This window comes from Setaria viridis, chromosome 6, assembly GCF_005286985.2.
Source record: "Setaria viridis chromosome 6, Setaria_viridis_v4.0, whole genome shotgun sequence".
NCBI lineage: Eukaryota > Viridiplantae > Streptophyta > Magnoliopsida > Poales > Poaceae > Setaria > Setaria viridis.
Window position 1 is genome coordinate 30,534,053 of NC_048268.2, and position 70,624 is coordinate 30,604,676.

At 44.5% G+C, this 70,624-nt stretch overlaps 5 protein-coding genes and 1 long non-coding RNA gene across 6 annotated transcripts; 3 read left to right on the forward strand and 3 right to left on the reverse strand.

The window, feature by feature from the left end:
• The first annotated feature begins 339 nt into the window (after window positions 1-339).
• On the forward strand, window positions 340-5,495 carry LOC117859634 (DNA polymerase epsilon subunit B). Its single transcript, XM_072294601.1, has 13 exons — window positions 340-577; window positions 681-861; window positions 1,554-1,707; window positions 1,872-2,002; window positions 2,364-2,442; window positions 2,533-2,637; window positions 2,805-2,885; window positions 2,979-3,109; window positions 3,200-3,294; window positions 3,570-3,669; window positions 4,416-4,530; window positions 4,611-4,721; window positions 4,923-5,495. Exons 1-13 carry the CDS (start codon window positions 406-408, stop codon window positions 5,067-5,069), a joined length of 1,602 nt encoding a protein of 533 aa, XP_072150702.1. The 5' UTR covers window positions 340-405; the 3' UTR covers window positions 5,070-5,495.
• Window positions 5,496-16,772: 11,277 nt separating this feature from the next.
• On the reverse strand, window positions 16,773-20,069 carry LOC117860151 (uncharacterized). Its single transcript, XM_034743392.2, has 5 exons — window positions 19,777-20,069; window positions 19,568-19,671; window positions 19,386-19,473; window positions 18,516-18,704; window positions 16,773-18,419 (listed from the first exon to the last, which is right to left on the reverse strand). The coding sequence occupies exons 1-5, from the start codon at window positions 19,988-19,990 to the stop codon at window positions 18,094-18,096; spliced, it is 921 nt and encodes a 306-aa protein (XP_034599283.1). The 5' UTR covers window positions 19,991-20,069; the 3' UTR covers window positions 16,773-18,093.
• Window positions 20,070-26,389: 6,320 nt separating this feature from the next.
• Window positions 26,390-27,600, forward strand: LOC117860149 (uncharacterized). Its single transcript, XR_004641386.2, has 2 exons — window positions 26,390-27,052; window positions 27,165-27,600. It is a non-coding gene; the product is annotated as an uncharacterized lncRNA (long non-coding RNA).
• A 9,558-nt stretch (window positions 27,601-37,158) lies between these two features.
• Window positions 37,159-39,184, reverse strand: LOC117859989 (two-component response regulator ORR12). The gene is made up of 5 exons (XM_034743195.1): window positions 39,097-39,184; window positions 38,754-38,800; window positions 38,572-38,649; window positions 38,387-38,457; window positions 37,159-37,240 (listed from the first exon to the last, which is right to left on the reverse strand). Exons 1-5 carry the CDS (start codon window positions 39,182-39,184, stop codon window positions 37,159-37,161), a joined length of 366 nt encoding a protein of 121 aa, XP_034599086.1.
• Window positions 39,185-46,080: 6,896 nt separating this feature from the next.
• Window positions 46,081-47,135, reverse strand: LOC117859942 (two-component response regulator ORR12). The gene is made up of 5 exons (XM_034743139.2): window positions 47,048-47,135; window positions 46,704-46,750; window positions 46,523-46,600; window positions 46,338-46,408; window positions 46,081-46,245 (listed from the first exon to the last, which is right to left on the reverse strand). The coding sequence occupies exons 1-5, from the start codon at window positions 47,133-47,135 to the stop codon at window positions 46,164-46,166; spliced, it is 366 nt and encodes a 121-aa protein (XP_034599030.1). The 3' UTR covers window positions 46,081-46,163.
• A 14,989-nt stretch (window positions 47,136-62,124) lies between these two features.
• Window positions 62,125-65,664, forward strand: LOC117859718 (protein indeterminate-domain 14). The gene is made up of 3 exons (XM_034742897.2): window positions 62,125-62,866; window positions 63,041-63,443; window positions 64,403-65,664. Exons 1-3 carry the CDS (start codon window positions 62,725-62,727, stop codon window positions 65,307-65,309), a joined length of 1,452 nt encoding a protein of 483 aa, XP_034598788.1. The 5' UTR covers window positions 62,125-62,724; the 3' UTR covers window positions 65,310-65,664.
• The last annotated feature ends 4,960 nt before the right edge of the window (window positions 65,665-70,624 follow it).

Here is a 70,624-nt window from a genome sequence, read left to right on the forward strand (position 1 = left end):
CTGCACTGAGATCAACTTTAATCCCACCACAGCATCATCTCATCTCTTTTTTTTTTTTTTTGAGGGGGGCATCATCTTATCTCATGACCTCAGGAGGAGCAGTCAGGACCCCAAATCCCAAAAGCCCGTTGGGCTTTGTTCATTCATTCGGCCACGTCCTCCCTCAAACAAAAAAAAAAGAAAAAGAAATCGTGGGTCGGGTAGGCTATGAGGAAGAGACGCAAGATTGGGTCCGGCCCATCCTATATCATACCGTTACGGCCCAAGAAGGCACAACAGACAGGCGGAGAGAAGCCCAGGGAGTCGCCACTATAATCCCGTCCCGCCATTTCCCCCAAACCCCAGCCCTCCTTTCCCGCCACACCCTCTTCCAGCCCCCGCCGCAATCCCTCCCCCCGTTCTCCCATGGCGCCGCCGTCGGCGGCCACGCGCAGGAAGCTGCAGCGCAAGTTCCGCCTGCGGGGCTTCACCCTCAAGGTCGACGCCCTCGAGGAGGCGGCCGCCTTCCTCGAGCGCTTCCCCGACGCGGAGGACGACGCGCTCGACCTCCTCCTCGACGAGCTCGACAAGGAGCCGCGTAAGCCGCTTCTCCCTCCGTTTGTCGTCCTGTCTCCTGTTGTTTCTGGTGGCTGTAGTTTTGATGCCCGTGGGCTCCGGGCGCCTGTGTGTGGCGCGCGCAGTGCAGTCGTCGATACTGGATCGGGACGCGGTCCGGCGCGTGGTGGCGCTGCTCGTCGAGGCGGAGGAGGCTGTCGACGCGGCGTCGCTGGCGGTCACCAGCGCCCGCTCCGCGCTGCGGGTGGTGGACGCGTTCCTCGTGCCGCGGTTCCACTACGACTCAATCAAGAAAGTGTTCTACGAGTATGTGAACGCTGCCTTTTCTCTTGTAGATCTGGGCAATTCGCTAGGGTGACTTGGTATTCTGTTCCCTTTCTTTGGGATTCTCTGTTGAGCAATGTTTAAATATGGCTTAATTTGCCTAAATTGGATGGTAAAATAGTGATTTGGAATTGATGGTTTGATAGCTTCTGCCAGAAAAACCACTATCTAAGTATCTAAGTCGCTTAAATCTGATATAAACTTTTTTTAGCGTTTCCCAATTTGCAGAATAGGTGTATCAGAGTAGTTTGAGTGCTGCCTATGTTTATTTTGGGAAAAATAAAACTCTTAGGTCTACAAGTTTAACACAAATTGTGTTAGATGAACCACTTCTTTTAACGCAAAGGTAACAGCCCGTTTCGATCAATAAAGCTTTTGTACGTGGGGACACCCCCCCCCTCCCCCCTCCCCGATATTGTTCGAAAAAAACTTCTTTTAATTCGGGAAATCGGTGCTGAGTAATTCGTCATTAATTAGCCTGGTCATGTGGATTTAATGGGTTTTAGAAAATGAACTCATTTCCTAACTAAGAAATTTCATGTAGAGCATATAACTTGCTGAAAGAGCTTGTTTTCTGTATCATTTGGCCATACACTTGGAAGTGGGAGGTAGTGATGACAAAGCCCTCATGTTTCTATTGTTGAATCTATGCTGGGATCTTCTATGCATAACAGGCACACCGGTAGATTACCTATCCATGGAGAAGCTGGAGCTAAAGCTTCCCTTTATAGGGACAGGTACCAAGTGCTACTTCAGAGGCTCTCTCGTGATAAATATTTCTCTAAGCCAGCTTTTGACACGGTTGTGACTGAAGATAGCAGCTGCGAGGTATTTCTCCTTCTATGTTGTATCTGTCTATCATTGATTGATTTATTTAATCCGTACAACTCGTCTCCAATTCTGCAAAGAATATCATTAGACTGTTTTTCAATTCGTTTTATGTTCGTTAGTCTTTCTATGTGAAGTTTCTTATAAGTTTTTTCTCCATTTAGATTACTTCTATACAGTCTCTAATCGGGTGCACTGGACGGAGATGGATTATGGGGGTCATTTCACAGTTGGAGGAGCGCCAGTTCTACTTGGAGGATCTTACTGGAGCAGTTCCAATTGACTTATCAAATGCCATATCCTGAGAACACAGTGTTATTTTACCACTGATGGCTAGTTACTAATACATTCATGTGAATAACTTATGAAAATAATCTATATTTTTTCTTTGTGAAATAAAAATGTCAACTCTAAACTCTCTCCAATTACCTGTGAAGGAGGGTATACAAAGGAATTTCCTCGTCTTATATGTTTCAGCAATTATTTTTACCAGCATCTGGCATTAAGCTCCTATAGTTTCAGTGTGTGTGTGTGTGTGTGTGTGTGTGTTGGGTCTCTGTATGACTCTTTTCTTTACTATTAATACAATGATACACAGTTCTCTTGCGTGTTCAAGAAAAAAAAATTATCCATGGGGATTTCCTTAATAAAGAACACAAAATCACGTCAGGTTTTTTTGTTGAAAATACTGTAATCGTCGCTGAAGGGGAGCTGCTTTCAAATGGCATTTTCCAGGTCTGTGATTCTAATTTCCTAGAAAATTTTCAACTCTTTTCTGTATTATTCACTTATTGAATGCAATTATGTTCATCAAATCATGCACAGGTTAATACATGTGGTTTTCCTCCCCTGGAGGACAGGGAAGCTTCACTTTCATTGCTCATGGGTCTTGATTTCTTTGGGGGAGGTGTAATACCAACTGAAGAAACGGTAAGTTCAATAACTCATAAAAATTTGGTGGGAGTGTCTCCCCCCCCCCCCCCCCCCCCCCCCCCCCCCCCCCAAATTGCTTGAAAAATATTTCAATAACTCATTCCAAATGAATAATTAGGTCTTGTCAATTACTGATAATTTTTGGTACTATTGACAACAAACAGCTAAGATTATTGTCACTGGAAAAGAAGGCCATCAATGATATGTTTGTCATACTTTCGGATGTTTGGATTGACAATCCTGAGGTATTTCTGTTTTACATTAGTTCTTGATTTTGTGTTACTGTCATTATTGAGTCATATTCTCAGGATGTTCTTATGTGTTATCTCGTAGAGAAGACTATGGAGAAGTTAGCTGTTGTCCTTGATGGTTATGATAGCGTAGAAGTGGTGCCTTCCCTCTTCGTTTTGATGGGCAATTTCTGCTCTCGTCCCTGCAACCTAGCATTCAGTTCATTTGAAGAACTCAGGTATGACTTCCTGTTCCACTAGAGATAGCTGAAAGTTGTATGTCTTTTATTCTTGGTATTCCAGTACAAGATAATCATTACTTAATGCAGATTGCAGTTTGGAAAGCTTGGCGAGATGATTGCAGCTCGATCTAGATTAAAGGAGCATAGTCGTTTCTTATTCGTTCCAGGCCCTGATGATGCAGGTACTCCAAACTTAATGATATTCATACACTTTTAGCTCGATCTAAATTTAGATGGAGAATTTTATGGCTATTTATTTGGTCCAATCTTTTTATACCCTAGCTTTACCATGCTATTTTAGATGTACAACATTTTCTGTGATAATCATATTGACATGACTATAAATGAGCTTGTTAACCGATATAGTGCCGACTGTCTCCCCTGATAGCTGCAATGAGATGTTTCTTTGTTTCTTCATCACTTGATATGTTGTTTTTACTTGGTAACAAATATGCAGGCCCTTCTAAAGCACTCCCAAGGTGTGCGCTTCCAAAATATCTTATTGAAGAACTTCTAAAGCACATCCCAAATGCAATCTTCGTAAGCAACCCCTGCAGGTTTGACATGAAAATAATGCTTAAAATTCCAACTGCTACCAGGATTATACTAATAGAAGATGTACATGTTTAACACCAGAGTTGGGATTAAAATGTTAGTGTAAAACTAGTATGCCTTCCAATACGGAATTCTACAGTTTTCAGCCAAAGAAAATCAATAAGTTTAACATAGAGGAACAATGTTTTTTCTATGTTGTGAATCATGCTAAATCCATAACTGTTACATGCTATCATTGTCTGTAAATATAGCAAAAGGTCAGCAGTCACTATATGAAGTTAAGCTGTTGATGTACTGTATTAATTGTTTTCTAGGAACGTACTGAAGTTATCGTGATAACTCATACATCCATGCTCTTAATTACTTTTGGATCTCCTTACACAATTTCATGAGGCACAATGGTGATGGGTACATGAAGAGCTTAATTGCCATTTTTCATGCTAGTCTACCGATGTGCCTATTGTATTTTTGGATAGGCAACATAATGCATGCACTATACATTTTTTTAGGTACTGTCTGCTTCATCTATTTTCATTTCTGAATTGTCGTCCACTGACATTTCAGTCAGGTCTTGAAAAGACCTTCATACACTAACCACCCACTAAAGTGATATATTTGCACGGAACATCTTGTCCAAACTATTTCACCAATCTAGATCAAGTCGTAATGATAAAAACAACACTTCAGCTTACACATTTCTCAGTTCCAATCTGTTCCATCTCCAATAAGGTAGAGCTATGATTTTCAGGGTGAAGTTTTATACACAAGAAATTGTGTTTTTCCGGCAAGATCTCCTTTACAGGATGCGGCGGTCATGTCTCATTCCACCAACAACCGAAGAAACAAGTGACCCTTTTGAGCATGTGAGTTAAGGACTTCTATTTATTGTTATTTTTGTTAGCACAATCTCTTTGAAGACCTTAAATAATCCTTTTCATTTCAGCTGGTAGCAACTATCACCCATCAGAGTCATCTTTGTCCATTGCCCCTTACTGTTCAACCTATCATATGGAATTATGATCATTGCCTTCGGCTGTATCCAACTCCTCACGCAGTAAGTCATCTGAATGTAGTTTATGCAAATCTCGTCTCAATTTTTTTTTCAAGTAATAGTTTCAGTGGATCTTCTCTAGTGCTCATTTGTTAGCTTGAACATGCACAACTCATAAATGCCCTTTTACTGAAAAAGTATAGCTGCTCTCACCAAAAGTTTGGATAGTTTTGTACTCATTCTTCTCTTTTCAAAACTTTTCAGATAGTATTGGGTGACAAGAGCGAGCAGAAAGCCTTCAAATACACTGGAATTACTTGCTTTAATCCAGGTTCGTTTGCGAATGACAGCACCTTTGCAGCATACCGACCTTGCACTAAGGAGGTTGAGCTTTCTGCACTAGAAGGCTAACATAAGGGGAGAATTAACTGAGGCTCTCAAATTGGGGTGGCGTACTGACGTGTATCATTCAACCCAGCATTTCTCGAAGTCTGGTGATAAATGCGCATCATCCATCCAGATTGTCATTTCTGGCTCTGACAGATGAATTAAGGAGCAGGCCATTTCCACGCAAGAATCTGTGGAAATAACAGGCCATCCATGAAGTTGTGGTGTTTTTCTGAAGAGATCTGATGCTGACATCTGATCATAGGCTCAGCAGAGCAATAGCAGCAGATGGTAATGGTGTTTGTGCAGCAAACATCTCTAGACGGTTTTAACTGACTGACATTGTATGTTTTACCAAAATCTTTGTACTCTACCATTTAGAATTCATTGTTGTAAATCACGGTAACAAGACTGCATTTTTTAATGTTTCTAATTGTTCTATCGTTAGTATTTGATCGCCCAACTGTCCAACTCTGATGTTTTATCTAATTATTCTGATAAATGACTATATGTGGTGGTTGAACAATAGGCGAGCCCTGCGTAATACGAATTTATGCTGACACCGCACCAGCATTTCCCCATGTTTGATGATGAAGACATCTCAACGTAGCCACGATGGTGTTCGTGCGCAGATCGACACGAATCTGTGTTGACCAACCTAAGCAAACTCCAAGCTCATTGGCAACTTAAAGCTCTGAAAGAGTTGATTCAGCTTTAGGGTCGTGCGTGCTAATGCAGAACACCATATGCTACTCATCAGATCAGAAGGTCCCCGTTGTCCTCAGCCTTTGGACTGGGCGGCTGGCCATCGCAATTATGCAAAGAGAGCACCAGATTCTCATGAATCGTGCACATGGAGGTAGTACTAAAATGGTGCGCGACGAATTCGCAAGCCTTTGAGAAGGAGACGGGCATTTTCGGTCCTGTCAGCCATCGACGGATTGAGAGGCCCTTTCCCGTCCGTCAGTAACGCAAGTTTCGTCAGTTAACCGGGAACAATGTTTTGGTGTCAACCGATGTTGACATGCAGACACGCTGTGCCGAAATTGTTGCAGCTATGTGGGCGGCGATCCTGATCGGGTTGTGTCCCGCTGCAAAAGTACGGCACGTCGAAAGCGAATTGGCGTTTGATCTACTTTTGCAGCTAGCTAGCACTACCGAATTGGCGAAATTGGCACAAGCAGCAGTCCGTCCGAGTAGCAGTAAGAACTCACTGCCTCTTGTATCTTGTCCTCACGGTCGTGATCGTGCCGTGGAGCCTGGTGAAGCCGTTCACCGTCTTGCCCGACGGCCGATGGCGCCGGCCGGTTGCTTGCCATTGCCAACACGCGCGGCGCGCACGCGAACTCCCCCACGGGCAGCTGCCTCTGTGGCGCCTCGCCGCATCCTACGTCCCGCCGCCGGTCGCTTGTGGTTGCCGAACAGGTCGCTGCCTCTGCTAAATAATATCCCTCACCCCTCCTATGTTCCCCGTCCATCCAGCCGCATAGGGTGCGTTCGAAACCCTAGATCAGCCGCACCCGTTCCCCTACCTTATCGAAGTCGAAGAGCGAGCGTTAGGAGGCAGACGCTGCAATATCGGGCTTAGACGAGTGCCTCTCCGGCCGGAGTACCTCCTCCTGGGAAGCTCGGAAGACTTCGGGGAGCAGCAGATGGAAATCAAGCGTACTGACGAGGAGTGGAGGTCCTTCAATGATTGGGGCAAATATTCTGATGTGAAGATTGCACCGTCGGCTAATTGTCAAGTATATGGGTATCGATCTGATCGAGAGATTTATATGGTGATGTATTCCCGATCCCCTTTTGATCGATCTGCCTTGCGGGCTCATGTTGTGAATTTCTCAATGCTGCCGGCCTATCTGTTTGTTTGCGTCCTCAAGCCCGCGCGGGCTGCCGTTTCCATCTTTGCTAGTATTGTTTTGTTTCTCTTCGCGGTCATTACGCGAAATGCTATATGATGCTACAGTATTTTCTTGCCTCAACGCACCCGAATTTTTCATGCACCCAATCTTCACCCTCTTCAACACTGGCGAGGCGAGATCCGCCCCGTCTTCGAGATTTATCTTATCCAGTCCAGTGAGTTAGAGCATCTCCCCAGCAGATTACCTATCCTCTATCACCAATATATTTTCTCTTTCCCTCACTAATAACATTTTTTTTGTGTTTTTGTAACTAGTGCTACAGCAGATTACTAAAACACCGCATACCCATGCATGCATAAGGTAGAGGGATGAATTCCTTTTATTTGGGTGAGAGGGAGGTGTGTTTTAGTAATCACCAAATTTTTTTGGTATTAGGGATCGGATTGGTAATCCGCTGCAGCACCTCTTATCACCAAAATGATAGTTTTTTAGTATTGGGGAGAAGGATGTGTAATCTGCTAGAGATGCTTTTAGGGTTAGGGATTTAGCAGTTGGAGTTAAGGAGTGGGGTTTTGGGATTTCGGGATTAGAAGAAAGCCTGGGAGGAAGGCCGGCCCATCGGTGGAGGTGGTTATGGGTGAGGACGTAAGGGCACCGCGGTGGTGAGAACTGTTGATAAAATTTTGATGTAGATTTTAGAGCTGATAATTAAGTGTACGAGGGGATAAACTACCTGGGTACAGAGTGGACATCCCCTCAACAAACATGATTCATGTCTTTATATTGTTGCTTCAAAAGAATTAAAGGTTCTTCAAAGGATTAATGATTCTTTTTTTTTTCTTGTGTTGTTACTTCTTTCAATCAAAAGATCTGTTGGCAAAAGCATGGGGATGGGAAATGCTGCTGCCATACGAGGGTTCCGTTGAGTGGTCTGGCTATTGCAACTACTTTTTTTTTTCTCGAACAACGTAGGAGAGCTGCTTGTCATTTCATTAAGAGAGAATAGAAAGTACAAAGAGAAGGGAAGAACCCCAAACTAAGTACAAAACACACCCCAACACTCACAAATCACAAAAAACAACACACACCACCCACCAAAAGACTACCACATGAGCGCCAGGCAAAACATGAAAACGAGACCCTGAACACCAAGCCTAAGCAGCTGGTGCAACTACCTTCAGCAGTATTACAAGGAAAATTGCAGTGTTATTGCTGAAGTTACTGGCAGCAACTTGGTTGATGCGGCTGAAACTGTAAGTATCTAACTGTGCCCCTAACTGTGCCCCTCTTGTGAACCATCAGTTGAAGCCTGCTCCTAACTTTTATTTGCTTGTCTTGTTTGCTATGTTAAACTGGCTGTCAAGTAGTGTCTCAAGAAAGAGAATGAACTTGTGTCTTTGTGGGATAGTAAATTGAAAGAATGCACGGATGACATCTTACCCAGAAACACTTTCATTCTGAGTAGCCTGATCCAGGAGTTTGCGGGCAAAGTCAAACGAACAGGAGAGGGAATTTCTGATGCTTCCACTGCAGCTTTGTTGGTATGTACCTCAACTGGCCTTAACAGACCAAACAAATCACTTGTGATATTTGACCACAGAAATGCTATTCCTCTCTCTGCATTCTAATGACCAAATTAAATGTGTTCTCGCACAGACAATTAAGCTAAGTAGAAATGCTATTCCTCTCTCTGCATTCTAACTGCATTCTATTTGGAACTATTTCAATATCTCTGCCCAGTTGTCACCATGACATAGAAACTATTTGTACTTGTAACAAGATAAATGTTCTCTTCCATGCAATCTTGAAAATACTACTGGGTCCTCATAATTCAGGTAGCTGTACAAACTGCAAATTGGTGTGAACTACCACAACATGACCAAGGATTCCTGTCTTACCACCACAGTTTACATTTTATCTGATTTCAAGTCGTTGACTTTTGTACATCTTGTGACCAAGTTGAGTCTTTTTAGCGCAACACAGGGAGCATATGTAAACCTGTCTACCTAGCACTAAAAACGGTTCCCTTGATCTATCTGACATTTGGCTTTCTGTTATTAACAACACTCCCAAACATTTAATTTGTATTGTATGAGTGGTTGCTAGAGCACGGCCAGTGCCTTGCATACTTACTGACTCACCATCACAACCTTCAGTAAAGTATATTGGCTCCTTGGGTAGCATTTTGATTGTGTTATTTGATTTTTTATGATACACGTAAAACAATCAATTCTAGTGTAGCACCAAGGAGGCTAACCTGATCTGTGAGGTGCTGAGTCGTGGTGCCAATCCCATGGTTTACTTAATCATCCAGAGCACTGAGATCCGCATGTGCACTTTAAGTCTTATGAACCACCAATTATATGGAGTTGCTGCCGCTGCTGCTATGGTGGTACGTCCCTGCCTGCATCAATCCTCTTAATGTTATCAATGTCCATTCATTTCTTTTGTTTTTACAACGCACTAACCACTAAGTGATGGGTGGCTGGCTTGAATTCAAGGGAATCATGAAGGAGACCGATAAAATATGTGACTGGATGAGCAAAAACAATAAGCCTTTTGACCCGTTTGACATGGACTTGGATAACGATTTCGAGTTGGGTCGCCAAGTTCGGTTCAGAACCCTGCACTTAATGATCAGCATACTGGAAAAGTCTCCATTTTCTGTTCCTGCTGCTGCTGGGCACAAAGTTGTTAAGGAAAAATCTTTTAGTGGAAATGTTCCTAGTAATGATGAGAATAATATTACTCGTGCTGAAGCAGCAAACACTACAGGGTATGGAGAGTCTATATCCTTTGTTGACACAATATATTGTATATAGTGTTTGATTATGTTATCTGATAATGTAAGAGAGTTAGGTTGATTATTCTCGACGAGAAGCATTGTGATACTGTACCATTTTTCTGTGCTAACCAGGGACAACTTACAAGATCAGGAAAAGATCACTGTTGCAGATATTAGTAAGAAGAGGAGGATGGAAGATACGAACAAAGAAGAAAAATGACCAAGGCACACCCCTTGTGAACTTTTGTGGAGCGATGAAATTAGATTGCAAAATTCTGGTAACTATGACTAAATATTTCTCTTGCAAAACTCCTCACTGGCTTTTGTTCTCTCATTGAAGCAGAACTTTGCAGCTGCCAAAGTGGAAGAAAGCTAATCAAGACGGGAGGCAACCTTGGGCTTGGAGACGATCATGGAGTCCCTCTTCGGCAGGAGTACCTCCTCATGGGGAGCTCAGAAGACATCAGGGAAAACCAGATGGGAATCTGGACCGACGAGGATAGGATGGCCTTTGATTCTTCGTTCGAAGATTTGGAAGAGGGCGATGATGCAATGGCGGTTAGGACTGTCAAGTTCGTAGGTATCGATCTGATCGAGAGATTTATATGCTGATGTATTCCTGTTCCTTTGCGTGCTCATGTTTTAAATTCCTCAATTCTGTCTGCTTATCTGTTTGTTAAAGCGTCGCAAGCCCATGCATGTTGCCGTTTCCCTCATTGCTTGTTTTTTCCCCACATCGTGGTTATTTGTATCCCATCAACAAATATTTATTCATTGTCTTAATACTGCTGCTTCAAAAGATTCAACGATTCTTTTTTCTTTTTCTTACTCTTTCGAAAGATGTGTTGGAAAAAATATGTGGGTGGGACAGGCTGCTGCCATTCAAGGGTTCTATTGCCTGGTCTGACTATTGCAACTACCTTCGGCAGTATTACAAGCGCAATGCCAGTTTTGTTGCTGAACTTACTAGCAGCTTGGTTGCTTCGGCCGAAGTTGTAAGTATCACAACTGCCCTCTCTAAACCATCAGTCGAAGCCTGCTCCTAATTCTTTTTTCTTTGCTTGTCTTCTTGCTATGTTAAATAAACTGGTTGTCAAGTAGTGTATCAAGAAGGAGGAGGAACTTGTGTCTTTGTGGAAGGCTCGGGTGGTGCATTTCCCGGATGAGATCTTGCCTGTCAACACTATCATTCGGAGTAACCTGGAGCGTGCACATTCAATCATATGTGCTGCAGGGGGCAAACATTCTGTTGCTTCCACTGTTGCTTTTGCGGTATGTGCCTCAACTGGGCGTAAACAAAGCAAAAATTTGTGTCATTCACGGCAGAAATACTATTCCTCTCTAACCCTACTGACCAAATGTGTGCTGCTGTTGACAACTAGCTTCTGACCTAATTGGAAAGGAAAAAGGACCTAATTGGAACGCGTGTGTGTGTTGGGGGATCCTTTTTCAATCTCTATCCGGTTATTGTTACGATATATAAACTAGTTAATTAGACTCACCATTTCAAGATGAAGGGTAAGAGATTATCTCTTTCAAGCAACCACAATATTATCTTTAGTGAGAGTAATTGCATATTTTAATGTTTCTAGTCCTGTCTTTACAGTTCTATTTTATCAACATTGAAACACCCGCCTGTCGCACATTTGATGACCAATTATGGCTGGTTCTTTTAGTAAAATTGACAAGCAATGTACTGTCAGCAGACGTTTGTGATCTGCTTCTTGCTAAAACACGGTGCTCGATCTATCTGAGCTTTTGTCCTTTTACTGTTGCAGAAAACTTGGCCCTGAGTCCTACATGCTCATTTTTTCACTTGTGACCCTAGCTTTGACCCCTTTATCCAACCCAGCACATACACCTTTGGATGTTTATTTTGTTATTAATCTTTTATGGCTTTTGACTAATGCAAAACATTGGTTTCAAGTGTATTACCAAGGAGGCTGACCTGATGTGCGAGCTTTTGAAGCATGGTGCTGGTCCTACTGATGACATCATCCAGCAGAGCAGCGTGATCCGCATGTGCGCCTTGAGCCTTGTGCACCTACAAGGGTCCCATGCCTTTGATGCCGCCGCCACCATGGTGGTAAGTGCCTGCCTGCATCACGCCGCCTCTGTCATAACATAAGGGTTTAACAAGTATCCTCCATCTCTATTATGTTTAATACTGACTTACTGGCACTTACTGCACCAATGGCTTCAATTCAAGGGCATCACAAAAGAGTGCAAATTGATGTGTGATTGGATAAGAAAAGAGGACAAGCTTATCACCTTCGGCATCTTCCCACGTCATGAGCTTTTGGAATGCTGCTTGATCCGCATCAGAACCTTGGACGTTATGCTCACCATACTGAAAGGATCTTCCTTTCCTTCTTCCAAGGTTAGTGGAAATGGTGGTCAAAATGGTGTTGTTGCTGAATTTCTTTTGGCTGCTCCATGTTTTGGTGGGGCAGTCCAGTTATGAAATTCTGTTCTCTCCTTTTGTTTCAAATATATGATTTATTTGTTTAGTTCTAATTGTATTCACATAATCAATTCAAGAAGTTGAGCACTTGGGATGAGCAGTATAGCATAGAGTTCTTTTTTTTTCAACTGTATATTTAATGTCGCTTCTGTCCTTTTCTTAATCAAATTAGACTTTATTTATCATTTAATGGTAAGAGTTGTGCCTGTGTTGAAAATTTTAGAGGATTGGTGGTAAACATGCAAATAACTAGGAATAAATTGTATATGTTAATCTTAGGTTATCATGATGGTTCTAGCACCTTTTTGTTTTCATGTGTTGGCCACATAAAATTTGATTAACGGATTGATTATATTTCTTTTCTACTGCAGATGTGGCGTGATCTAATGGCTAATAACTAGAAACAATGATGGTGGCCAGCTCCATGGATGAAATTTCTTTATGCTGACAAAAAGGTTTTGGACTTTTCGCGCATGGATGGCCAGCTCCATGGATGGCCAGCAAAGGGAGGAGGGAGCGTGGTAGCTAAGGTTTTGGACTTTTGGCGCATGGAGAGAAGAACAAGTCGACCACCAAGAATAAAATATGAGCCTATATCCTCCATTGCAAGAACTAACAAAGTGATAAAATTGGTTGGTTTCAAGCGAACTCAAAACCAAGCAGTAGATGAAATTGATGAACAAATACAAGAATCACTTCTGGAACTTTTCATTCAAAAAGATCATCCATTGTACAAGAGGGGTGGATCCCCTTTTCTAGTGGGGGGAAGGCTTTTTCCGCTTCGTGTTCTACTCTTATTTACCTACTACGTTCCGGGAATATAGCGTACACAATAGTCATTACGACATACATGTACAATTTGGCTTTCTCCTCTGGATCACGCTTCTCACAACTCCTCGCCTGGGCCTTTGCTAAGATTCGCATTCCGCCATGCTTTGCTTTTTTGCCAGCTCCTTGGACCTTTCGCAGTCAAGCTTGCATCCATAGGGGGTTCTTGTACACCTTCGGGCATTGTTGATGATCTTTCCATAAGGTTCAATCATCAACCCTCGACCTTTGGACACCTGAAATATGAAAAAAAGATATAAAGCTATTTGCATTGTTGCACGTCAATACCATCGAAGGTTGTGTACTGGATCAAAGTTTGACGCTCGAATGAGTCCGAACCTTTGATGGATGCTGTCCATTTTTGGGCTTCACCTATCGTGCCGGCATCATCAAGCTACATGGCTGAGGGTTAAAGAGAGAATTCCTTTATGAACATAAAGCTTTACACCTAGCTTAAACAAATGATGATTGAGGGTATTCGACGGTTCCAGCGATCCCAACAAAATTAATAAGAGAGAAACAACTCACCATGTTAACATTATATGGGTATAATCCTTGTCCCATTAAAATGACATTGAATCCTAGCATGAAGCCCTTCTAAGTTTACCGACCATTTTGTAATGCAAAAGTCACATAATAGTCTTATCGAAGTCAAACCGGAACACACACACATAATCAGATAAAAAAGAGGACCGAACATGGTCATATCGAAATGTCAACGGTCACATAATAGTCTTTAAGTTCAAACAGATAGCAAACAAACTATAGAAAATGAGGACCATACATGATCATATCCAAATAGTAATTACTAGGCAATGAGGAATATAACCCTATAGGAGAGTTATATTATTATGTCTTTATATTGATCGCCCTAATTTGCTTATCAAATGTAGCTTAGAAGTTGAGGCACATTGGCAACTTTGATAGGCTTGATGATATAGTGTGCACCTCCATCAAGGAACCTTCATTCACAATAGGAATATAGAAATAATTGAATACTTAGGGGAAAATTATTGAGCTAATGCATGACTTTGACAATTTTTCTATTCACTCACTTTTTTATCCTTTCGGGGATGTCTTCAGAGCATGTAATCACCATAGGGAGATGATTAAGCTTGGGTGATTTCTGTGGGGAAACAAATTTTTTTAATAATGATTAATTTTACCAGTATATGAAAGTAAAACATTCGACATAACATTTAATGAAATTAGAACTTTCTTCCATAGAAGGACCCTACTTGCACCTCAACCAGTAGATCATAACCGGTCATTTCAGGCATATAGTAATCCATCAGAATCAACTGCACATCATGTTCCTATATTCAAGTGCATAAAGACAAATATTTAGTAAATAATTAGATTAATTTAAATAAATAAGCGCATTCTTGTGAATAGCAATAATATAAATATTGATATACCATGTCCAAGAACTTCAAAGCTTGCTTAGGACCTTCCATGACAGTCACTGCAAAATATATAAGAAAAATATTAAGGAATATATTAAACATGGAACGACTTAGGCTAAGATATGAAAATGGATTGAATATATATTATAAATGGTAAAAAGTACTATTTATTGTAACTCAAGGTGCAACTGATTGAAAAAAAATGCTAACCACAACACTACAACAAGAACATAAGTACACCTATAGTATGCGAAGTAACTATCAAATACCACAATTCTCTATTTACAATATACATCGTAAAAGGTTGATTATTGTAAATGCAAACCTCGGATGTTACAAGTCTGTAGAAGTCTGGGTGCTACAAGACGATCAACACATAGTCATCAACCAAGAGAATGTGACGAGCCGCCATGATATTCTCTGCCCAATCTCCTTCCTTTCAGGTCGACCTTTCAGCCTTTGATGCAGGATGGTCGTATTGTGCTGTAGTTATGAGAGTGAAGCTAGAATGGACCTCTTTATATAGTAATGCTCGGTTGTACTATTGCATCCTCAAGATAGATCGTTGCCGTTATACTATATCTTTAAGATAGAAAGATAGTAACTTGATCTATTGACAATATCTTTAGGCTAAGAATCAAGAATTGAATGATATACTAACAATATCTCTAACAACCGAAGGCTATACTAACAATATCTCGAACATAGAATAATATGTGAGTAACAGTATCTCTAACAAAGATATAGAAAACAATGAATAGTATCAGGACTAACGGATGGGGCCAGGGTGGCTGGTATGCTAAGGTGCATTGTTTTGTGCACCCATGGCATAGACACGTGAGGTTTTGGGTCACTAGTTCTCTGCACTGGGTGCACGAAGAAGGAGAGGCATGGTGCTGCAGTCGCGCTGTCTGTGGGAGGATGATGGAGAGGGCCTGAATGGAATCTACAGCAGGTGGTTGATAGGCGGGGCTGGGGGTCCAGTATGGTACTCATGCCATGGGCCGGTAGAAAGGCTTGGCTTGTGTCATCGATCCACTAGACCGAGTGCATGGAGAGATGAAGTGTGACGATGGCGCTGAGGGGACAGAACAAAGCAAGCTGCTGGGGCTTGCCGTCCATTTCTTGTCATTGGTGGCGATGAGATCAGGTGGGTGGGAGAGAGGACAGTGCAGCGAAGCTGCCTAGGATGTTTATGGCAACAGTGGGTTGCCGGAGCGGCAGTGAAAGTGTTATAGGTTGTTATCTCAGAAAATATGACCTGCAACTATGCATAAAAAATAATTTATTGAGTTAGAATACCTTAGATATATGGATTTAAACTAATGAATACCACAAGTTTCGTGTCCCAGCATGTTGTGCAAGGAATATATGTAAGTTGGTGTACAAATGCTATAAATTGTAGAGGAGCAACGATAGTCCCTAAGTCCAAGGATAAGTGGCACACTGAGTTCGGAGTTTCAGCTAAAATTCATCGAAAACCAATGAACTTCAGTCCTACCAGCATGGACCGGTAAATATCACACCTGTAAATGCTGGTCACTTTTTTACTAGAAGGTCTAAGCTCAAATTTCAATCAAAGTTTATCTGGATTTTGAAAAGTTCGGTTGGAAACACCAGTCTATCCGTCTTACTGATCCTTCAGTATTTTTTCTTAATCTGATAACTTGAACACTATTGGCACATGAACAAGAGTTTTGCCTTACCTGTCAACATGATTCCAACCAAGGAACAAAGACTTTCAAGGACATGGTGAAATTCTTGCTCAAATCACATATTTGATCTCACTATGTGGAAGTTCTCGCCGATATGAATGGAATGGACTTTTGGTTCACCCAATTCAGAGTCTGTACGCAAAAATTATACCTCCCGAAAGATTACGACTACGACGTGAGCTGGACATTGAGATAGGTTGGCTGACCCAAACCTAAGCCCAATGACCCTCAACTTCTTCCCAAAGAAAGGCTCTTTGCTCATCATAGGGTACTAATGGGCCATCCATCACATCCTGACCTGGCCCATCGTCTTTTCCAGCCCACTTCGATCACATGCAAGGAAACACACTAAGGATAGCTGTGGAGCGTTGGCTTCATGTCGGTTGGATAGTCCACCACATGAGAGCGATCGGTATTATAGGATTTAGGCGTAGACGGTCAACTTCCTATCTCATCCCTTTCTGAAAATTGGGTCGTCTCGGGCGGCCGAAGTATACAATTGTAAGCCATCACTGATTTGTCATCACTACACCACTTCCTCTTGATAAATTAGATCAGGATTAGCATAATTTTCATTTTCCGTGGAAATCGATAATCTGGAATACTCCTAAGTGACCCTTAAGTGTTTAAGCATCGGTGACAGCGAACGTGGTGGCACCCAGTTTCTTGTTGGAGTTGTTCCAAATTCACTCCAGGAAATAGGCCGGGCTTCTGACGGAGCGGAGGCCCATCGTCGGAGGCTTGGACCGGAGCGTTGATTCTCTTGTAAGCCGCCATAGGCGTGTAACCCAAAACTCTTGAGATAGTGAGATTGTTGCTGGCTGGTGCCCGTGGTTTTTCCCCTTCACATCGGAGGGGTTTTCCACGTTAAATCGTGTGTCTCCTCTGTGGCTTGATTCTTTACTTCGTATTTCTATACGTCGTTCATAACATTTCTCAGTACGAGCCTTGTCCGGTTGTCCCTGGTACAGTACAACAACCCGACCGTGTTTCTCAATCGTGGTTCAAGCTCCTCAATCTTTTTTGCTCTTTTGTTTTTAGATCAGACAGCACTTAAAATTAATTAATTTAAAAGTTCATTACAAAGTAAATCCCGGATCGACTCTGGGGCTACATTTAACCAAATTGAACTAGCTGTCTGGTTGGCCGACCTAGCCAGGATACTCTTATGTAACATCGACTAACATAGACAAAAGAAATTTCCTCCAAATTAGCTGTCATCTTCTTAATGTCTTGGATGATTACTCCTATGTGTAACCTATCCATTCCTTTTGCTATGAGGTTTCGCACAAGATTTAAGCAGTCTGAAGAAATAATCACTTTCTTCCAGTTTTGATCAAAGATGAACTTTAATGCACAGCGGACAGCCAAGGCTTCTGCCAATTCTGGTTCAGTGACCCTATCAATGACTTGACTTGTTGCAGCCAAGAATCTTCCATTGTGGTCTCGGATCACACATCCAGTTCCCATTCTTCCTGAATCAGCAAATACAGCTGCATCTACATTTGCTTTAACCCAATCTTCCGGCGGTGGAACCCATTTTTGGATGGAAGCATTGGCTTCACACATTTTGGCTGTTGGAGACATTGGTCACGCTGTCAGAAAGTATTAACATTTGAATGTAAGCTTTTGATTTTTCAGCAATTCGATGCGGATGTATAATATTTTCCCATTCCTAACGGTATTTCTATTTCCCCAAATATGCCAGATAATTATAGTAAAAGAGTTGTATGTGGCTCATGCCCTTCTAAAATGCCAATATGTGGTGGAGATATGACGAGGAGGCAACAATCTTCTTTGCTCTTCTTGGCATGGCATGAGCTATCCTCTTTGCTCAAACACTTGGTTTCCAAATCCATCCTCGTGCACCGTGATTCGAGCATGCATTCTCACCAGTGGTGAGTCACCAGACTTCAGTTTCCCTTCTACTAAGTATTTCACAGTACAATCAGCCACTAATTTACATCAGTTTTGCTTGTACAATCAGTTCAGCCTTTTGTCCTTACGATGGTGATCGTGCCCCTCCCCGCGGTGCGGAGCCTGGTGAAGCCGGCCACCGTCTTGCCCGACGGCGCCGGCCGGTTGCCCGCCGACACGCGCGGGGCGCACGCGAACTCCCCCACGGGGTGCCGGACTGGGCGGGCCGGCGGCGTGAGGATCCACTGGTTGATGTCTGCCAGCGTCACGCTGCCGTCCGCGCCGCCGGGCTTCACCACGGTGAACGGGTGCGCCACTGTCCCGGCACCGTTGCCGGCGGTAGAGGACGGCGCCTTCCTGCTCTTCTTGCAGCTTACGTCACCTCCCTTCTCCTTCTCTGCGTGCACAGAGATGAGAATTTTGCATGGAGCAGTGAAAAAATTGTTACGATTTGTTACTGCGGTTAATTGGGACACGGTGAGCACGGCCGCACCTTCCGGCGCCGAACGTTTGGATGAGCTGTTGCCGCAAGTCGTCTGGCCCGGGGCAACACCGGTGTCACTGGCCCATGGGTCCATGTTGCAGTGGGATGAGGAGGAACTGGGAGGCTCTGCTTGTGGCTGTGTCAGAGCCTTCTCCGGGGATGTCGGCAGAATTGTGTTCAGAGCGAAATGATCATCATCTGCAGGAACAGATTACTGTTTATTACAAAAGGCCCACAAAAGGGGCCTAAATTTGTAGCAAACTACAAAAGGCAGCGAGATCAGGGAGATTACAATTAATCTGACTGAATGTAAAGGAATAAACTATCCTAACTGAATGTAAAGGAATAAATTATCCTAAAGCAGTAGTAGTTCTCTCGTATCAAGCGCATGATGCAGAAATGATGGGTCAGGACCAAGGTTCTAAATCTCACGCTATAGCTGCCGTTATGGTACGCTAGCGGCAGCTATAGCTATAGTGGCAGTTATAGCTATTTGAGGTATGGTACCACTATTTGTATTCATGTACAACTTAGTCGTTATAGTTCTGCTATAGCCTCATTTAGCTCCGCTATTAGCTATTTTAAAGTGCTATTGTTAAATTCCTTAGTCCACTATTTAAAAAATTGGTAAGGACAGACAGCAATGTGCTGCTAATCTCGAGTGGGCCTGGACATAAATTTCACACGCACCGTGGTTATTTAATGGAGTAATCATCAAAGTTTGTCCTGGTTGTTTGGAATCGTACCACAATCATGAAATCAATGAAAATGTATAGTACCGAAGTCATTGGAGACAGTAAAGAAACAGGAAGTGTGTAAACAAAGCCAAACCATTTCAGAAGTTCAGACTCGAGAGCAAACCAGCTTCTGAATCCTTACATTGGGAAGAGATAGCACTCGCCTCCTCCAGACCGCTGCAGGAAGTGAAGCCCACAGCATTTTTCTCCTCGTCCGAGTCCCATAAGCTCTGGTGACATAGCACAAGTTCGCTGAGAAAAGCAATCACAAGAATGGCAATTGGCATGTGAATCTTTGTTAATGGAGATGAAGCTTTCACTCACTTGGAGTAGCTCGTCCAACTCCCCGGGCATCGCCATCGCATCCTGCGGTGTCGGCAACCCGGTGACCGCCACCGTCGACGCCTCGGACACCGGGGACTCCATGCCTAGTACACATGACAGACAGTAAACGATTGAACGCCATGGACAGAAACACTGCAGGGAACGAAAACAAAAATGCAGGCTATGTAGACATGCAGCGCGAGGCTTACATTTGGGGACGACGAGCTCAAGCTCACGCTCATGGGTATCAAGATCGCCGGCGCCAACTCCCCATGCTCCTAGACCGAAGTAGCTGAGCTGTGGATCCCATCCAAAGAGGAAGCCACTGGTTGTGGTGGTGGTGTTGTCCAAGCTGCATGCCATGGTGTCCAAAGGCCACAAGGCCTGCCACCCGTGCAGCTCTCTTTCTTGGGCTGTCTCCATGGAGCAGCACTAGTGGACTGTGTGGGGGAAGAGGAACTGGGAGTCCGAGACTGAAGGCGTGTGTAGCTTAGATAGGAGAGGTCTGCCATGCGTGCTTAAATAGCAGGGCTTTTGGGAGGCCTAAAGGCGAAAGGGTGTCTCTGTGCGCACCGCAGGCGGCAGTACGGCATGTCGATCGAGCACGGTTAGTCAGGGACGAGGGAAAAAGAAGGCTTGGAAATCTTGCAAAGGTTAAAGGGAGCAACGAGCCAACAAAAGTGGCTTTTGTTTGCTATGACTCTTCGACCTTTCACTCTTTGTTATGCGTCTCATTCCTCGTCCACCCTTTTTCACTCTCTGATTTTATCTCTGATATGGGTAGAGCCCAGTTGCAACAGCGATCAAATATATATTTTGTGCAAACCATGTCCTGGGTAGAATCTTGAATAATGCTCCAAAAGTATACTGAAGCTCTTATATAATATTCTAAAATAAGCCTACATGTAGAGTAACAGATTCTACGAGCAAATATAATTTCAAGACCAAATCGAGATTATTCCTTTTCTTTACGAAATACTCCCTCCGTTCCAAAAAATAAGTCATTCTAGGTTTGTCTTAAATCAAACTTTCTCAACTTTGACCAAATTTTATAGAAAAAAAATATCAATGTTTATGGCATCAAATAGGTATATTATAAAAATACATCTCATGATAAATCTAATGTCATTTATTTCATACTATAAATATATGTAGTTTTTCCTATAATTTCGGTCAAACTTAAAAAGTATGACATAGAACAATCCTAAAATGACTTTTTTGGACGGAGGGAGTAGAGAAGTGAACGTACACAACCCACACACACCATACAGACACTTTTTTCTTATCGGTTGCTTTTCAAATAAAAAAAGAAAATCTATTCTTTATGAAACAGGTCTCCCTAATTTTATTGTAGAGCATAAAGAATAGCGCCAATTAAATCATGAAATAAATCCAAGAAAATATGAGCACTAGTGCTAAGTCCCTAATTTTATTGTAGAGCATAAAGAATAGCGCCAGTTAAATCATGGAATAAATCCAAGAAAATATGAGCACTAGTACCGAGTCAAGGACTCAAACGCTAGTGGGCGGGTTGCACCACAAGGGACAGTGAAGCGCCGATGGTGACTTCGTCAATTTTGAGGATCTGTCGGCTCAGTCTTTTCAGAGGTGCTCATAGGGTAGGGTTGTAGGGTAGGATTAAGTGTGCATGTATTTATGTGAGGGTCTGCGTCTGTACTGTGTTTCATTAAAAAAATAAAACATGCAAAGTCTTTAAATACTGGTACAAAACACATTGTTAGCGTGCCTGCCATAACCTATACAATAGAAGCATATCGAATCCTTATCCATAGTGCAACTCCGAGCATAGGAGGGGAAGTATTTACAAAAATAATTTCACATGTTGGGAAAAAATCAATATCCGAATAAGGATTCACTGAGATTTCCACAACCTTCACGGAAAGTATATAATACGTTTTGGTAGCGCGCTTGCCATAACCTATAAAATAGAAGCATGTTGAATCCTTGTCGATACTGCAACTCAGAGCATAGGAGGGGAAGTCAATTTATGAATGGAATCAAAGATGTAGTTTTATATAAAATAATTTTATTTATTAGAAAAAAAATCTATATTTGAATGAGGATTCACTAAGATTTTCACAACCTAGACGAAAAGTATATAACTAAAGAGAATGCAAAATCTGGTTCTCTCAACTCAACAGTAGCATCAGCTTTGCCATTAATTTGATTTTCATTGAAGTTCCAGCTTATGGTGTTATTTTACAACTCAATTAGGTTTACATAGATAGATGCTGATAACAACGCTTCCAAACTTGATGCTTGAGGCATGATGTCTGGATTAATAATCCACTCAGTTGTATTAGATTTGCTTTCCTTCTCTTCCAAAACACCAATGTACTGATCCAAAATATACACATTGTTAAACTTGAATAGCACATGCCATAAATTCAACATTCTCACGCATTTAAGATCTACTTCATTAGATATAATGATTAATTCCCTCGAAAATAAAAGAGTATTATGAGTTTTCCAAAAATCCCACAAGGTAGCAAGCATTGTTCACATATGTTTCTTTTTACTAATCCAAAGTCTAGCAATAAACTCAAAGCCCACCTAAATTTGCAGAATTTTGAAACAATACAACACAATCTTGAAGCCCACATGGGACTAGAAAAAACAAAATGATGGATTGTTTCATTTTCATAAAAAAATAAACAAATCTTGACATCAACTACACATATTTTATTCAAATCATCTCTAGTATATGAAGTCTATTTTGAACAAATAACCATAATAAAATATGATGTCTTGGTGGAATTACCAATTTCCAAATTGAATTAATGAAAACTAGCTAATTCAACCACTCTAAAATTAATCACAAAATACAAAGATTGAGTTCAACATTGACCACTACAACCAAAGTTTCAAATGGTACCATCATTTACACAAAAAAACTGAATCTTGTTAGCAATCTGAACTAACTCAAACAACATATCTTTTAACAATTTGTAAACCTTTCTTCTAAAAATTAACTTTGAGTTCACCATCCCTAACGTCGGGACATTATTATTCTTATCATTTGAAATAATTCGCATTAGTCAGAGAAGGACAAAAAATCAAGATGATATTGTTTGTGCTATTGCATTACTTATCCTTTGAACTAATTGAATTTGATCCGATAATTGTGTAACATCACTTGCTCTACAAGTTTAATTTGAGGAGAGAGGGGAGGACTAGTTGTGCACATAAATTCTTTAGATATTTCTCACCATTCCACCAAAGCTATGGTGTTTGTGTTTCTACCAGATATTTAGCCGATGACAACTTTGCCCACAATAATGCTACGAAATTTTTCAGACGCTAGAGGTTGCAGAGCACCTAAGCAGGTGGAGTTCCCTGGAAATTGGATGTGTGTAGGAAGGCAGAGGGGAGCGAAGAATACACACAGTGCTGTAGAAGACCTTCAACTCTCATTACTAACCTATATTTTATTGGCCCTTCTCTACTCGCCCTTCTTACATTGACCTTTGCCACCCTTTGTTGCCCTCATGCATGCATCGCTGTGGACGTGGGTAGACAACGCATTTTCCATGTGGGAGACCGAATTATTGGCACCAGGCCGCGCACCATGCGGCAAGGTGAGACAAACGTGAGGGACCAGACCCCACGCAACGCAAAACCGCGGCACGATCAGATTCAACATCCGGAGGACTGGAAGAACCAAACAAAACCAGACCAGTGCGTCACATAGAGCTGGGCCGGGGGTATATGGTCAAGGGAACCAAAGTTTTGCACGTCATAATTCGTGCACAGTCACAGTTGCTCATGGCGCTGTACTCGCTGGACACGCTCAGATCGCACTACTGCATGCCTGCATGCGAATGTATGTGTACCCATACGTTGTCATCACACGCTGCTCGATCGTATAATCGTATTCGCAGTATGTAGCTGTCGCGTCAGAGCAACAATTCAACGCGTGCATCATGGCGATTTCAAAATGTTCTGAATCCTGTCGTGCGTGTGCCGCCAGATGAGCAAATTAAAGCATGACTTGCAAATTGCATGCATGCTAGCTTTGGAGTGTCCAATTAGACCCTAGCCTTTTGCATTATCAAAAGACTGGTGCTGCCTCATCTCTATGCCAGGGCATAAAAAGCTACTGTATCTTGCAGGAAATGAATGTGCGTATTCTCTGAATTTCGTATTGCAGTGTACTACTGCAGCAGATGGACCAGGCCGGCCGCAACACCTTGAGCGATCCTGGCTTTGCTCGGACGAATCCACGCATGCACATGCTTTACCCAGCGATACGTGAAAAGAAGCGTCGTGTGCCGAAAAAAACAGGCTACTATACGATCGAGCCGCTGCTGTTGCTGCTGCGACGGGTCTGCCGTGTGCGGGCTTTAGCCGCTTTTGCTCTGGTCAATGCAATCCTAGTTCCACGAAGATCCAAGCGACGGCATGTCCCCTGCCTTTGTAATCATGGCGCCATTTCGAAACCGTGGAGAGATCGACCCCTCTAGTTCCCATGCATGACTTATTTGCAATGCCTCTTTGTTTTGGGCCAACTGTAATTTGCATGCGGCATAAGTGTCTCGATGAGAAAATAGAGTGGGGAGAAGGGTTTTATGTTTGTTTCAACTTTCAACCATAACGTGACAGACAGACGCGTGCTATGTGTACAAATGATGGGATAATTTTTGGAAGCAATTGAAAAGGATCAAAAGTACCCACTTGAATGGAATCTCTGTGAATGCGATCAAGTGAACGGCGAGTAGCCCTACAAGCCATCTCATCATCTCCACTGTTGGTTGGCGTTTTCTTTTTCTTTGCCTTTGCCGACGCGTGCGTCGTGTTTTTTTTTTTTTTTTGTACTTTGTTCCTTTCTAAAGTCAGTGAGGCCTAGCGAGCAGCGGCCCACTCCATGACGTGTATATAGGCTGGGCCCAAAAAATCTCTGATAAAAGTAGAACTGACTGTACAAGGACCACACCATCCCCACACAACAAAAACAAACTCCACAGGCTAACGGCCCGTTCCAGTAAAATCTGAGGCCCATTTTGCAAAAATAGAACTGGAACTCCGGCCCGTTTAATCCAAAACCTGAGGCCCATCCAACAAAAGACGTTGCAGTTCGGAGACGGTTGGGCCGAAGCTCCTCCCGTCGTGTCATCAGGGAGGCAAGCCATCAAACAACATCACCCCAGAGATTTTTTTCATGATCATCACCACCCCAGAGAGAGAGAGAGAGATTCTCCTTGGAGAAATGACCCAAGTTAAACACTTCGGGCAAGTCGGCAGCCGAAGTGCGCGAGCGCAGCAGTGCCGCACTGTTACCGAACGTGCAGGTGCTCGACACGCCACACGGCAATGACCCGGCGGAGAACGACGCGCCGGGCGTAGCGTCCTTCTCGCCCTTTTTGTCCCAAGGCCAAAGCAGGATCCAGTGCGCAGTCACACGACGACGCAGGTCCCATGTCCGGCCGGCCGGCCGGCGACGAGGTGCCCCGTGCCCGGTCATCGTCTCATCGATCGCGCGGTCACATGGCATGTTTCAGGCTAATCAGTCGGAGCCCCTCGCTCTCGCTCACGCAAGGTCCCGTCCCGATCACACGCCTCCTGTCTCCAGGCCTACAAAAAAGCCACAAGGCTTTGCTCCGATTCGATCCATCTGCAGCTAATCTAGCAGCTGGGGGAGGGATCTAGATTAGGCAACCTAGCTAAGTGGTAGGATCCAACAACTAACCTCCCTCACTAGCGCTGGTCTGTCTTTCATGCGAAGAAACCAGCGACAGCAATTAAGAAGAATCGAGCTGGGAATAATGATAACAACATCAATTGTTGATAGAACGCGCCAGCCGTGTAATCATTGAGACTGCGAGTTTCGCTGTTTGTTCTTATCCCATTCGATCGTCAGCAGCTCTTCGACTTCGAGGCATGTATAGCACTTTGGTTTTGTCCCTCGATCACCCCGCTGAGATGATGCCACATGGCATGGGGGCGCTAAGCTAGTAGTACTCGATCCGTATGACCTGAGGAGGGGAGACAGGTACGATTCCTATCTACGAGATAGGGAACAAAGGAGAACTAGAGGCACATCAAGTGCATTGTGGTACCAAAGTCTAGAATATGTAGACAGCTGACTTGCGGTTGTTAACTATGTTTGACGCTTTATTTGTTTCATAGATGTGGACCCTTAATTATGTTTATATAGACGACGTATCTTTCGAGATATTTGTTTATGATAGACAGACGTGTCTTTCGAGATGTTTGCTGTGACTTTGTTAATATCAAAATTTGTTAGGGGTCGTTTAGGAGGGCTTCTTCCAAAACGGGTTCACTAATGAAGCTAAAATCGATGAAGCAAAAAATAGTGGTTTCACCTGGCTTCTAATTCATTTTAGCCTCCGCTTACCAAACGGATTCACGCTATAGTACCTCGTTTTGCGTAAAATAGGTGAAGCCGAAGCCAAAATAAATCCTCCCAAATGGGACCTTAGGCTAGCTATTTGTTTTAGTATTAGATGATGTGCTCATCAACAATGAGATATGTACGATAATTTTGCCACTCTCGAGTTCTGCTTGTTTAGTCACCTAGCTGCAGGCATTCATAGAGGACCTCGGATGAGTGTTAGAGTGTGCCGTACCGTATTTTTTAGAAAAAAAAGGAATGCATATAATACTAAATTTTTAATTTATAAAATCTTAAGGGCATGTTTGGATGGCAGGTTTTAGTGAGAAAACACCGATAATTTACACCACCTAATTATTTTCCGCTGGTGAGCGCAAAGAGCTGTTTGGAATAGCGATTAGCACAAAAAAATTACAGTCGGTTCGGCCTAATACCGGTGTAAAATAATAATCATCTCACGAGCTCGCGTGCAATGAAAAATGCAAGCGATTTGTGGAGGTCTCGAAAAGACACATGTTGCGGCAATTATCGGGAGCCTCCTCCCATCGTCGTCGCAACTGCTTGCCCAACGCTCCGCAGCCGCTCGCTGCTCCCCCGCGCCCATGCCCATGCGCTCGCTCGCCGCGGCGATCGAGATCCGCACTGCCGCCCGCACTTCTCTTCCTCGTTGCCGGCGTTTGTGAGCCCAGTGTACTCCCCAGTGTCTCTTCCTCCCCACCGGCGCCCGCGTGGCTGCCGCATGCTTCTCCTGCGCGTGAACTCTCCGTGATGCGGCCGTCGAGCTCGCCTGCGCCCACGTCTCCTGCCCTGCGCCTGCTCTGCCCGTGTGATGCTGCTCGCCGGCAGGCGGGCGACCCCCGATTCGAGCCTTCCACGGCGCTAGTGGGGTTGACAGTGGAGAGCACCCAAGAATGTCAAAGCGGGTCAAGCGACTTGCATTGGGGGACCCCTCACAACTAATCATCCCCTCGAGAACTTTGATCTGAAATTTCTTCAGTTCTGGGTCCTAACAATTTGATGACTTCGTTGCTTGGTGCAGCTTCAATCCAGGAATTTTGATATCGTGGATGGAGGGGGATAAAATCGAGCACAAAAGGAAGCGGCAATGCAAAGTATTGCAGTTTGCTTGCTTCTTTCTATGTGGCTAATCTGCTTGTCGATTGCTATCCTGAGTCGACCATCCTGTTTCTCTGATTGTGTTTCTGATTGGGAACTTCAAAATAGTTGTTGAAGAAGAGAGCAAGACATGACCGTGCCTCAATTCGCGCCGCCAGGGCCTCAATCCATGACTGCAGAAGAAACATGGGCGGCGTTGAGCTCAACCTCATACGGGCTGAGGGAGATCTCGAGCTTGGTGTTCGAGAGCTCAGTTTTGGCTGCAGTGAGTTCGATGACAAGCCCATCAATTCCGAGGCTACCATTGTAGTTCGTAGGCGGAACAAAGAAGAACGGTTGCACAGGCCACAGATGATGCTATCTCCTGCCACTGACAGCATTCTTGTGCACTGAGTATTACAGCCGTAAGTTAATTACAGGTGTAAACAATCACAACGCATCCAAACGTTGAAAAGAAAATACTTCTGTATCCTGTGCACAATAAATTTGTAGCGAAGATGGCCCTATTAAATTATAGTATGTGATTTTGGTAATTGAATGACAACATAGTCATTGGGACTAATGGTTTGTCAAGCATGTGACTTGTAGGTTTTCTAGATTCCAAGTATGCAAACCAAATTATGGTACTCAAGCATCCAAGCTATGGTATTCAAGTGGTCAAGCCATAGTATCTACAATTATTCTATGATATTCAAGCATCCAAATGTTAGATAATTTTAGAGCATCCAAATAATGGTATCTTCGGTGTGCAAGTGGTGGTATTCAACTCAGAAAATTCAGTATCATTGGATGTTCCGATGGACCATCACAACAACCATCGGAGCAATCGTCGGAGCAATTGGTACAACTGGAAAATCAACTTGAGTTGCAGCAAGCAAAATCAACTTGAGTTGCAGCAAGCACCGGATGATCCGACATGTGGTTTTTTAGTAGCGTCGGAGCAATTCTCGGAGAAGGCAAAAAAGATCTATAGCACCGGATGATCTGACTATTAGGAGTTGGAGGCGTCTGACGAATCATATTTACTTTGCGAAGTTCCAGAGAGGTTTCAGGCAAAACTCCTTCAGCACCGGATGTTCCGATGGTGCCTCAGATGAAGCGTCGGATGAATTTTGGATGTGTCAGTGAAGAACTTGGCACGGGGAGGCCAACAGCTAGTTGCACCGGATGTTTCGATGCATGCCAAAACAGACCATCGGAACATCCAATAGTATACTGTAACTAGCCGTTGGAGCAATGGCTCTTTGATGTCTTGGGCTATTTATACCCCCTCCACTCGCCCATTTGAAGTTGCTAGAGTGGCAGGAATCCATTGGAGATCAAGACTCATCAAGAACACATTCAAACCACCAAAAGTGCTTAAGTGATTTATCAAAGGCTTAACACAAGCTTAGGAGAGTGATTACTGCTAGATAGGCCTAGAGAAAGAGAGAGTGCAAGGTGTGCCTACTTTGTGACCGGTTCAAGGAGTGAACCACAATTGTACAAGGTGTGCCGGTACTTTTGGAGCCTTGGTGGCTCGTCGGCAAGTCTTCGACCCTCCGACTTGGTATGGAGCGGCGTCGACGACCATGTGCGGGGGACTTGGAGACCCCCTTCCTTCATGGAGAAGCTCCTTAGTGGAGACAGCATCCAGGTGACTGAGGAACTTGGCGTGAGCCTTAGTGGTCAAGTCTTTGTAGCAAGTCAACGGGTATCCTGAAAGAGACTTGGTGACCGGGAAGCAATACTCTTATGTGAGTGCTTCAACAACGTGGACTAGTGGTGGTTGAATGTCTACCGATACCACTGGATAAATCATACTGTCAAGAGTTTGCTTCCTCTCATCCCCTTCTCTTACGTTTCCGCGTTACATTCTTGTGTGCCTTTACCTTCTTAGTTTAGTATCTTGTTAGGATTGACTTTAGGTTGCAAAACTTATTTTGGGATGAGAGTTTCACACTAGATCGACCATAGTTGCACATCTTGATAGCACGATCTAGTTTAAGTTTGATGCAAAAGTAGTGGAAGCCATACGTTAAGGTTTTAAGTTGTCTGATTCGCCCCCTCCCCTCTTAAGCTACGAGCACCGGTTCCTACAAAATTAGAGGTGGAATACACTTACACGTGAAAAATAATACAATACTTCCAAAATATGTGCGCGCCTTAACTATAAAGAAAAGGAAGAATGTATAAAAAAAATCGGCCTGTTCGGCTGGACTTATAAGCCGGCTGAAAAGCTAAAACGGCTGATTTGTTGTGAGAGAAAAATACTGTTCGGTGGCTGATAAGCCAGCTGATAAGCTAAAGCGAACAGGCTGAATCATTTTGAAAAGTTGGGACCTCGATTTTATTGCTCCACTCGAACACAGAACGACGGGGCCGAAATGCAAAGGCCAGCTGAAAGCATGTTGGACAAGGATTCATGTTCTTGTTGGGCAGTTGTTCTTGGTACTAATGATGATAACAGATGGAAAGTTTTTGCTTAATAAACTAAACAGGTGCATCGAATTGGAGTGAATTGGAGTAGGTTTAATCAGGTGCACGCACCACGGACAAATGTAGGCCAGGCAGAAAATGGACATGCGCGCGTCACGTCATTCTGGATCTTCAGTCGTTTTGGAGAACACAGGCAGATGCTATCAAGTGGTTTACAGCTCATTCCAATGTGATCAGTAAGCAAGAAAAGAAAAGGTGACTGATGATTAAGAGTTGTATACCAACCTAAGTATCAAGTATGCCAAGCACTTAATGTTCTATATATTATCTTAATATAATAGTGTTAAAAAAGCTACATTCGTCAAGAGGGTATAGAAATTACCATGTTAATTGAAAAAAGAGAAGAATATATGCCGTTGGATTGTATGAAGATCTATCGGTCTAGACTAACTGAAAGAGTCTATATCAAATACAATTTACAATAAAAATAAAGAAAATTTAATTGGTGAAAGAGATATAAATCCGGACCGGTGATTATTGCGTGCCTCGATCTATCATAAATCTGCCATCATAAACATCCGGACATAATGTCACCAAAGATAAAATCTAACATAAAAGCACAATATGCCTACCAGCTTTGGAGTCCGTAAAATAGAAAAGTTCATCTCCAATTACTACCACCATATAAGTGTCCAATTATAAACAATTATGTACTTTGTATAGATAAAAGAATAACCCTACCGGAGCCACGTATAGTCTTGATCGTCCAAAAACTAATCTTCATGTTATACATCCACGATAAATAATGGACGACGTTTCTAGACTACTCAGAAACTCACGATGCATTGGTACATGATACAAGGAATAATTGCACTGCAACTTAATTATGCCAAAAAAGTATAGAAACGTTGGTTGATGGGAGTGAATTAAAGGCAAGGAACATGAGCATGCATCGGATAATTAAAGAGAGCCTGCTGATTTGAGCCGGAGTGATAGACGATTTTACTTCTGATTCAAGTGTAACGGGACTACCCTACTACGCGGAATATAGTATTTTAATAAAAATTTACGGACCTGCCTAAGAAACATATCAGTTCACGTAGAAAATATGAGAAATTCCCATGTTCCAAAATGTCAGAAAATCTGACCACAAATTTGTTTGGGCCACCATAAGAGTTAAAAGCCATTATGTTCGCTCTCAAGGTCCAAAATTACCATCTGATTCAAAAAGTATGCTACCGGGGTCATGGACTCAGGGTAAGAGCAGAAGTGTGTAGCTCATGTAGCTCTTGCTGACTCATGCCTGTTTCATGACATGCTTTGATGTGCCAAATATCTTTTATCTTAGGATATGAAGCACCCTTGATAGGTAAGATAATTTCAGTTTGCATAAAGCATGCTGAACTTTTATTTCTTGAAAGCAAATTATAAAGTATAGGGCTTATTGACTATTCTAGACATTTTTCTCTCGAGATGGTTTATTACCACTTATACTAAATTTGCTTCTCTTTATTTATCGTTCTTTCTATATTGTACAAATAAGCAATGTAGGAGCCAGTTAGGATACTTAAGAACAAAGTGCACAAGCAAAGGCTAGAAATAGAGGGAAGCAACTCCTCTGCAGTAATGCATAGTACAATTGGATCACTAACACATGGGTCCGGACGAATCTATCAATGACCCAAAGCTGCAACTCACTACTGTAGAGGAGCCCTGTCCAAATTAAGCGAGGCAGGGCTCTAGCTGTAGCAAAAACATTCTTATACTTCTAATCATACGTAGAAGATAGAAATTTGGGAGGATTTTCTCCAGCTCTAGCTCTAGCTCTATTTTCTCCACGTACAATAGTAATACAACTCCCTTGAGCCGTTTGTAAAATGAACAAGAAAGCGGTGAAGCTAGAAAAATTAGCTTCACTACTTATCAAAATGTGTTTATAGAATGGAGGAGCTAAAGCACCCTTAGATGGGGCCTAAAAAGTAATTTCAAACTAGAAAGCGATAAGAATCGCTCCACTTATTAGAAAGGGCAATAGTAACAGCATATGATGATTAGGGCCACAACAACGACAGCTTGGCAGTACAGCCATGTCGTAACCATGACATGACCGGATCAAGTATCACCCTACATAGCTTACAATGTCCCAATCATTGAGGCATATCTACAACAATGATAAAGAAATGTGAAGAGGGTGAGGCCTTGCTATGTACCATTCTGTTTAGAGGATGGCTGGGAGCTGAAAATTTTAAAAGAAAAGAATGAATGCAAAGTCATAGCAGAGTGGTGATCTATAATAAAATAACTTGAAAATAGATGTTTGGCATGTGCATGTCGTGTTCAACGAGAGGGGAGGACAAACATAATCAACGATGTGTCTTTGATGACCGCAATGCAGAAGGCAATGCTTTTTTTTACCGAAGTCGGTAGGGGAAACCCCAAGCCCCCAACCTATTTTTTTATATATTTTTTATTTCAAAACTATTTAATTCGCTCCCACGAGGAGTCGGTCCTAGGTTTGATGGATGCTAATTAGGTGCTCTAACCACTAGGCTAGAAGTCCTTTCACATCACATGCAATGCTCCTTTTGTGTGTGTGTGACAGAGAGAGGGAGAGGGAAAGGGGGAGAGCTGGAGAGAGAGAGGATGGGAGAGGGATGGAGAGAGAGGGGGGGAGGAAGGGAGGGAGACCTTGCTAGTTCCAACAACAAATTTATTGACCCATAGGGTTCATGCTCAGAAAAAAGGTGCAACAACCATAAGTCAATATGTGATCATGCATGTATGGGGGCAACCGGTGCTTGGACAACAAAGGAAAAAAGGAGTTTCGATATGATAAGAATTATTGAGAAAATATGCACTACTTATTAGTATTTGGATTCAAACTAAAAAAAATAAATTCTAACTATTAATTTCGTTAGTATACACTGAACCATTAAACTAGGTATACTTTGCCGATCAAGAATCTAAAAAATAATTCTTAATAAAAATGTATAAACCTTGACTAAACATAGACATTCACGTCCATTTATTTTGAAACAAAACATCACAATATTAGTATAAAAAAGCTAGCTACCCACACTATTTGCGCGGGCCACCTTACTACTTGCTTTGACTGAATTGATGCTCAGCCAGTCCAGAGTGCATTTTCTTTTTCATGATCTCAGAGAATATGCCGTACATATTCCCCTTCCTTTGTTGTCTTCCTGAATCAGAGACCCATGCATGCATTATCTAGTTGGAGTATCTGCTACCTTTCCTTTTGTAAGATTACATTTTTGGTCGTTCGTTCAGAAAAGGTTAATTGGTACAATACCAAATGGAAGCAGGATGAGGGTGTGTGCATCATGGGATTCGGCCCCCAATCCCTCCCCTGTCCTTGTCTTCTTGGAAGCATTTCGGAGCACGACAAATTGACACAACCATGAGATGCATGTTGAGCACAAGCAACCAAAGATCCAAAAATAATGCTTTGTTCAGTCATGCACCCCAAAATGCATACACTCCAAAGCGCCCTTTGTGCGCACATATCCTTAGTTTTACCATTTCAACGGATGAGGCCATGCATGGTCCAGAAATCCAGTTGGCTAGGTTCAGTAAAGAAAGAAAATTCCTAGCTGCATCATGCATCTTCTGATCTTCAGACCACAATGCGTCTCTCTCCGGTTTACCACTGCAGGACGAACGGTGAAGCCTAAGGAATGCCCCTGCTGATCTGAGACGGGTTCGGCGTGTTGTGGGTAGGGAATATTGTTGCGGCGCTGCCGGGTGTAGTAGGGTGGTGAGCGTCTCCGCCACCGCCACTTTCCAGTGCGGCAGTGGGCTACTGGCAGTAGGGGAGGCGTCTGCGTCCCAGGGGCCAGGTCCATGCACGCAAGCAGCGCAGGCGCACAGCACGCATCCAGCGAAAGCTGCCGCGGAGCTGAGACTGAGAATGGCGGAGGCTGACCGGCGGGGGCCGGCCGTCCACCTCCACGAGGAAAAAGAAAAACCAAGACGGTGAGGGGCATGGTGACCCGTGGGCCGGCCGTGCACACACGCCGGCAGGTTGCTTTTCTGAGAGCTTGTCTCTTCTGCCCAGATGGGACAATCCTGGTGCGAAGGCGAAGGCGAAGGCGCACTTGGCTCCGGCAATGCGAAATCACTTCAGAAAACGCAACGTTTTTACCTCCGTCTGGAAGCCGGAAGGGTTGACAATTGACAATCCTGTTCTTTGTTGGATTAGGCTAATCCAGGTGCAAACTAACCGAACTGTGGAGCCAGCGATTTGTACCGTTACTTCATTCGTACATGTCCACCCAACAGTTTCTCCGGCGTACCTGCTGCGTCCGGACTCCGGACACGGCCACATGGGGGGAATCCCAAGAGCTTGATGTCGCCTGTGTACGCGACGAGGCCCAGGACGCCCGCGTCCTCGATCCATCGCTGTACGCCTGTAACGTACCCCGTCAGGCCTGGGAGCGAGCGTCCAAACCGTCCGCGCGCAGCGATGCTCACGCGAGCCCGACACCGGCACACGGCGTCGCTTGCGACGGCGTCGCGCGCCGTGCGCCTGCGGTAGAATCGTACCGCGCGCGCTGGTTCTTCGTCACGTCCTGCGTACTCCAGCCGCCAGGGGCGCGCTTCGGCCTCGGCCGGCCGGCAACAAAGCGGCCAACAGTGCCGGGAAAACGATCGGGTCAGCGCCGCACAGGGCGCCGCGCGGCCTGGCCTGGCGTGGCCTCCCTCCCCTGTGGAGAGGTAAGCAAAGCGAAGGCACCAGCAGGCCAGCAGCCGAGATGGCGGTGTCGCGTGCGGCAGCGTCCATGCTGCCGCTCGCTGCGCTGCGGCTCTGTGCCTCGGTCGGGGGTTCCCGGTCCCGTGCCCCGCGCGGCAACGATCGCGTCGGAAATTGGAGCGGCCGGCGTGCCGGCCGGGCCGCTGGCGAGGTGCGGTCGCGCGACGCGGGCGGGCCCCTACGCACGCACCGGCCGACCAGCGGCCACCGGGCTGGGCCGCGCGGCGCTGCTGTTTCTGCGCTGCTGCCTTGCTACGCGCCCGTACTTGCCGGGCCGGGGCCCGGTATTTGGAGTGGAGAGGTCGGTCGGGGTCAGCTGTCAGCAGCGGCGCGTAGTAGTAGTAGTAGTGCGACGGGGGTTTGTGTTGTCGGGCTCAGTCAGGACGGCGTCTTCAATATGGGGATCGCGTCGCCTGCCCGCTGCTGCACAGCCTGCCTTGCCGCCATGCACGCTGCAGGCACAATTTTGGGAGCTGGCAACCGGACATACGAGGCAGCGCCTGTGTGCCAAACTGTAGGTAGCGTGATTTCACGACTAATGCCGTCAAATAGGTCAACGGGATTGTCTGTGGATTGCTCGTCTTTAATCATTCATTGTTTTCACACCATGGAGACATCTTGGAGGACAGAAATCCTTTGCTAAAACCATATCTCCTTTTCCCCATTCCTTCATGTATCATTGACCAATAATGCTGCTACGAAGTACTAATGGATCACATGCAGCCTGCAAGGTGGTTACTGTGTAGGCATGGTCATGGATAGCCTCAATGTTATCTCCAATGGATAATATGTACTGGCGTACCGATTACTCCTACTACACGTAGGCTTTTCATCTTGTTTCACATGTCGACACATGGAAGGAATTTGCCCTTCAGATCTTTCTTGGAATGAGACAGGCCTAATCATCTCACTGCATGCAACTATCTGCAATCATTTCTCCACTATTCAATTCCGCACCCGTACATTTTGAGCACACCAGCGTTAGTTAATCATCTCGTGACAAACTTCTTGGCCGGATCGATGGAGCTGATCAGCAATGCATCACCATGTCCATCACATGTTGCCCTAGCTTGTCTAGGATGTGGAGTAATCTTATACAAATGCAAATGATGTGAAGAACTAATGTGCAGGCTATTTTTAAGGGAGCATATTGGTTACGATTTTGATCTCTCCTGCAGCGTGATGAATCAAGGGAAACTATCTGTGCAACAAACAAAGGGTTGAAGATTGTCGCTTTGGATATATTTGCCAAGAATGGACGGAGAAGCAATAATAGACTTTGCTTTTGATTTATTCCCTTTTTATGCGTACATCTTTTCCCTTTTTTTCATGAGCTTTTGAGCTGAGAATGCTGTAAAACTTGGCTATGTGCGGTTGTACCTTTTTCTAAAAAACCTCTTCATGAAAATGATGAACCAGGGAAGCAGCACACGGACACATAACATGAGGAAGGAGGGGACTGACAAAAGAGGTACCGTGCGCTGCTTCCCTAGTTCGGCATAAGAGGTAGCCAAAACTACTTCCCTGATCTCTCCGCATGCTGCTTCCCTAGCACCATAAAAAATTTACTTCATCATTGAAGCCAAAGCCATTTTAGAAAGAGGGGAGCTCTACCAAAGCCATTTTAGAAAGAGGGGGAGCTCTACCAGGGAAGCGACGCACGGAAGATTAGGGAAGCAGTTTTGGCTACCTCTTATGCTGAACCAAGGAAATGCATCACATGGTAGATCAAGGAAGCAGCATAACACGATAGGTCAGGGTCCCTTGAATTTGAGGCTTTTCGCCTAGGCATAGGAGAATGAGTTGAAGACCAGGAATAAGATATGAACCTATCCTCCGTTGCGCATTAAGAAAGTGGTAAAGTTAATAGGAGGCCAACATATCCACCATGTCAACATGACACGTAATAGTCTCTAGAGCATTGAAATGGCACTTAATCTTATCACGAAGCTCTTTTGAGTTTGCTTATTGTTGATGGATAACGGCCCCAAAGTAAACTCCGTCACAACAGCCCCAACTGTACCGAAGGGCTCCAAAGTCTGGACCACTTCGGTCCACTCCTTTCTACAACTAATGCCACTACTACCTAGAATTTTGTCGCTTCCCTAAGATGATAGCTATGGTAACAATAAATAATGAAGGTAAAGTAAATATCACTAGAAATTTTAACCATCTTTGATTAGCTGTCTTGTCGGTTATAGTAACCCCTATTTATAGGTGGGTGAACCATCTTAAAGTACAATTACACTTTGGTATGTTTAATAGCTATATTGTATTCCAGGAGTATTTTGGGGCAATATGGAGATTGTGCTACTTGTACATCCTTGCTTTCCAACCACTCCTCCATCACTGAACAACTTAGCACCCTTCGGTCACCTCCTCCGAAGGTTGCGCCCTTTGAGTTCATCTCCGACTGGTGAGAAATGCCCCCGCCTCCATCTTCTCTAGAGGCCTCGCCGCTCTTGATGTCATCCAAAGGTGCCTTCAGTCCCCTGCAAACAAACACACAAGAGAAGAAATGTCCCCAGGCCAGGTCCCTGGTGATTAGAGTTTACACACTTTGGCTGCGATTCTTCCGAGAACCGTCGGAGGCAAATCTGAAGTTATCTCCACCAACACTTACTAGTTTGTAAAGCAAAGGTGTTATGATCATGAAAATACAAACACTTAAAAGTGACATAACAGTCTTATATAGAAGTTTAAACATATCCCATAGAGATGATGACATAAAAGAGGACCATAGGTGGTCATATAACATTCTTACATAAGTCCAAACAGATCGAAAAAAATGATGATATAAAGGAGGACCATACATGGTCATATCCAAATAGCGATTACTAGATAACAAGAAATATAACCCTATAGAAGAGTTATATTATTTTGACTTTATTCATCACCCTTGTCAGCGCATCAAATGTAGCTCAGAAGGTGAGGCAAATTGACAACTTTGATAGGCTTGATAATGTAGTCCTTTGCACCTCCATCAAGGCACCTTCATTCACAATAGTGTTGACCCCAAAAATTGGACGAGTACTCTGGCTTCTGCGTCGGACACACGACCCAGGAGAATTTGCTTAGCTCCTGTTCGGGTTGTCGCCCTGGTGCGGTTCGCGCGGTGTGCCAGTCAATCTGACCCGTTGATTGACAAGGAAAGAAAAGTATTAAATTTCAAGGTTTTGATCGGCTAAAGTTCCGATCTGTTTCGAAGGATGTATCAGCGAATTGGCCGAATTACTGTAGAGATGACCGGCTATAAAACAGCCGATGATCACATAGCAATTGTAGAAGAAACTGCTAGAGTAACCTAAACAATGCTACATAAGCAACACTTGGAACAGATCTAATCGGCTATATGGTAATAAACAAAAAGTATTGATAAAAAGCCGATAGTTCGTGTCTCAAGATGGATAACTGATGATAAAAACTAAAATAACAGGCAAAACCTATAATTCTAGTAAATATCGATAATTGGTGAATAAATTTAAATGAAACAACAGCGATGCGCCCGAAGTTAAAGCTTAGATATTACTCGATACGCGGAACTTACAAATTGGCCGGAGATCACGTCAATGCAGTCTTGCCAACTCACACGAACTCGTGAAAAAGAAAGAGGGTTTGGCGAAGTCGCCGACTTGAAAGTAAAGTACGTGAAGAAATAGATCTGTATTGATGATTGTTGTGTTGTTTTACAAGCCTTACGAGGCACCTATGTATACCCTGTTACAACTGATTTCCTAACCGACTATAATTTTATTTCTTATTTAAAAATAATAAATATTTACACATGAATACAACCCGCATCAGAGTCGATTACTATTTTTCTATGGGACAATCTTCATCTTTATCTGGTCACCGTCTTGGCCTATTTTAGGCCCATATCGGCCAAACTGCCCTGGCTCCCAATCGGCCAGTCTTCATCGACTCCTTCGGTGAATCGGCCGAAACATTGTAGCTCAATCGGCCGATTCCCTGGGCAATAGCTTCTTGCTTATCCACATCGGCTACTTTTCTCTTCTTGACACCGACCTTAACACGTCTCAAAAACCGGCGTCAACAAATAGGAATATAGAAACAATTAAATACTTAGGGGAAAATTATTGAACTAATGCATGACTTTGACAATTTTATGTTCACTCACATTTTTATCCTTTCGGGGATGTCCTCAGTGCATGTAATCACCACCGGGAGATGATTAAGCTTGGGTATTTTCTGTGTGGGGAAACATAATTTTTCATTAATGATTAATTTTTTCGTTACACAGGAGTAAAATATTCAACGAAATATTTGATGAAATCATCAATTTCTTCGATAGAAAAACCCTACCTTCACCTCAACAAGAAGATCATAACCAGTCATCTCAAGCATATAGTAATCCGTCAGAATCAACTGCACATCATATTCCTATATTCATGTGCATACAAACATATATTTTAGTAAATAATCAGATTAATTAAAATAAATAAGTGCATTCTTGTAAATAGCAATTATATAAAATATTGATATACCATGTCCAGGAACTTCAAAGCTTGCTTAGGACCTTCCATAGCAATCACTGCAAAATATATAAGAACAATATCAAGAAATATATTAAACTTGGAACAACTTAGATAAAGATGTGAAAATGGATTGAATTTATATATTTTATAAATGGCAAAAATGTACTATTTATTATAACTCAAGGTGCATCTGATTGAAAAAATGCTAACCACAACACTACAACAAGAACATAAGTACACCTATGCATGGAAATTCACTAGAAGATACCAGAATTCTCTATTTACAATACATATGAAACTTAGAATTAAAAAGCTAGTACATCGTAAAAGGTTGATTATTGTAAATGCAAACCTCGGATGTTACAACTTTGTAGAAGTCTTGATGCAACAAGACGGTCAACACAGGAGTCATTAACCAAGAGAATGTGAGGAGTCGCCATGACAATCTCTACACAACCTGCTTCCTGTCAGGTTGACCTTTGAACCTTTGATGCAGGATGGTTCATATTGTGTTGTAGCTGTGGGGAGTGAAGCCACAATGAAGCTCTTTATATACTAATGTCTCATTGCACTATTGCATGCTCAAGTTAGATAGTTGCTGTTATACTATCTTCAAGATAGGTAGTTGCTGTTATACTATCTTTAAGATGGATAGTTGCTGTTATACTATCTTTTAGATAGAAAGCTAGTAACTTGATATATTGACGGTATCTTTAGTCTAAGAACAATAGCCGAAGGCTATACTAAAAATATCTCTAACATAGAATAATGTGCCTATGGTAACAATATCCTAAAGATATAGAAAACAATGAATCGTACAGGGACTAACGGATGGGGCCAGGGTGGCAGGTCCGCAAAGGTGCATTGTTTTGTGCACCGGCGGCGTTGAGACGTGAGGCTTCGAGTCACTAGTTCTTTGCACCGGGTGCATGAAGACAGAGAGGGACAGTGCTGTAGTGGTGCTGGCTGTGGGAGACCGACGGATAGGGCCTTAGTGGAATCTGGAGCAAGTGACCGACAGACATGACCAATGATCTAACATGGTGCTTTGCTATGGACTCATGTCGTAGGCCGGTGGACCGTCTTGGGTGGTGTCATCAATCCACTAGACTATGTGCAAAGAGGAGATGAGATGCATCGTCCATGCTGGGGGGATAGAACAAAGCAGGATCTTGGGGCTTTCATTGGTGACAGTGAGACCAGGTCGATGGGGAAGGGAACGGTGCAGCAGAGCTACCTAGGATGTTTATGTCGATAATGGGTGGTCGGAGCGACAATGAAAGTATTGATGATCATTATGTTAGAAAATATGGCCTCCAACTATGCATGGAAAATGACTCGTTGAGATAAAACAGCTTTGCTATAGGGATTTAAACTAATGAGTACCACAAGTTTTGTGTCCCAGCATGTTTTGCAAGGAATCTAGGTAAGTTGGTGTACAAATGCCATAAATGGTAGATGTATAAACATAGCCCCTAAGTCAAAGGATCAATGGTGCACAAGGTTTGGAGTTTCGGTCGAAGTTCACCAAAAACCAGCGAATTCTGGTCCTAACAGTAGAGACTGGTACCTAATTAGGCCTCTTTTATACACAAGGGGGGAGGGGTAGGGGGTCCATAGACCGTGGCCCTCAAGGGCACATCCGCAACAGTAGCCCTCAGCTATTTGGTCTTGGCTAACACAACAAGACCTAATAGCTACTTCTGACCAAAGAGGCCTAATTACAACTCAAACTTTGGCAGCAAGGAGTGCCCTTTGCAACCAACCCATGTGCCCCTCACTAGAAACTCCATCCTAAAAACGCAGTGGAAAAAGGGGCATGGAGAAAAGAGTACGCACACACTCAGGTCGACAGAAGTGCCAACTCTAGACTCTAACTTCAGACACCTTAATGATGAGCTTTGATTCTATGGGTGTTGACGCTCATTATTGATACACTTTTACCTCTGTTTATCTTCAATAATGATATAAATTTAATACCTAAACTATCAATCACACCAAATAAACCGGTCATTTTACATATGCAATGTGTTTTGGAGGATATTGTGTTTTTGTAGGAAATTAAGCCTAAAAGTATATTTTTTGGATAAAGCACTGAACGGCAATCGAACCTGATGAAGAGGAAGGTCAAAGGGCCTAGGAAGGGGCTAGGTCGATCGGCCTAGAGGAGCCCAGGCTGATCGGCCTGGCACCCTCTGGCGCCCCTTGGTGCCCATCTTTGGCAAGCAACCCTCCAACATTTCTTAGGGGCTAGGTTTCTGAAGATATGGCATGGACCAGCTAGGGACCAAAGAGGAATCAGAGAAAATCAAGAGAAGATTTGGAAAGTCATCGAAGATAAATCTCATCCCGAAACTACCGACATGCCAAGCCCACATGCAAGTGAAAAGAAGATTCCATAGCACCTGAGGAGACTTGGAGACGAAGCAAGATGCGAGAGGGCAAAAGGAAGGCCTAGGCCAATCGGCCTGTGGGTTTCCTTTGCCCCCTCGTCTTCCAATTTTTCCCACGTTCCCTCTGGACTATAAATACCCCCAAAAACCACCAAGCCCGCAGATTGGAGATGACATACTCAACATGAAGCAGCAAAGAAGCAGAAGGAGCTTGAGGAAACCACTTCGGAGAGTCGAGGGTTGTGCAGTTGTCAGGGGTTAGCGTAGGCGAGCCTCTGCTGGCGTGATCACCCTGCGAGGAAGATCACGCTGGAGTTCTGGAGCTAGGAGTCATCAAGATCAAGGTAGGATCTCGGTGGTGATCTTGTGATGTACAATCATTCATGGTGAAGTAATAGACCTACTCGTGTTCTTAGCGATCTATGTATCTCCTTCTATGGTTTTATGCTCTATTGGGTTTGCTTACTTTCAATCTATTAATCTATGATAGATTGTTTAGGATGTTCTTGTGGTCATGGTGACCACATTTGCATGCCTGATCTATCAATGAGTATAACATGTTCTTTTGATCGTGCCTTTAATCTACCTATGCTAATAGAGTAGATCGTGATGGGATCTTTCTTATGTAAGTTAGGGGGTTTTGGGAGCCGGACCGATGGTGTAGATTTAAAGATACTTTTAACTAAGATCATATCTGTGTTGCTTTGCTATCTATGCTCAAAATTACAACATATGCATAGTCTAGGTTGTTGTAGATTGGTTATCTCTGCTCTATCTATTAGCTGTCTGTGGTTCACAACTTGGCATGCTAACAGCCGCCAATAGTGGGATGCTTCAACATGAGCTCCGATCAACACACCCTACTAGATGCATTGACCTTCCCCGCAAGCTCCATCCCTGTTGGAGATCGTCGCTTGAAGTAGTCGAGGTAGTCATGGCTGAAGGTCACTGCAGCATTATCATGCCTTCTCTCATGAGTGCTAGACAAACCTCTATCTTCTAGAATGGACTGGTCCTCAAGTACACCCCCATCCCCTATTGACTGGTGTTCGTGGGAGGAGTTTCACACATGGTGGAAGTAGTCAAAGTTGATAATGTATGGTAGTTGTAGTAGTGGTTGCCGAAGGTGATGTAGGCGTTGAGGCCCTCAAGCCAAAGTAGGTGGTGACAACTAGCCGCTTGGGCCGAAGTAGAGGCGGAGGTGAAGTCGACGATGATGTCGAAGGTGATGGAGAGCCCCTCAAGCCAAATTAGCAATGGAGGTGGAGTCGATAACAATGCCAAAAGTGACAGCAAGCCCCTCGAGCTGAATTATAGGCGGAGGAGGAGTCGATGATAGTGCCGAAGGTGGTGGTCAGCCCCTCAAGCCGAAGTAGCAGTGGAGGCGGATTCGATGATAATGGTGAAGGTGATGACAAGGCCCTCTACCTGAATTAGCAATGGAGGAGTTAGTGATGAAGCCAAGGTGATGGTGAGCCCCTTAAGCCGAATTAGAGGATGCGATGTTGTAGACGTTGCAGTTGTTGGTAGAACGCCCCCAAATCAAAATTTGACGATAAAGTGACAACCTAGGTAAGTTAGTGAAGGTGCGCCTTATCACCCTACAAAAGGTATTAGATCCTATTCATCCCTTCCTTTCTGCGAAGGTGACGAACATTTTACTATGACGCATAGCGCATTCTTAGGGAACAAATCCTTTTGCAAAAGTATTTAACCTTGTTTGTTCCTTCCTTCCTGTGAAGTTGATGAACACTTTAATGTCGCACATAGCGCATTTTTAGGGAACAAAATCCTTTAGCAAAGGTATTTGACCCTGTTCGTCCCTTCCTTTCTGCGAAGGTGACAGGCACTTTACTGTCACACGGAGTGCATTTTCTTTTATCCGTGCATGAAAGTAATGGATTCATGTAATGAGATGCTTTTGATGCATGCTTTTGATGTGTATGAATGAAATGGATACATTTGTATAGATATATCAAGGGGTTAGGCATATGAGAAACCCTACAAGAGAAGGTTGTGACTAGCAGTACTTGTGCAAGCATTAGATCCTGCACATAAGCGAGTATATTCTTGATGATTGATAGCATGTGGAGGGTAAAGACCGATGACCTTACTTTCACAGGTCTATTCTTTTTGCGAATTGCATTATCGAATTGGCAACCTGCTATATGGTTGCTTTCAATGTATCATGTATTGGCACATTTTTCCTCGAAAGAGAGAGAAACAACTTTAAATGAATGTCTATTTGAAATATTAGCAATTCAAGATCCCGCATAAGCATATCAATCAAGATATGATGGACTAATTAGTCACTTGAAATAATGACAATGGAAAAGAAGCTAGTTTTCTTGCAACAGTTAGCTTAGATCAAAGGTTTTTTAGCACTTGCATATTGTAATTTCCAAAAGCAATTCAATGATAGATTTGATAGATAGGTGAGAGATCTGTCCTGCAAAAAGAGGTAGATATGGTGTTAGGGAGAGGGCGGTGGATGGTGGTTACCTTGAAATTGATGAGGAATGAAGGTGAGGACTTAGTGCTTCGACAACCAAAATAGTTGAATCGCCTTTGCAAAGGTGAAAGCTACTTTTTGATGAAAACCAATATAGTGAAGGGGCAATGATTGGTGAATACCAACAGACATCAATCCAGTAGATTATGAGAAGAAAAGGTCAATAAGAGATATGCACCAAAGAAAACCAATATAGCAAGCAAGTCTTGACTTGGTTGAGGATTGACAACTAATGTGCTTGTAAAAAGGAGTGAAAATCTAGTGTAAAAGTGTTAGACTAAGGTGGAGAAGAGGGAGTTACCTGGTAAAAACTTGCATGTTATTGAAAAACAATTCGTTGTATAAGGGGTAGGTAACTTTTATGAATAGCCCTTTGGGCTAAATATATATGAGCATCATAAGTTGTATCAACTTATTTTAGTCACCTTGGTGACTTGTTGTTTGAAAAGGTGACAATTCGCGTTAAACTTAGGAAATGTGAATGTCATATCATTATCATGGCAAGATTAGGTACTTGTACAAAAATGGTTATGCATAATAAGCACATGAGGAAAACTCACAAAAAGATCATAAAGCTTGTGAAAATAAAAGACATAATATCTCTGCGCAAATCGGATCAAATGATATCACTTATCTGGGCCTAGAGTGGGTGGCCACCTTCACATGTGAAAAGCAAGAGTCGGTGCTAGCTTTGCTCAAAAGAAACCGGCCGTTAAAACCACGTTGCCTAGGCTGCCAGCGTTGTGTTGCTTAGGCAACGGCTTCGCTTGACGCTTTGAGTGTCCCAGTGCCTGGTCATAGCAAACGATACAAAGACCGCATGCGAAGGCCCCTTATCATTTTGCACATAGGAAAAATGTTCTTTTGATTAACTTTCATGCTTCCCTTTGTTGGCATGACTTGTTGGGCAACACAAGGGGAGCTACTGCACCAAGAACATGGTGAGTGCTTGCGTAGACATCCTCGCTTTAGCTCTTCCGTGAGTCGCAATGCGAGTGATTGTAAAGGGTTCTACTGCAAAGTAAGTGTTTTCCTTAGCAGATTTTGGGTGGGAATAGATAAACGGGTGGAACATGAGAGGATCCTGCTACATTGCTACCTTATTTGAACCTCGATGACAAAGAGGTAGAATGTTAAACAATTCTTTCATTGGCATTGTTGTATATTCGATTCGAACAATAAATATTTCATTATCATGTATGAACCAACTATTTCATTGAGCCTTGTAATGATATTTGCCTAGGCTTTGTGCTAAGGTTTTTACTATAGCTGATCTGGCGGAGTTTGTACCAGAGTCGACGAGTCTTACAACTGGTCTGGTACCAATGGGGTGCAAAATGAGCAAGCGGATAGGCTAGCATTACGCCTTCAAGTTATGGATGAAGCAAGATCATCAAACTGCTCTAGGGGCCTTCAAGACTCGAATTTCCAAGTGTTTAAGTTAGCAGAGTGGATTAAGATTATGGATACAAGCGGGAATACAGGCGTGACAGGGTCTAGTCTTCCACCATCCAAAAAAAAGACTTCTATGGAGATAGTGGTAGGCGGGTCGCTCGAATTTGAGGCTTTTGGCATGTGCAGAGGAGAATGAGTTGAAGACCAGGAATAAGATATGAGCATATCCTCCATTGCAAGCATTAAGAAAGTGGTAAAGTTAATAGGGGGCCAACATATCCACCATGTCAACATGACACGTAATAGTCTCTAGAGCATTGAAATGGCACTTAATCTTATCATGAAGCTCTTTTGATTAGTTGTCACTAGAAACTTTAACCATCTCCGATTAGTTGTCTTGTCGATTACAGTAACCCCTATTTATAGGTGGGGGAACCATCTTAAAGTACAATTACACTTTGTTATGTTTAACAGCTATTATATTACATGAGTATTTCGGGGCAATATGGAGATTGTGCTGCTTGTACGTCCTTGCTTTCCGACCACTCCTCCATCATTGAACAACTCAGAACCCTTTGGTCGCCTCCTCCAAATGTTGCACCCTTTGAGTTAATCTCTGACAGGTGAGAAATGCCCCTGCCTCCACCTTCTCTAGAGGCCTCGCCGCTCTTGTTGTCATCCAAAGTTGCCTTCTGTCCCCTGCAAACAAACACACAAGAGAAGAAATGTCCCCAGGCCAGATCCATGGTGATTAGAGATTACACACTTTGGCTATGATTCTTCCGAGAACCGTCGGAGGCAAATCCGAAATTATCTCCACGAACACTTACTACTTTGTAAAGCAAAGGCATGATGATCATGAAAGCACAAAACACTTAAAAAGTGACACAATAGTCTTATATAGAAGTTTAAACATATCACATGGAGATGATGATATAAAAGAGGACCATAGGTGGTCATATAACAGTCTTACATAAGTCCAAACGGATCGGGAAAAAATGATGATGTAAAGGAGGACTAAACATGGTCATATCCAAATAGCAATTACTAGTAACAAGAAATATAACCCTATAGAAGAGTTATATTATTTCCACTTTATTCATCGCCCTTGTCGGTGCATCAAATGTAGCTCACAAGGTGAGGCACATTGACAACTTTGATTGGCTTGATAATGTAGTCCTTTGCACCTCCATCAAGGCACCTTCATTCAAAATAGGAATATAGAAACAATTGAATACATAGGGGAAAATTATTGAACTAATGCATGACTTTGACAATTTTATGTTCACTCACATTTTTATCCTTTCGGAGATGTCCTCAGTGCATGTAATCACAACCGGGAGATGATTAAGCTTGGGTGTTTTCTGTGTGGGCAAACAAAAATTTTCATTAGTGATTAATTTTGTCATTACACAGGAGTAAAACATTCAACAAAATATTTGATGAAATTATCAATTTCTTCCATAGAAGGACCCTACCTTCACCTCAACCAGAAGATCATAACCACTCATCTCAGGCATATAGTAATTTGTCAGAATCAACTGCACATCATGTTCCTATATTCAAGTGCATACAAACAAATATTTTTATAAATAATTAGATTAATTAAAATAAATAAGTGAATTCTTGTAAATAGCAATTATATGAATATTGATATACCATGTCCAGGAACTTCAAAGCTTGCTTAGGACCTTCCACGATAGTCACTACAAAATATATAAGAACAATATCAAGAAATATATTAAACATGGAACAACTTAGACAAAGATATGAAAATGGATTGAATTTATATATTTTATAAATGGCAAATAAGTACTATTTATTGTAACTCAAGGTTCATCTGATTGAAAAAAATGCTAACCACAACACTACAACAAGAACATAAGTACACATATACATGGAAAGTCACTAGAAGATACCAGAATTCTCTATTTACAATACATATGAAACTTAGAATTAAAAAGCTAGTACATCGTAAAAGGTTGATTATTGTAAATGCAAACCTCGGATGTTACAACTTTGTAGAAGTCTTGATGCAACAAGACGGTCAACACAGGAGTCATCAACCAAGAGAATGTGAGGAGTCACCATGACAGTCTCTGAACAACCTCCTTCCTCTCAGGTCGACCTTTGAACCTTTGATGCAGGATGGTTCGTATTGTGTTGTAGTTGTGGGGAGTGAAGCTACAATGGAGCTCTTTATATAGAAATGTCTCATTGTACTATTGCATCCTCAAGCTAGATAGTTGCCGTTATACTATCTTCAAGATAGATAGTTGCCGTTATACTATCTTTAAGATAGATAGTTGCTGTTATACTATCTTTTAGATAGAAAGCTAGTAACTTGATATATTGACGGTATCTTTAGGCTAAGAACAATGGTCGAAGGCTATACTAAAAATATCTCTAACATAGAATAGTGTGCCTATGGTAACAATATCCTAAAGATATAGAAAACAATGAATAGTGCAGGGACTAATGGATGGGGCTATGGTGGTAGGTCTGCAAAGTTGCATGGTTTTGTGCACCGACGGCGTGGAGACGTGAGCCTTTGAGTCACTAGTTCTTTGCACCGGGTGCATGAAGAAGGAGAGGGACAACACTGTAGTGGTGCTGGCTATGGGAGGCTAACAGATAGGATCGATAGATAGGGCCTTAGTGGAATATGGAGCAAGTGACTGATAGATAGGGACAAGGGTCCGACATGGTTCTGTGTTATGGACTCATGTTGTAGGCCGGTGGACCGGCTCGGGTTGTGTCTTCAATCCAATGGACTATGTGCAGGGAGGAGATGAGGTGCATCGTCGGTGCTGGGGGATAGAACAAAGCAGATGGTTGGGGCTTGCTGGCCCTTTCTGGTCATTGGTGACAATGAGATCAGGTTGATGGGAGAGAGAATGGTGCAGCGGCGATAGTGAAAGTATTGATGATCGTCATCTTAGAAAATACGACCTCCAACTATGCATAGAAAATGACTCATTGAGATAAATCATTTTGCTGTAGGGATTTAAACTAATGAGTACCACAAGTTTTGTGTCCGAGCATGTTGTGCAAGGAATATAGGTAAGTTGGTGCACAAATGCCATAATGGTAGAGGAGCAAAGATTGCACCTAAGTCAAAAGGATCAATGGTGCACAATGTTTGGAGTTTCGGTCGAAGTTCACCAAATCCAGCGAATTTTAGTTCTACTAGGCTGAGGAGTGCCAGTAGATAGCTCGCTAGAGCTTAGGGCAAGAAGGGCAAAAATGAGGCCTTGATGTGAAAGGTTTTTGGTTGGGTTTAGGGGCAAGGAAAAGGTGTGGTGGGTGTTGCAGACCTTTCCATGGTCCACATGGAGGTGGAAGCTCACTGGCAGCAGATGATCGTGGATGAATCAGTTAGGATGTAAAGATGAAACAGGGGTGGCTTGGTTGGGTGAGGGTTGAGGGGATTCAAGGCTCGGGGGAATGGTTGGATACTCAAGGGCTCATCCATGATCATGATTCGGCTAGGGTCTCGCTAGTGGCAGTTGTTGTCGGTAACAATAGGTGTTGAGCTTGAGTGGCTTAATGTGGAATCAGAGGTGTAACACCCCGATTTTTAGCGCATTTTAAAATGTACTAAAATTTTGACCCCTTTTCAAATTTTCAATCAAAACCAATTCATTTTTATTTACTAGCTAGCTAGGTTAGTTAAACATTTTCTAAAACAAAACCTTGAATTTAAAACCTTATTTTTGTTGCATGGCCTGTGTGCGACTCTAAAATCCTAGAATCCCTATCCAGCTCAAACTTAAATAGGATCAAGTTTCACATGAATCAAATTTTTCAACCAAATGCCAAACCCCTTTAAACCTTCCATGGGCCAAAATCTAGAAGGCCCATAGGATCCTTCACCACCTTCCCTCCTTCTTTCCTTACTTTTGGATCAGCCCAACACAACCACCAGGCCACCTCCTCTCCCTTCGCATAAAGCAAGCGCATGGCAATGAGAATGCACTCTCGAAATGCGCGTCAAGCAACAAGGCAGGATGGATCAACGACATGGTGATGGGGTAGGGATAGTGATTGTAGAACTAGGGGTGGTGCCATGGTGGTGTAATGGCGCCATTGGGAGAGAAGGTGAAGCAAGAAGGAGGGGCTGAATTGGACAGTAACCATTGCTACAATAACAGGCAACGGTAGCTGCAGTTTTTACACAGGCATCACAATGAAGGAAGTGATGGGAGAGGAAGAGAGGATGACGATAGCCCATTTCGTCCCTCATCTTTCCTATGGGGGCAAAGTGTGGGTGCCCCAACCCTACACCCAACCACCCTCATTAGGTGTTTACTTTTTTAGTCATAAAACATTGGCCACCTCTTACACCTAAAATAAATAAATAAATAAATAAAAGAGTGAATAATCCATGTTATATGTGTTTATTACATTAACACTCACTAATCCACAAGTTTTGTTGTGCCGACATGGCTATATGGAGCAAGTTGGTGCGCAAATACCAGAAATCGTGTGCACATGATGAGAAGGTGTACCCAATTGGACAAAGTTTTGGGAACATAAGGTACAAATTATATCATTCGACCAGGGAATCCTTGGCCAACAAATGGAATAGGCCTTTGGCCATGGTGCTAAGGCAACACTCCATGGACAAAGGATGGCTAGAACTACTTAAACAAGAACCTACCTTGACATTTTTGCTAGCTTGAGTCTATTTGGGAATTAAAGAAACACTTGCACCAACTGTAAGACAAAGGAAAATTCACATACTTGAGCTCACCATTTGAGCCCAAATCTGAGAAAATTGAAACAGACATATAGCTCAATTAATTTGGAGTCCGGATCTAAAAGTTATGTAAATTGAGCCTAACAAAGAGTATGCCAGCCAGCCCAAAGGGTTACGCTAACTAGCCTCATATGACCACAAATAAACTAGCACAATTACTTATGTCGGTTGGCCACACATTTAACAACTGACTTCCAATATCAGTTACAAACCGACCTCATCTATTGTTGGTCCCACCTTAATCACTAACCTTCCAACAACAAACTTTGAGAAGTGATCTACCCCAACTATGGCTGAACTGACCTCCAATCGCGTTGATAGAGAGCTAGCGAACCAGCCTCACATGCCATGCTAACCCATCAGCCGATCTATAATACCCAGCCAAAATGGCCACCGCCCCTATGTAAAAGGTTACACTACTGCAGAGGGGGACATCACCGCCGGTTTGGACATCGGTGGATTTGGGTCAGCAGTGATGTCCAGAGATATCACCATCAGCCTCCCACCCGGTAGTGATGCCCTTTTCCAAAAATAAATAAAAATGAAAAAAAACTACCAAGTCGCTAGCATCGCCGCTGTCGCTGGTCGTCCCCACGACGTCCATGCTCGCACCTCACCGATCCTCCCATCACTGGATCTGGCCTTCCAGCATCACCTTGCGCTGCCACCATCACTCCAAGCCCGTGCCCCGTGCCTCCACTGCTTGACCTACCGTCGAAGCCCCACCGCGCGCCGCCAGCAGAGAGAGAGATAGATAGATAGATAGAGAGAGAGAGAGAGACCACGCGCCTCCAACTGTGGCCACGTTGCCGTGCCTGTGCCTGCCGACCGCTGAGCACACCGCGCTCGCGTCCGCCGGTCGCTGCTGCGCCACCACGCCTGCTCCTCACCTCGCCGCCGCTCCTCACTACCACTGATGATTGAGGGGTGACTAGAGGGGGAACGGGAGGGGTGGCAGAGGAAGAGAAGGGTTGAGATCCGGCCAGGGGAGGGAGAGGGGACCGATCGGGGGAGGGAGGAGAGGGAAGGGATCCACCAGAGGGAGGGAGGGAGGAGATGGGATGACGAGCGAGCTGAGAGGGAGGGAGGACGATCGGATATGGGCAGGGGAGGAAGGACGAGCGCGCTTGGTTAACAACTCAAATAAATAAAGAGTTCGGACCGGCTTCACTGCCAGGTTGTTTTTGGAACCGGCGATGAAAGTTTTCACCGCGGGTTCATTATTGGAACCGATGGTGATACCCCTTCTCACCGTCGGTTCTAACATCCACCAGCCCCTGCATGCTTTAGAAAAGGCCGTGATACCATATCACCGCCGGTTCACTTAAAAGCGGCGGTGATAATTGAAAAAACAGCCAAGCACAAATTGAAGAAGAGGCAAATAGAATAGGGGAGCGCGAGTGACACGTGGAAATCCAAGGAGTACCCAGAGATATCAGCCCCTTTATATCTCGGCTGAAGGTAGATTCCTCCTCCTTCGACACAGTAACATGTAGACTTTATTTTTATCTTCTAATTATTCATGCTTTCATCTATATGACTATATATGTCTTCTGTTCAACATTTTCCCCATTGTTTTGTGAGCTGTCTGTGTGGAAGGCTCATCAAAAGGTCGGAGGGATCAAGCTGCACAACTGAACCTTTCTGTAGTCTTTGTGTGGTCCTTGACTTAGTACAGGCACATGAAAAGAAAGCTCTGCCGCTGGAGGAGATCATTCTTGTCGGTCTCGCTTTCCATCATCGAGTAACCAGCACCAGCTTCTCTGGCTGGTCCTTCACGCTATGGTAGGCCCGTCGATCCAGACGTCCCTGCCGCATTTTGTGACGCAAAAACGACACGGGCGCGACGTACAAACCGACCTAGCTGAGCTACAAGTCTACAACCCCAAAGCAAGCCCCTGCTGCTGCATGGCCAAAAGCAAATCATCACAAAATATGCGCAAGTGACCTTGATTATTACGTGTAGCCATTAGCCAAAAGTTCAGCTGCCGCGTTGCTATTGCATCTCTACAACTAGACAGCAGAAAAGGATCGAGGTCCCTGACCAGCTGACTCTATATGTGCTATACCTTATACTCAGGCTACTTGTACACGTAGCTTCGTGGTTACCAGCAGAAGAACATGCACGGATGCTTACACTGCTCGACAATATAGTAAAATTTTCAATTTAGGAGATGGAGGGAGTACAAAACATGCTTCGTTGGTCACGTACCATAGAGTAGTTATCTGGCAAATGCAATTATGTGTTCAAATCTAGGTGCCGTTTACACGGATGACTATGCTAGTAATTAAGTAGTACTTCTCCATTCCAAATTATAGCTCGATTTATCTTTATCATAAGTTAAACTTCTCTAACTTCAATCAAATTTATAGAAAAATACATCGAAATCTACAACATCAAATTAGTTTTATTGAATGCAACATGACTTGTATTAATACTTAATAGTGTATTTATTTGATATTATATATGCTATTATATTTTTCTAAAAGTTTGGTCAAAATTAGACAAGTGCGATAGGGAAAGGAGGGAGGGGAAGTACCCATTAATCAGCAGTGAGTTTCTCTGCGTCGACATTTCCATGTTATATGCGTCTACCTCCTACCTTGAGATCTAGGGTAACCACACAAACACACACGCACGCACGCACGCACGCAGACACACAAAAACTAGAGGGCAGTGACGTACGTACGGGCATGCATGTCTCATCAGTATATACTGCCTGCACCTGAAGCTGAAATCTCCATCTTTACGGGGAAGATCAAAGTGGATCTCCCTAGGCCAGCGCGAGGATCTCATGGGACTAAGCGAAGGTGAGGTCAGAGCCAGAGGTCCATGAAACGCCGTGACCACACTGCACACTGTGCCACCTTCTAAAGGCGATCGAGAGGGCCGGCTGATGAGAGGCATCGAATGATACGGACTCGTGGGCACTTGGGGTTAGCACGCGGCTGGTCCTGCGAGGCCCTCCCGGCTGCAAAAGATGGCTCCATTTGCCCACTGCTTTCCAGCTCGATCGGCCCTCTCCTCAAGGCCCAAGCTCACCCCCAACCTCCAACAGTGAAACTGACCGGGGGGGGGGGGGGGGGGGGGGGGGGGGGGGGGCGGATAATGCAGGTAGCCTGCCTGGACGCGTCAATGCGTCCATGTCTCGAGTCTCCACGAGCTGATAGAAGCGCAGGCCGGCCTCGCGGCAAAGCCAGAAAGCCTCAATCTTTATGGGGAAGCACACCGGGGATCCGCCATGGCTAAAGCCAGAATCTCATGGGAGTTAGCACAGCACTGAACTTCTCGAGGCCCCCGAATGATTAGCACTGAGATTCTCGCGCTCTCTCATGGTGCCCAGCCGCAGCCGGGGAATGCTTGGAGCGGCCTATAGCTTCCTGCAGCAGCAGCTGGCGACGATTTGGATATACCAATGATGCCTGCCTGCCGGCGGCATCGCATTGGCCTTTTCCCTGGAGAGGCTTGCATGTGTTCCAGATCCCCTCCCTCTCCCCGGCCATCATTATCCCCAAACCCCGGCCCATCACCACGCCACTAAACAAAGGGGATTATTCGCAACAGGACATGCTGCGTGATACAGATCAAGCTTACATATAAGTACACGCTACACTCTATGGCCTGTGTACCATATGAAACAAAACAAAGAAGGCGTTTGTGTGTGATTGTGAGAGTAAGCTGCTGCTGGTGGTGTGGCTACTTGCCATGGCTGCTTTTTGTGCGTGTTCCTCCGATCCGCTTTTAGGTGAGGAACGGGACAGGGGCCATCGAAATGATCTCAATCAGGGCGCCATGGCTGCAGCCTGGCCTGTACTCTGCCACTATGCATCCAGTAACAACTAGCAAAAGCCAAGCGTTCCATTTCCTCGTAGGTTCTTCGGCCGATTACTAATTTAGTTGCCCATCATGTGCTCATATGGTAGGGCCTGAAGACTCTCGATCGGCTACGATAAAAAAAATTAGCACTAATGATAATGAGTGCATATTTCCTGCAATGTTAAGGTGTGTGTACTTGCTTGATCCTGCGTGCACTTTTTCTTTGCGAATAAAATCAGTTATGTGTACGTACTTTGTGAACATGTAGGCGCACCATGAACTCATATATACATGCACATTTTGATGCTCAATTTTTTTAATAAATAAAAAAAAGGTTGGCTTTGATTCAAGATCTAGCTCACTGCAACCACTACTGGAAAACTGAGCATTGATCCTAGCCCTTAGTACCAGTTGGTTTTTGACCTGGTACTAATATGAGCATTAGTACCGGGTCTAACGGCTAGTTCCCCGTTAGCCCCCCATGATCCCCTTTAGTACCAGATAGGGGCTCCAACCGGTACTAAAGGTCACCCAATAGTTCCGGGTGGAGCCTCCACCTGGTACTAATGTGGAGCCTCCACCCGGTACTAATGTGCCTGAGGGCCTTTAGTACCGGATGGAGCTCCCAGCCAGTACTAACTTCCCTCCTATAAATCAGGCGTCTTCTTCCTCGTGCCCGAGCCATTTCCTCCAGCTCGGGCTTCATCCATTCATGGTGAAATAGGGGAGGTGTTGCTAGATTTTTTACCATTTCATGGGGATTTCACTCATTCAAGTGTTCTAAAGGTTAGAAACTTCATCCTCCCTTGATACATAGTTAGTATACTAAGTTTTATGCTTTCGAGCTAGAGTAATTTGTGATTTTTAGAATAAAATACAATGGAGAAAATTTTCATTTATATGCATGTGTTATTTAGAGCTCATATTTGTGATTTTTAGAATAAGCTACAATTTATTGGATGCTATGTTTCGTATTAGTCTAAGAAATTGATATGAGGTTAGAGAAATAATTTCATAGTTTAGTTCTTTACAAATATGAGCTAAATAAATTATGGGAAAAAATATAATTTGTTCATATTTTAGTCATTTGCAAATATGAGCGAGATAAATCATGGTACATAGAGATAATAAGATGAAATAGAGGTATGTAATTAGTCATTTTTAGAATAAGCTACAATGGAGAAATTTTTCATTTATATGTTATGTTTGAGCAAAATAAATTGTGCGGAAAAATATAATTTGTTCATAGTATAGTCATTTGCAGATATGAGCTAAATAAATTATGATACATAGATATGGCTACTGCTGCTGGAGGTAATGGCGATAGTGGGGGGCGATCGTCGTCTCTTGCGGCAAGGGGAAAACCATAGTTGGCCCTCATGATAAGCCGAAGAAAATGAGCATGTGGGAGAGAGCAATATTTCGTTATTTGCATAGATGTCATGAAGATGCTGTTGCGGCAGGTTAGAAACCTCTTTTTGGTGGTTATTATGCTCCACCGCTAGTCCGGGGGTTTCAGGTCCACTGAGTACTACCGTCGCAGGAGGCACAAATAAACCACAGGATGAGGCTGGGTCAACAAGGATGCTTAAAGTCCTCCTAGATAGTAGTACTCGGTGGATGGTTTGTCGTAGTGTATCTTGTTGTTTGGGTCTGAAATTTAAATTTGTGTATTTCTATCTAAACTTCAGCAGCATTTGAGTTTGTCGTAGTGTATCATGTTGTTTGGGTCTGAAATTTAAATTTGTGTATTTCTATCTAAACTTTCAGGAACATTTGAGTTTAATGGTATGGTATCATGTTTGTTATGTTTCATATATAATTTTATGGATGATCAGAATATCTTTGGTACGGTAATACATTATAGATGGATCGGTAATGGATGTACAGTGCAGACCAATGCTCCATGGAGTATATTAATGGCTTGCATGGTTTTCTCGATCTGGCAAAGTCCAACAAGCCGCCATCTGATTTTATTTGTTATCCATGCCTTATTTGCAAAAATAAGAAGGATTACTTATCAAAAAGACTATTCACGCCCACATAAACAGTTCGGGATTCATACCTAACTCTTTCGTTTGGATCAAGTACGAGGAAAGAGGAGTTATGATGGAAGATGATGATGAAGAAGAAGATGGTAATTACATTCCTGATTGGACTCAAGGAGGTGCCTTTGCAGATGCTGCAATGGGCAAGGCTAAAGAAAAGATGGTTGCAGAAGAAGGTCCTACTGATGATCTAGGTCAGGTGTTGTGAGATGCAAAGGAAGAGTGCGAGAATGTGAAGGAGTCAAAGAAGTTTGAGTGTATGTTAGATGATCATAATCAGATTGCAAACAAAGACCGCACGACGTGGCAGCCAATTTAGTATTGGTTGATTTAAACAATCGGTATTAAAGACTCCCTTTAGTAACGGTTATTTAACCTGGTACCAAAGGTACCTTTAGTCCTGGAACAGCGGTAGTAAGTCCTGGAACAGCGGTAGTAAGGGGGTTATGATCCGGTATTGAGGTTGAAATCGTGCCAGAAATCAGCTTCTGTTCTGTTCGATGGAGGCCGAATAATGGCACTGTAAACCTCCGGTTGGTGAGGAGCAAAGGACGCCAGCTGATGCACCTGCATGTGAGGCCGGGCCTACCAGGGCTCTCGGCCCTCACCAAACCAAACGCTGAACAGTTTGGTCTCGCCAGGGAGAGAGTGGCTAGAGTGTTGCACACGTTTTGCCCCCCGGTCAGCCATCTATTTTCTATTCCCATGTCTGCGTACGTCTGGGCGACAAGGAGCACGGACGAGACGAGACGGTAGCGGCGACACGGTGCTTGGGCTCCTGACGTTGTCACCTGTCAGGCCGGCTCACCCTTTCATGCAGGTCTTCACGCGTCGCCCTTGCCCATGCCGACGACTTGAGTGATGACCTGAAACAGACAGCTCCAACGCAAGCCGCTGCCGGCGGTCGGCATGCATGGCTGCCGCCGATCTACATTTCCGTTGTCCGGCCGGTAAGACCGGTCGAGCACGGCGCAGGGACGTACTCGCAACTGTGCAGCTCCTGAACCAAGATTCCTGGTCAGTCTCACTGTTGAGCTGAACTTCATCGACGGGTGCACTGACGTGTGAGAGCAGAAGAGAGAAGATCGAGAGAGACAGACTGTTGCCTGACTGTAAAAGCATGCACACTACCTTCAGCAAGGAAACAGTATGTGTTCTACAGTTTTGAAAGTACTGTGTAATAATCAGCAAAAAGGTTTCACAAATTAACAACTGCAAAGCAGAGAATGCAACAATGATGCTTGCATGGCGCTTGGAGAGGGCCAGCCGATCCGACCGAAGAAGATTTCAGAGGAAAGCATGCGGCTAGCCCCAGTATCCGTTGGTCCGATCGATCCAAACGGATTCCTTTGGTCTGAAGCGAAGGGCTTTATGTGTGTGTGTGTGGAACAGAAGCTGGGGAGAATAATTGCGTTAGCTCTTCTCTACCCGGGGGCGTGGGTCCTCACATTCCTTTTGGCATTACCAAACACTCATCCACAGTGCCCGGCCTCCCCTTGTGTGGTGTCTGACCGATCCATCAATTTTACATGAGGGCCCCCTCCATTATTTTTTGTTCTTTCTTGCTTGCCCACACAACCGGACTCCATTGCACCTAGTCAAATTGGCTTTAATTGATGGACCAGTTTAGTTGAGCTGTAGATTTAGATATGCATGCATGCCTCAGAGGTAGGGACGAAAGTGATGACACTAATAGGAAGCTCTGAGTCACTACTTTTAGCTCATTATTCAACCTCAATATGTTTGATTTGAAATCAGGATTAGTTCAGGTAAATGTTTGGGGAAAGAGCAAAACTTGCATCCCTACTTAAAGGGCTTTATTAGACATGAAGTCAAAGAGCACAGCAGCGGGTGTTCTTTTTTCTTACAAAATTTGACTGTTTCTTTTGCAAACATTGCCAATGTGACGTGCTCTAGTAAAAAGAAACACAAAACATTCATCGTCCTCTGAAATGCGAGACGGTTTATAACTCAGTATGCAAATGAGAAAAATTCTTATTTCCTAGTAATTCTTTCACCATGTATTTAATTTTACTCTTTTCCGAAACAAAATACATTCAGACGCTTACATACAACATATAAACTAACTCCCTACCCTATGATCCCCAATCCTACGAGAGACTAGGTTGCAAGTGGCGGAGGTTGGGGTAAATTCAGCATGGGCCAGACATCACAAGAGATCAATGGATTATGTAGGAATTAGTTTTGAAGCCTGACCAAGCAATAAATCATGCGTATTAGTGGACATCACATAGGAGCATGGGGGCCATATATGGCCTACGTTGGCTACAAGGAACCTGAGCTAGCAAATCTAAAGATTGACAAAGGGGTGTTTGGATACGAGGTGCTAAACTTTAGTAGGGTCACATCGGATGTTCGGATGCTAATTAGGAGGACTAAATATGAGCTAATTATAAAACTAATTGCACAGATGGAGTCTAATTGGTGAGACGAATCTATTAAGGTTAATTAATCCATCATTAGCAAATGGTTACTGTAGCACCACATTGTCAAATCATGGACCAATTAGGCTTAATAGATTCGTCTCGCGAATTGGACTCCATCTGTGCAATTAGTTTTGTAATTAGACTATGCTTAATATTCCTAATTAGTATCCAAATATCCGATGTGACAGGTGCTAAAATTTAGCAAGGGGTATCCAAACACCCCCAAAGTATAGTTAGTCGTGAATACGAGCAAAAAATGCTAAATCAAATGATGTATATATATTTGTCCCTTAGCATTTAAAAAATACTCCCTCCAAAGCAAAATATAACTACTTAAGGGTTACCCTAAGTCAAACTATCTCAGATTTGACTAAGGCTATAGAAAAAATCACATCTAAGATGCCAAATAAATTAAGTATGCCATAAAAATATATTTCATGGTTGATTTGACAAATTTGGTGCCATATATCTTGATATATTTTTTATATAAATTTGATCAAACCTAAGATACGTTGACTTCGGCAACAAACATAAGAGTATATTTATATTTTGAGAAAGATTTAGTATATATATATGCATATATATACGTGTTATTATAAAATTTAATAATTAAAATAATTTGGCAGAAAATCTACAACAAATTTTCCATTTTTATTGACCAAATAATTTTGAAATTGTTATTAGTGAAAGTTCAGTCGTGTGAAGTAACATTTAAGCTTCCTGAAAGTAGAGTTAAAGCATACTCTGGCAGCTGGGCCCTCTACGTCAGTAACTAACAGAGCTCTTGTTGAACTACTGTAACCACATTTTTTAAAATATCTCTGAGGGCATGCATGAGGCCCAAGCAGAGGGCATTGATTTGATCGTCTTCAAAGGGGATGTTTTGCAGCTGGACGGAAGATCATGTCCTGATTCTCTCCTTGTTTCTTCTCCCTTGTATTGATCTTTCCCAAAGCTTATATGTGCTCCTGTCCTGGAACAGTTGCAAAGCATGCTGGGGAGCCCCACATAATTCCTTAGCCTAACAATGCAACATTTGTCCCCATGTGCGAGCCTCTAGACAGCAATCTAACCTGCCCTGTATCCCATTATGCCCTAGACAGTAGTTACCATTGTTTTGGCTTTAACTTGCTGGTACTTTCTACCACATGCAATCTGCAAACGCTGATGTGGTCAAGCAAAGGATAGGATCTGGAAAAGGCAGTCAAAACCCTTCTGTTTTGTGACACGACTAGGGCCGGGGCAGTCAAGATTTAGGAACATATGCTTGCTTGGTTGGATCACTGGCAAAGCACAGCAGCCTGCAGGTTAATTCAGGGATATATTCAAGTACTCAACTTGTAGCTTCTCCTGCTGGTGGGTTCTGTACTTCTGGTATACATTGTAGCAGTGCACTAGGAGCCAAATCTACTGTATCTCTCTGTGTATTCAGATACAGTAGCTGATTGTCGTTTCATTATTCATGCTGTGATGACTGATGAGACATGTCACAGCATCATATAAACCCTTAAATGATCACACACGAGGCCCGGGGTCCGGGGGTGACACTGTATGTGTTCTCTGTACCCGTCTCATGATGATTAATTATCTACTGGGCCCTCAAATAATAACCGAAGCTCTCTGTCAGTAGTTGCTTATGGGGGCAAATCCTGATAACCTGATGAGCAGTATTTCCAGTAGAATACTGGTGCTGCATGTGACTAGACTAGGCACGCATGTGTTAGTGTAATTAATTACTCCCAGTCCAAAAACATCTACTTATTTGATTTGTGACGGTGTTTAATAGTACCTCCAGTAATATTTAACACTTCGGATGTGACATGCTCCCCAATATGTGTTTTCCTTTGACCACTATTTTTCTAGTATAATAAATTTACAAAATCTAGTAGATATGCAAATGTTTTAAAAGTTATTAGATTTTCATGGAATTATATTTGAAGACAAATCTACGCACGATTTCCATGATTCTGAATCCAACATTTTAAAAGTCATTGTTAGTATAAGTATCACATGCTGAAGTATCATGACAGCAGGGAGCATTTGAAATACAAATGATCATCTTCCGCATGTTCTGGAAACACATGATTGGAGAGAAGAATATAAGCAGTAAAACACAAAAGAAAATGAGGAAATATCGTCTTAATCGAAGAGAAACCCTGGTCCAGCTAAACAATCATGATGTTTTTCATTTAATTATAATTATATCAGTACAATTAAGTGTTCGGCCCGCGCCCAATTAAGGTGTGAGAACACAACTCAAAATGCCCCAGGAGGTATACAGCAAGAACCTAGCACGCATCCTCACACGCTTGGCCGAGAAGGGGGCTCGAGCCTGCAGATGAGGCCTTCCATTTGGAGCCAAGCCAGCAGCAAAGAGAGTACCACATCTTACCTGGCGTTGCGTGTGTAGTGCCTCTACGTACATCATCAGTACACGTACTGCGTACCCATATTCTAATGCCTCCCTTGCTTCAACACAAGCTTATACACTAACATATCTAGCGCCAACTTGTCTTATAAGCGTCCAAACCAATCATTCCCATGGGCTAAGCACTGCCTCTTCCCAGAATCCTTTTTAGGAATCATGCATGCCAACGAACGGCCTGTGTGTATTAATATACTATACAGATCGATGAGAATTTTATCCAAGACCAATCACGAGGCAGAAAAATCCAAAAAATTAAAATCAGCCAGGCACCAGTTTCAATAATAATCAAGAATGGACAGGTTATATCTATATATCTATATATAATATATCCATGTATGTGTTGTTTATTCGTGTGCAGGGGTAGCGGCATCTGCTGTCCTGCAGCTGCAAGCAGGTTCACGGCCATGGCCGTGCGGTCTAATGAACGGGCCGGGCTATAAAATATGAAGGACGACGCTGTACTGGGTCTGGGGGCTGCAGCGTTACGCACGAGGCATGCAGGCGGGAGGACGGCGACCCCCACCTGAGGGAGCAGTAGTGCCGGCCGGTCGAGAGGACGACGACGGCGCGCGCGCCCTGGGTCTGGGACTGAGACTGAGAGCAGCAAGTGCCGAGCACAGCTACTAGCTACCGAGAGACACAGCGGCTGAAGAAAGCGTCAATATGCCAGAAAGCTACGTACCAAGGAGTTATGGAGCATGGAACAAATGTCTTTTAAGCTCTCTAGCAGCGGCGACTAAATGTTCGTTCAGAGTTCAGGATCAATTAATCAAGCTTTGGGTTGTTCTTGACAGTTTTGTTTATTTGGCATGCCACGCTTGTCTCAAGTATTATTTTTTTTCCAGCATTATTTTGGATCCTTGGCCATGGTCAATGTATATGTGTGTGTTTTTCCTTGCCAAGCATGAGGTGATTTTTCTGTATGATGGATTGGCTTTGGGGTGTTTTTCTTTTCAGTTTCCTTCACAAAATTATGATTTTTCAATCCGACAGTTTGTTCAGAATGTGATTTATTTCTACGCATGATAAAATAGGTCGATAGTTACTGTACATAGATATATACACAAGTCCCTAGTGACACCATATTAATGGTTTCAAATCCGCCCATGAAATTACCACACGCTTGATTCACTTAAACAAAAACAGCTTTACCAAATGGCACTGTTTCATTTACTAGGTTTGGGTAATTAGCTCCAATGGAAAAGATCCCAAGGCCAGTAACAATAGGATTATAGAAATAGTCAGTTCTTCCGGTACGCAACATAAACTATCTCCCTCTATTTTTATCTAAAGAATCCTGCAATTTACCCGTCCATGCAGTCTCTAGCTAGGCAGTTATTTTTGTGCAGCTTTCCATTCAAACACCGTCTTCTCTATCGAATCTACACGTACTCTCTCCCCTCCGAAAAGCCTTTCTTTATTTTATTTAAAATTAAAAAAAGAAAAAAAATATTTGGAACCCAGGCCACAGGCCCCAGAACTTACAGGCAGTAGTTTTTGGTTTCCAGAGAAGGAAAAATTTACAACCCCATGAACCCAATAAAACACCTACCAACTCCATCTCCGTCTCCTTCCTGGAGCTCCCCCCACACCCTCCCTGCATGATGCAATCCTAAAGAAAGCTGCTGAAACCTAAAGCTGGTAGAAAGCTGCCTCCCCTCTCCCCCTTTGGTGTTGTCTGTGTAGCAGCAAAGCCAAAAAAACAACACTGCTCCTCCAAAGACCTTTTCCATCCCCTCACTCTCTCTCCCCCCTCTCTCCTCTCTCTCTCTCAAATTCATTCCTAGCTGTACCCACATCTCTCCCCCAGTCCCTTTTGTTTTGTTTATTCGCATCTCTCCTCCGTCCTCGCTCTCATCTGGTCCGGCGCGGCGAGCTCTACATGATAGAGATATCCCAGTGATCTGCCACCTCCCTCCTTCCCCCGAGCTTATATAGAGACGCCCCAATTCCATTGGCCCATTCCCATCGCCGGACCCTCCAGGCTTGGGAAATTGCGATCGCGAGCAAGAACACGGAGAGATTGATTTGTTCGCAGGAGAGGAGAGAAGCCGGCGGGGATCGATTCTCTTGTTTGGTTGAGGTGGCATTTTGTTGCCGGTAGATTGATCTAGCTCAGGAGGACGAGGTAGAAGAAGCTAAGCGACGACGGCGGTGTGTAGTGCGGCGCCAGCCACCATGTTGAGCTCCTGCGCGCCGGCGGCCCTGCCGCCTCCAGAGGCGGGCGCCGCGCCGCCGGAGCCGTTCCGGTCGCTGCAGATCGCCACGACCAGCGCCGGCGCCGGCGCCAAGAAGAAGCGGCGGCCCGCCGGCACTCCTGGTAAGCTCCTGCCTACCCGCCTGCCTGTCTCAGAAACATGCATCCAATTACACATCACGTAAGTGGAGGAGACGATTAAAAAAAGAAACATTTTTTAACTACTACTCAGTACTCACACTCTTGCCGTCTTGCGTGCGTGACATTGGCGGCGCCGGTCGCCGGCGTGGAGCGCAGACCCGGACGCGGAGGTTGTGTCGCTGTCGCCGCGGACGCTGCTGGAGTCGGACCGGTACGTGTGCGAGATCTGCGGGCAGGGGTTCCAGCGCGACCAGAACCTGCAGATGCACCGGCGGCGGCACAAGGTGCCGTGGAAGCTGCTGAAGCGGGAGGCCGGGGAGGCGGCGCGGAAGCGGGTGTTCGTGTGCCCGGAGCCAAGCTGCCTCCACCACGACCCCTCCCACGCGCTCGGCGACCTCGTCGGCATCAAGAAGCACTTCCGGCGGAAACACAGCGGCCACCGGCAGTGGGCCTGCGCGCGGTGCTCCAAGGCCTACGCCGTCCATTCCGACTACAAGGCCCACCTCAAGACCTGCGGCACCCGCGGCCACACCTGCGACTGCGGCCGCGTCTTCTCCCGGTACGTGCGCGCTGCTGATCGACGAGCTGCTCTCTCCTCGATCTCATGCCCCCGGTCTGATGCTACTGCGGCCCTACTGCTAGTCCTTAATCTTGTTTAGTCCGCCACTAATCAGCCGATAATCCAGCAGCAGTTAGTCCGGCCGATCTTTTGGCATCTCTTTCAGTGCGAGATTTGGCAAGAATGGGGGCTCCAGAAAGGCGTGATGATTTTTGGGGGAAATTTTGCGGGGTCGGTCACACTCTTGTCTTTCCAGGCATCTACTTCACCTTTATCATCTCCTAGCTTCTGCCGCAGCTGTTTACAGCCTACAGCTCGCTCCATCTCTCTCCCCCCTCTCTTTTGGCGTCCGTCAAGAGGAGAGAGAAGGGGAGAGAGGAGAGAGAGACGGTGGTAGCAGGGAAGGGACAGGCGCAATTCCCGAGGGCAGTGCAGCAGGCGGCAGCGACGCGCTGGCTGCCTGCGCCTGTATCGGCCAGTGCAGTACGTGTAGTCGCGTACTCGCGTACGTCGGCTGCTTTTCGCATTTGCTGCCATTGCCATGGCTGTACGCCTAGGGGAGCTACTCCGCTTGGCTCTTGCGGGGGGCTCCATTGAATGCCTGCCCATCCACGAACCAACCAAACGGCCCCAAAGCCCGCGCCTGACAGAGAGATCGAATCGCACAGCCCCTGATCGCCCCCTTGGCTTCTCTCGGTCACGCACCCTTGTCCTTGGCGCTAGCTGCTCTCCTTGCAAGTCGGATCCCATCAAATAAACCCTTACCTTACCCAGCAGCAGATGCACACAGCTTGCCCTGGCCTTGATAAGGAGGGCATCAGCAGCATAACCCTCGGCACTCAGCAGCTCTTCCCACATACAATACAATACAGCCATTGCTCGATCGCTTTTGGGTTTTAGAATGAAGTAACACTGGTGCGTGTGGCGTGATATGACTATATGATGCGCCGTTTTTACAGGGTGGAGAGCTTTATCGAGCACCAGGACACGTGCAACGCCGGCCGGCCGCGGGCCGAGACGTCGTCCTCGCCGGCTAGCGGCGGCGGCGGTGGTGGCGGGTTCGCCGCGGCGGCATCCACATCGCAGCAGCAGCAGCGCCAGATGCACGCGGCGCTGTCGCGGACGGCGTCCAGCGCGAGCCCCTCCAGCGGCGGCGGCGACCTCGGGGTGAGCCCCGTGGCGTGGCCTGGCCCGGCGATGGCGAGCCCCACGGCCGCCGCGGCGTTCCACCACCGGTTCGACCCAGCGCCGCTGTCGCCTCCGACGCCGCACGAGCTTCCCGGCGCCCACAACCTGGAGCTGCAGCTCATGCCGCCGCGCGGGAGCTGCGCGACCCAGCATTCGCCGGCTGTCACGAACCCCCACCTCGGCGCCGACCCGATGCGGCTGCAGCTGTCGATCGGGTTCGGCGGCGGCGCACGCGGCGACGACGGCAGCGAGATGCCGGCGGCGGCGAGGCTCAAGGAGGAGGCCCGGGAGCAGCTGCGGCTGGCGATGGCGGAGAAGGCGGCCGCCGACGAGGCCCGGGCGCAGGCGCGGCGGCAGGTGGAGCTGGCCGAGCAGGAGCTGGCGACCGCGCGGCGCATGCGGCAGCATGCGCAGGCGGAGCTGGGCCGCGCGCACGCGCTCCGGGACCACGCCGTGCGCCAGGTGGACGCCACGCTGCTCCAGGTCACCTGCTACAGCTGCCGCTGCAAGTTCCGCGCGCGCGCGGCCGGCGCCATGAGCTCCGAGGTCGCCAGCTACGTCTCCTCCGTCGTCACCGAGGGCGGCGACGCCGAGGTCGACGACCTCCACCACCACCACCGCCGGCAGCTCAACGCCAACGACGCCCCGAGCCACGCTAGGATGATGGACATCAACTAGCGCCGCCCGGGCAGCTCGTACGTCATGCATGCAAATTAAGGATCATTTCTTTTCTCCTTTTTCTTCTTCTTCTTCTTCCCCAGCTCGTCCACTCCTTCTGGCTGTTGTTTTAGCCATGGATGAGGCTGTGATGGATGGATGTGCCACCAGCTGCATGGTGGTGTGATTAGATGCGGTGATGGCCTGATGGGATCGATCAGTACTAGCTCTATCTTGACTCCCATGGCGGGAGTCATGCAGAGCAAGTGAAGTGAAGCTAAGAGAGGGGTCTAAGCTAATCGCGACGTGCATGGAATCTTTCGCTTGTTTGCTTGCTGTTGGAGTTTCTTACAATAACATTTGTTCGATCGATCTAGATTCAGGAGCATTTCGGCAGCCGTGCATGCCAGCTCTTGTCATCGTCTCAGCTAACATCTTGATAGTGTTGCAGTCAGACTGGAGGGACCCATTTCTTTTGCTATTCTGTGGATTGCTCCAGTTTTACATTTTCCTTCTCGAACGTTGCACTCCAGAAATTAACGAGGCAATGGAGTGGGGGGAGAAGTGATGTATAGCAGGTTCGGTTAAGTGTTTTAAACACAATTACTCGGGGATCTTAACTGTCAACGGCACCATCATGATTCCCTTGTTTTGCATAGGGTCCTTTTGGTTTTGGGAGGTTTAATTTCATGAGGCTTTGAGGAAAGAGGATGGATAGGTGACATTGCTGACTTTGGTAATGGCGGCGGATGGAGGCCGGAGCATGAGACGACGGTAGGGGGAGGATGACCGGTGGGCAAGATAGGGATGAAAATCAGTAGGATTAGTGCGGCAGCGAGGGGGGGGGGGGGGGGGGGGGGGCGGGGAGCGAGTAGACGGTCACAAATGGTAACACAATTGGTAACAATGATAAAGGAAAATAGGATAGGGGAGCGTTGGTCCAATGGTAGGGACAACGCTGGAGATGGTCAGGGCAAGATGAGCGCAATGATAACATGTAGAAAGAGATAGAGGAGCAGCTCTTGAATCATGATCGAACGATTTAAGATCATCGGAAAAGAGAAATAGAGGTGAAAATTAAACAGCCATTTGAAGAAAAACTTAATAGATTTTTCTAAAGCAAATCACGCATAAAAGCTGCTGATTATATTTAAAAAAAAAAGAAATCGAGACGAGTAAAAAGCTTACTATAAGTTCTTAGTTGAACCTATGGTAGAAATGCTTTGTGATTTCTATTAGAAACATTTCATTTTTGTCACAAGGAAAGGTTTTGTGGAGCGGGGAACGAATTGGGGGGGGGGGGGGGGGGGGGGGGGGGGCGGCGCGGCGGCGGGGGGCGACGGTGTTTGGGGTTGAAGCTGCCGGGCACCGAGGTGCAAAACGCTCGCAAGAGCCAAGAGGTCGATGAGGTCGATCTCCAAGCCCGAAGCCGCACTGTTGCCGCTCAGCAACGGCCCGGGTAGTCCAAAACAACACGCGCGCACACACACGACCCGGCCCTTGCTTAGCCTCAGAGAGACGATGAATGAATGAAACGTTTCCTGCAGATGACAATAAATAGAAGCAGATGTGGACGCATGGTTTTCAGTGCCCCTGCCAAGCTCCCCACTCACTTTTCTGGCCCACACCCTTTCTCTCTCTATCCTCTCTCTCTCTCATCCAGACACAAACACCCTTTCTCTCTCCTCTATTCTCTCACCTTTCTCTCTCTCCGTTTGTCTGTCTCGCTCTGTACCGTCTTATAGCACTGAAAGATAGGCAGAAAGTATTACTGCCCGTGTCTGTGCCCGCAGCGTGTGGGGGCGGCGGTGTACTGGTAGCACTGTAGCGCCACTGCTGCTGCCACTCCTCAACTCAACGGGCCGCCCGGCCGGCATTGACGACCTCTGAAACATCAACGATCTGAATGAAATGAATCGCTCATGATTTCGTGATGCATGCATGCGAAATGTTCTGCAGAAAAGCTACTCCGGCTAGCCGCTAGCGAGAGCTCTAGGCGGGCGGCTAGGCCAGTTGAACGAACGGGGAAGGAATTCCATGCACGCTGAAAGGTTTTTCGATGGGTTGCTTCATAGGATTTGTTTGCACGTGATGGGCACTGAAGAATATATGCCTTGTGCTGTTTTGTGCAGGTGACGTCCAGTGTCTCTTGCATTACTATATTGGTGCTACGATGTAAAGGCAGGCTGATTGTGCGTCTCTTTCTGTTGATCAGGTGCTAGCCACTTCAGTTAGCTTTATGTAGTTAATAATCTGGCAGACTGATTTTCTGGCGTCTACCACTTCAACCTAGGTTCCACTTGCTGACTTCAATCTGCTTGTAATAGTGGGGGGAGGGAGACAAACTATAGCTTGTTCGATCTGCTGATTGTACTCTTAAGCTTAAACTCGGCAAAATGTGTGTATATAGTACATCCTTTGGGAGGTGTTAGATTTCGCCAGATATGTACAGGACGACCAGATACACCATGTGTGCTTTGTAATAAGCTCAACAATCCTAATTACGGTCCATATGATTTTGCAATGTTTTAAATGGCGGGCTAAGAGGTTTAGCGGCAGGTCTCAAAAACAGCTAATAATAGAGCTAAATAAGGCTATAACGGACTATAGCGGCTAAAGCGTATATGAGCACAAATATCTGTACCTCACCTCAAATAGATTTAAAACCTTTTGATTTTGGAGACACGGCATCTGCGCTTTGTAGAATCACTCGCGTGCATGTTTATATTCCGTGCGCAAGCTTAATCTCAATAGTACAAGGTTGTGGAGACGCATGTAAAAGTTGATTTCACGGCTTATGCGTGACAAGTCAAGCAGGATCAAGATCTGATTTGAAGCCTCAAATCATTCCTTAACAATGCTTCTCAAGAATGCACCTTTTCTAAAGAATAGTAATAAAGACAATCCTATGGAATAATTTCATGCAGCTCTATACACACACACCAAGGTCTCTAAGGCACAAAAGGCAATGCAAGCCACATGATCTTTATTCAATTAACGTCTCAAGGATCAAACCTTAGGTTGGAGAAGGAGATCAGCAGTGCAAAGTGCATGAGTTTCTTTTGTGTATATGGAGCTGGGCTATTTGCATTTGCATATTTAGGAAAAAGCTACACAGAGCTGCAGTAAATAACCCGGTCGATTTTATGCATGCAGTACGACTATCGCGTCACTACTGCAAAGATCTCAGCTCTCCTTTTCATGCTGCTGCAGATGTGCACGCATGGCCTAACTCGGCAGTGTCAACGTATAACTGGGGGCGGATTTGGATCTTTTCATCAGTGTGATCGCAGTTTGGTCCAGCATGCACGTTTCAGAGACTTAATTTTGCAGTGTTGCAAAATGCCCCGGCAGGGCTGCAGTGCAGACCCTGGCTTGCCCTTGCCATGGCAAGTGTAGTTTTCACTCAATTTGGAAAAATTCTGGTATCTCATTGTAGCATTGCACTAGGCTTTTCTCCCCTTTTTCTTCTAATTCACTTGTTTTTCCTTGTAACTTTGGAAATTTCGATATATGTGTGCACATATAGTAAAAGCACATATTTATTGGAGGAACGACTAATAATTTGGTAGTTAGCCGAACCAAAAAAAAATTCCTTTGAAAAAGAGTAGAACACTATCTCTCCCTCCTCTTTCTTTAATTAATTTAATTTTGTTCTAATATGCATTCAAGGACCCCAGGAACCAGCGTAAAATTACGAAACCCAATTCCACGTAAACCGTAGAATTATTGGCGACGTAGTAGGAAGAATCAAATTTAAGACCGAAATTCGATCCCTAGCCCTACTGCGAATCATTGTACTCAACATCGAAAGAAAGAAAGAAAGAAAGAAAGAAGGGGGACAAACCTGAAACCCTACCGTGCGTTAATTATTGATGAAGATGCAGCGGCGCCGATGCGGAACTCCTCACATGGCAGTCGGGAAGGGGGCGGCGGCACAGACCGCTGACTGGCGTCTTGGAACGAGATGGCGGCGCGCCGGCTCCGGCGGAGTGGCGTCGTGGGATGCAGGCCTGGGCCGGGATTTATTTGGTGGATGAAAGTGGTGGCGTCGCTCGCTTGCGCCGCGCGGCGGCGAGTGTGCGCGGACTTTGGGCCTAGTGTGTCCTGTTGGGCCATGGGGGAGCTTAGGGCCGTGGGGGTATTCTGGCCCAGACGTTTTGTCGTGTGCCCAGGCGTTTTATATGGACCATGAAGCTTAGGCCCGTCGTCGCCTCGGCGGGAGCGTAACCTTTTTCCTTTTAGGGTCTCGGGGCCGCTGCGGTTCAATCCGAGGTGGTCGGGATCGGAGACGATCTTCCACGCTCGAAGCCCTGGGTTCTGTTTGATGCCCTACAGATGTTCGACGAAATGCTGCTTTGGTAACAGCGGTTGGAAATTCACGTGCAGGGGATGGTGAACACAGACTCTGGCGGCATGCGGCGGCACTTGGATATCTGCTGCCAAACCGTGTACTTTCCCAGGTTAACAAACTTCTGTTATGGGACCCCGATCATACTCATCGGTAGTTTTTCGTCTTGCTGTTCGACCGGGTTGGTCATTTGATCCATCAGTTGGACTGTTGAGGTGAGGATAATGCACCTGTCATTTTGGTTTTCAATCTTCTGGTACTGGTTCATTCTCCTGCGTGTTTCTGAGTTCCTCACATGTGTCTCAGACTCTCAGTAGTTGGCCATCTCTTAGCGGGTGAGGAAGGCAGCATCAGGGCATTATCAAAGGTACCTATCGCAAACCACAGGTAAACGGTGACAAATCTGTCCATGCATTTTGGTTATTGCAATTTAGTTGGTGGCTGATGATTTGCTCCATCCACCACTCTAAAATCAACTGCCTACTTTCCAAACTAAGCAGCAGAAGTTTTGTCCAAATATTTTCAGTTCAGGTCGCTAGAGTTCTGTGAGGTAGAGGCACAGCATATCTACCAAAGATGTTAAACCATGAGACTACTCAGTTTGAGGCATTGAGCAGTTTTCCTTTCCTACTGTTCATATTCATGGATCGAAGTGTTGGTATTTGCAGTCATCAACACAATCATATAAATCATTAGGTTGTTATTCCATTCTATTAAAGTGATATACACATCCCTCACACATAAATAGGCTACTATAGGCTTTAGCACATGACTATTAGGATGATCAATTCAGTTAAGCCCTGGGGTCTCACTTCTTACGTCTAATGTTGGCATTGAGCTGACGGATTTATCAATTGCGATAGAGATTATTATGGCTGTTTCATTCATATTTCACGTCTTTATACTTTGGACTTCCGCCAAACAGGGATGCCAATTTCCTAATCAGCCATATAGATTATTAACTGGACTATGTATTATCTCCCAA

Excerpts from the sequence above, each read along its gene's own strand:
- LOC117859634 (XM_072294601.1), top strand. The coding sequence starts at position 406 with ATGGCGCCGCCGTCGGCGGCCACGCGCAGGAAGCTGCAGCGCAAGTTC. Across the intron at positions 2,638-2,804 it reads TAATACCAACTGAAGAAACG|CTAAGATTATTGTCACTGGA; the intron begins GTAAGTTCAATA and ends GACAACAAACAG. Across the intron at positions 4,722-4,922 it reads TGTATCCAACTCCTCACGCA|ATAGTATTGGGTGACAAGAG; the intron begins GTAAGTCATCTG and ends AAAACTTTTCAG.
- LOC117860151 (XM_034743392.2), bottom strand. The coding sequence starts at position 19,990 with ATGGAGACAGCCCAAGAAAGAGAGCTGCACGGGTGGCAGGCCTTGTGG. Across the intron at positions 19,672-19,776 it reads TGAGCTCGTCGTCCCCAAAT|GCATGGAGTCCCCGGTGTCC; the intron begins GTAAGCCTCGCG and ends CATGTGTACTAG. Across the intron at positions 19,474-19,567 it reads AGTTGGACGAGCTACTCCAA|AGCTTATGGGACTCGGACGA; the intron begins GTGAGTGAAAGC and ends CTATGTCACCAG.
- LOC117859989 (XM_034743195.1), bottom strand. The coding sequence starts at position 39,184 with ATGGCGACTCCTCACATTCTCTTGGTTAATGACTCCTGTGTTGACCGT. Across the intron at positions 38,650-38,753 it reads CTTTGAAGTTCCTGGACATG|GAATATGATGTGCAGTTGAT; the intron begins GTATATCAATAT and ends ACATGAATATAG. Across the intron at positions 38,458-38,571 it reads ATCTTCTTGTTGAGGTGAAG|AAAATACCCAAGCTTAATCA; the intron begins GTAGGGTTTTTC and ends TTCCCCACACAG.
- LOC117859942 (XM_034743139.2), bottom strand. The coding sequence starts at position 47,135 with ATGGTGACTCCTCACATTCTCTTGGTTGATGACTCCTGTGTTGACCGT. Across the intron at positions 46,751-47,047 it reads ACAAAGTTGTAACATCCGAG|TGACTATCGTGGAAGGTCCT; the intron begins GTTTGCATTTAC and ends TATATTTTGTAG. Across the intron at positions 46,601-46,703 it reads CTTTGAAGTTCCTGGACATG|GAACATGATGTGCAGTTGAT; the intron begins GTATATCAATAT and ends ACTTGAATATAG.
- LOC117859718 (XM_034742897.2), top strand. The coding sequence starts at position 62,725 with ATGTTGAGCTCCTGCGCGCCGGCGGCCCTGCCGCCTCCAGAGGCGGGC. Across the intron at positions 62,867-63,040 it reads GCGGCCCGCCGGCACTCCTG|ACCCGGACGCGGAGGTTGTG; the intron begins GTAAGCTCCTGC and ends CGTGGAGCGCAG. Across the intron at positions 63,444-64,402 it reads TGCGGCCGCGTCTTCTCCCG|GGTGGAGAGCTTTATCGAGC; the intron begins GTACGTGCGCGC and ends CCGTTTTTACAG.